At 33.2% G+C, this 72,089-nt stretch overlaps 2 protein-coding genes across 2 annotated transcripts; both read right to left on the reverse strand.

Annotated features, from left to right (window-relative positions):
• Window positions 1-16,475: 16,475 nt before the first annotated feature.
• On the reverse strand, window positions 16,476-17,957 carry LOC139860202 (uncharacterized). Its single transcript, XM_071848976.1, has 3 exons — window positions 17,650-17,957; window positions 17,016-17,174; window positions 16,476-16,938 (listed from the first exon to the last, which is right to left on the reverse strand). Exons 1-3 carry the CDS (start codon window positions 17,917-17,919, stop codon window positions 16,576-16,578), a joined length of 792 nt encoding a protein of 263 aa, XP_071705077.1. The 5' UTR covers window positions 17,920-17,957; the 3' UTR covers window positions 16,476-16,575.
• A 9,203-nt stretch (window positions 17,958-27,160) lies between these two features.
• LOC139860208 (transcription factor bHLH128-like) lies at window positions 27,161-53,370 on the reverse strand. The gene is made up of 7 exons (XM_071848982.1): window positions 53,001-53,370; window positions 52,508-52,606; window positions 29,555-29,730; window positions 28,887-29,015; window positions 28,617-28,682; window positions 28,102-28,170; window positions 27,161-27,458 (listed from the first exon to the last, which is right to left on the reverse strand). The coding sequence occupies exons 1-7, from the start codon at window positions 53,368-53,370 to the stop codon at window positions 27,408-27,410; spliced, it is 960 nt and encodes a 319-aa protein (XP_071705083.1). The 3' UTR covers window positions 27,161-27,407.
• Between the last annotated feature and the right edge of the window lie 18,719 nt (window positions 53,371-72,089).

The raw sequence follows: 72,089 nt of genomic DNA on the forward strand, positions 1-72,089 counted from the left end.
TGCCCCTTTTTATTAAGTCTGGTAATCTAAGAATTAGGGAACAGACACTCTAATTGACGCGAACTCTAAAGATAGATCTATCGGGCCCAACAAGCCCCATCCAAAGTACCGGATGCTTTAGTAATTCGAAATTTATATCATGTCCGAAGGAGGATCCCGGAATGATGGGGATATTCTTATATGCATATTGTGAATGTCGGTTACCAGGTGTTCAATCCATATGAATGATATTTTTGTCTCTATGCATGGGACGTATGTTTACGAGAAATGGAAATATGAAATCTTGTGGTCTATTAAAATTATGAAATGATTATTTATGTTAAACTAATGAACTCACCAACCTTTTGGTTGACACTTTAAAGCATGTTTATTCTCAGGTACGAAAGAAATCTTCCGCTGTGCATTTGCTCATTTTAAGGATATTACTTGGAGTCATTCATGACATATTTCAAAAGACGTTGCATTCGAGTCGTCGAGTTCATCAAGATTATTATTAAGTTAATTATAGTTAGATATATTATGAAATGGTATGCATGCCGTCAACTTTCAATGTAATGAAAGATTGTCTTTTCAAAAACGAATGCAATGTTTGTAAAATGTATCATATAGAGGTCAAGTACCTCGCGATTTAATCAACTGTTGTGAATCGTTTATAATTGATATGGACTTCGTCCGGATGGATTAGGATGGGGCATTTCAGTTGGTATCAGAGCGGTGGTCTTAGCGAACCAGGTCTTGCATTAGTGTGTCTAACTAATAGTTGTTAGGATGCATTAGCGAGTCTGGACTTCGACCGTGTCTGCATGTCAAAAGTTTTGTTATCATTTTTGTCGGAAATCATCTGCTTATCATCCTTAGGAAATTACCTGCTCATTATTCTTAGTCTAGACACGTTTTACTGCATTGACTGCATAAATAGTGTATAGATAAAATTTATATCTTAACGTATCTGACAAATCATATCTTAGCGTATCTGTTACTGTAGACCTTGCCTGATATCTCTCGTAAATTTCTCCGTAATTCAAGGGATCCTGGTACTAAATATATCTATGCATGTTATGCGTTGAGAATACATCCAACTATCAATTGCTGTCACTAACTCTTCATATCAAAAATCTTTTCTGTGACCGCGTAAGATGGCCTCTACAAATCGACCAAGTTCCTCTGACTCCGAAGACAGCGTGACGGGGACGCAACAACCAATCAACTACCGTGATTACTGGAGAAAATGGGGGTGGGTTCGCGACATACTCACCCTATGGAAAAGGGAAGAAGGTACTCCATATCATGAACCGAATCTACCACCTAACCTTGGAGTACTCGACCCGCTCACCGGCAAACCTGTTCGCAACACTGTTTATACCCTCTTTGCGAGATTTTTCGTCTTGAGACTACCATTAATGGAACTAGAGGAGATATCCAACCTCCACCTCACACTAATAACCAGCCAGGGTTAGTAGAAGAAGTCAACGAACTTCGTGCCCGAGTAGTAGCTTTGGAGAATATGATGCAAAACTTACCAGCTTCAGCAGCATCACCGGCACCAACAGTACCACTAGCATCAGCACCAATACCACCAACAACGCAAGCCTCAACACCACACATCTCAACATCTCATTCTGTACCTCGAGAATAATCGTCGTTCTACATATCGTTCTATCTACTTTATCTTCATCGATTATCTTCGTTCGACATGGCGATTATGTAATTTCTAAAGTTTTAGAGATTATGTAATCTAGTACTAACGGTAAGTCAAATGAGTTTAATATCTTATTGACTCATTAAATCCATGATTACATCTGAAGGAAATATATATGCAGATACATTTTCATAAAGATTGTAATTAAAAATTCTTTTGTACAAACTGTTAATGGTGAAAATATTTTAACGGGTAGGTAATACCCTAGGAATATTTAGATTTCACATTAAAAAGTTACACTGTACATTCTTCAAATATGATTCAACGATCATTTACTATTCTGTTTACATCCACAGATATACGAATCCGTTCACCACAGAATAACCATTTTTATTCAATTTTATATCTGGATTTTGATATCTCAGAATTCAACAAGTGGCATAATGAAGAAAACGTTTGACAAAATAAAAATCTGATAGAAACAAACAAATTAACTACGAAAAAAAAATTTATTAGGAATCCACGCTAACTGTTCCAGCTAACTGTTCCTAGCTAACTGATTACATTTTATTTATCGCAGTTTGTTTATCGCAATTTAATTATCGTAATTTATATTCTCGCAATTTTATTTATCGTCATTTATTTTCTGTTATTTATTTTACGCACTTTAAATATGGGGACACGTATACAAGGTTTTGACATATCATATCGACGCATCTATATATATTATTTGGAATCACCATAGACACTCTATATGCAGTAATGATCGAGTTCTCTATACAGGGTTGAGGTTGATTCTATAATAATATATATAGTTTGAGTTGTGATCGAGTCTGAGACATGTACACGGGTCACGATACGTATTAATTAATTTGAATATTATATATTAAACTATATATGAATGATTGGACTGTTAACTGTGAACTATCGACTGTGGACGAATAATATTGGATGATTAAAATGAATTAAAATACTGATTATAACATATGAAACTAAATAATTCTTCAAGTTTGCCACTTGATTTCATCTTAAACCTCATTTGAATCTTGACGATTCCAATCCATGTTCAAATCTTTCATGATTCTTGAAAACACCTCGATCGAGAGGATGAACCAGCCGCACTTCATCTACGGAAGAAAAGATTGATGCATATAGTTATGTACCTGAAAAACCCTCGAAAACTGGGTAAACGTTTAACACGTAGTTGTGCTAATTCCTTTCGTGTTATTATTACCCAAAATAATTTGGTAATCCCTTTCAAAGTAGCAAATTTTGTCACAGCTCCAGCAAGTCAACTCTGACTTTTCATCCGAAACAACCTTATTATAACCTTGATATATATATGCGTACTATTTATTGTTACTGGGAAACCTTTTATATTCTACCATATTACCATAAGCGTTCAATCATCTAAAAATACAATTATCCTGAAATCACCTCGGTTTGATAACTGATGACCCAGGTCCGTTAACTTTGAAAATGCTAACGAAGCAGCATGTTGTAGATGGTCTTAATGGCCAAAAGTTGATGATAAAGAAGGAAGTGTTAGGAACGCTCGATAGAAAATTTGGTACTGAAAATCGGATTGAGCTAACCGTGAAGGAAACAAAGAACAAATACAAGGACCAAACCCTATATTCAAAGAATCCAGATAATTCTGGATTCGATGAAAACTTTAGAGAATATCTTGCTCCGAAGTCATGTTAAAATCTTGCGGGAAAAAAAAATTTTTTTTCTTCATCAACCTTCGAACTTAGAAATTCCAAAATATCATCATAAATATCTTCGATATTTCTGAGGATATTTTCATAAATATTCTTGCCCAAAATTATCAACCTCTTCTTGTTTTCTGTATTCCATTATATTGAAAACTTCTGTAAAATCTAAGTATAAATCATGAATGAATTCTGGAGAAGTGTAGGGAATTGAAGCATGAGTTAGTATAATGTAATGGCGTTTGGCCAACGTAATTATATTACAGTAAGTCATGCTAAGTTTCTAATGGAAAGTGATGATTCACAGAATATAACGTCATCATGTGCCATGTTACATAACTCTTTCATTCTACTTAACCTCTAAACATATCAAGAGATTATATTCTTGATAGTTCTATCTTCAGTAACTTTGATAAATTTGAAAAATCAAATCGTGCTATCACGTTCCTTCCTGCTCAGAACATTATAATCATTCGAAATTCTATATCTACGAATTCTGGACCATTATTCGCTTGACTTGAAGTCGGGAAGAGAAAACAAAAGCATAGAGCTTCGAGATATAAGGGAGAATATAAAGCCCGATAACAACACATAAATTACAAACCGTGTATGTCAATGTTTATCACAACATAAAGACACGGGAGAATTAAAAAACACTATAACCCCAAGGGCGAAGTAGAAGAAAGTAGATTCCTCTGGTGGAAGTTGGAAAAGGAGAATGAATGTTGCGATAGTAAGGATGAGGACAAGGATCAGAACTGGATTAAGCATTTTCACAATAGTTTGAAAGTATGGATCGAGAAAGAAAGAATTGGAGTGGTGAAAATAATGTAACGAAAGAAGTTCATTTATAGAGAAGATACCAGACAAAGCAATTGAGACAGATAATCGCATTAAATTAAAGAGGATCCTAATTTTTCATAAATCCCGAAGAATCAAATCCTATAGATTTCCAAGATTTTCTTTTAAATCCCTTGAATTCTGAAATTCAACAGAGACTACGTCAAAAAGTTAAAACGAACCTCTATTTACTTCATTTCACTCTTCTGTGATAACTTCACTCATACGCTTCGAATAACTCAATTGCTTTATCAATATTACTCAATGTTGATAAAATTCTATTTTGTCAACTCGTATTCGTCATGAAAACATTTTTATTGTTAGCCATGATTACCTCACTCAAATTTCGGGACGAAATTTCTTTAACGGGTAGGTACTGTCACGACCCGGAAAATTCCGACTAATTTTGAACCAAACTCTCGATACAATTAAATATTTTTGACACAATAAGAAAAGTCTGTTAGGTTGAGTCTCAAAAAGTTTGAACTGTTTCATATGTTCAATTGACCTTCGACTGTTCTCGACGATTCACGAACAACTAATTGTAAATAGATACATGTATATTTAAATATATATATATGTATGTAAATATTTCTTGTAAATATATATAATTATATTAAAAATATATAATATATTTATTTTAGTAGTTAAAACTTGCTATTTAAAACTGTTTGCATATAGAAAGAGAATACATTAAAAATAACTGATTTCGAGCCTAATTAGTAAACGTCAGTGTCACTCGGTGGACGTTTTGTTAGTTTTAATATAGATGTAATACATCTTCAGGAATGATTAAGATAAAAGTTTGACTGTAAATTGACTACGAAAATTTTAGATTTGTTAAAAATATTTTTACATTTTTAAGTTTAAATATTAGTACTCCGTATAGATAAATTGAAACTGAAAATAAATAATTATCTAATCTTTTTGATCAGGTTTCAAACAGTTAATGAGTGAAATAATTAAATATATTTAATCTAAAAATTTGGGATTTTTAGAAGCACTTTTATACGTTAACTGATTAGCAATGGACACGATATATTATCCTTATAAACTGTCGGCAAAGATTTATGAATTGAATGATTGCCTTAGCACGTTTAAAATTTTCAATTTAATATTATAATTAGTAATTAACTGTAGATTATTTGACTTCTTTTTCTTTTTCTTCCACTTGCTCCTTATGCATAATTGAGAAAAAAAACAAACTAGTAGCTGTGTTATTTGATCATTGTGTTTACTCATATGGGTATTATGTCATGCACTAAACTAACACCTTCTTCAAACACATATTTTCTTTGCAATTATGAAAACACGTTTTTTTTTTTAATAAATAATTATTATTATATTTAATTTAATATTGTATTATATCTAATCTAATTATATATAAATATATGTTACATATACATAAACAGATGGATAGAAAACCATCATCACCAAACGCCAAACTCTCATCACTATAACCATAGTGAGCCGCCGTCAATCTCCACCACCACTAACCACCATCTTCAACCTCCTTGCAACACCATCCTCCACCACCTTACACCTTCACGATCACTACCTTATAACCACCGGAACATCACCACAATACCACTTTCGGTTTTATTATTTGTGGTTTCTAATGTGAATGACCCAAACAACTTTCCACCGGTCATCTTCTACATCACCACAGCCGGCACACCATCCATCGACACTCACTTCAAACCCTCACCTATAATTTTTTTTTTTCTTTCTTCTTTCTTTCTGTCGCTTAACCTTCACCATGGGAAACCGTTTGTCGATAATAACTGCTATACCTTTCTTCATATTCAACCCGTCACCTTCTAACATCATTTACCCGCTACAACTACACTTGAATGATTATTTTTTTTCGGTTACTGTGGCAATATGGGTGGTCGCTAAATAATAGAGAAGGTGTCCACAACATATAGTTTGTCAACTTGGGTAATTAAATATATTCATGCTTCAACTTTTTTTTCAAATACGTGGGACATGGATGGAGTTCTTGGCCGACCATTATGGGACACCCAAGTTGACGAGTAGTTAATTTTTTTTTTTTTTTTTTTTTATGATGAAGAAGTAAAACAACGAAGATGTGTTGTTTCTTAATCCTGTTTCGGTTTCAACACATACTTACGCGTGTTATTTATGTTCCTACGCCTTTTACTGATTAAAGTTAATAATAATTAATGAAGATGACGATGATGAAAAATTAAATGGGTCTAGTTGTGGAAGAAGAAGAAGCTATTTAATTCGAGTTATATATATATATATATATATATATATATATATATATATATATATATATATATATATATATATATATATATATATATATATATATATATTTAGGGAGATAATATTTCAGATAAACATAAATGGATTAATGGTTAAGGGTTGTTTGCGTTATACGGAAGGTCGCAGGTTCAAGCCTTGATTGTGGCATTTTTTTTTTTTTGAAAAAGAAAGAGAAGAATAAGGGAAAACAGGAAATTATGGGTTATATAGATTTAGGTGGCGATTAATTCAAATATCAACGAACAGAGTAGTGGTTTGGGTGAGGGTTGTGTGAACGAGAGGTCACGGGTTCGAGTCTTGGCAAGGACGGTTTTATTTTTGGAGCTTTTGCAAGGACAGTTTTATTTTTGGAGCTTATACCCTTAAGGTAGTAATTTATAATTATTAGTATTATTAGTATTATTATTAGTAAAAGTATTATTCTTATTATTATTATTATTATTATTATTATTATTATTATTATTATTATTATTATTAACTTCAATATTAGTATTAGAATTATCATTTTTATTAGAAATTATCATTTTTAATATTTTTATCAGTATTATTACAAATTTTATCATTTCTAATATTATATTATTGCCACTATTTTAGTATCATTGAAATTATTATTTTATCAAACAAATGATATTTATATAGATATATATGTTTACATATAACGTAATTGTATTGATATTTTTATAATAAATATTAAGCATTTATTTAAAATATATAAAGTAAATATAGCTAATTAGGTTATTAAGTAAACATATAGCTTATCAATATAATTGATATAACTAATAAAGTTATAAATATATAAACTTGTTCGATTACGATTATATGTGTTAATATATATAGTATTGATATAGGTTCGTGAATCCAAGGCCAACCCTGCATTGTTCAATACAGTCATATGTATTTTTACTACAAAATACAATATGTGAGTTCATTTGATTCCCTTTTACTCTTTACATTTTTGGGACTGAGAATACATGCGCTGTTTTTACAACGGCTTTATTAAATGCTTTTGAAATATATTTTGAACTGCGAATACATGCAATGTTTTAATAACTATTTTACAATATTTATATGCGTGAGTTTCATTAATCCCTTTTTTAAATGCTTTCGCAATATATATTTTGGGACTGAGAATACATGCGCTGCTTTTATAATTGTTTTACGAAATAGACACAAGTACTTAAAATTACATTCTATGGCTGGATTATTAAACCGAATATGCCCCTTTTTATTAAGTCTGGTAATCTAAGAATTAGGGAACAGACACTCTAATTGACGCGAACTCTAAAGATAGATCTATCGGGCCCAACAAGCCCCATCCAAAGTACCGGATGCTTTAGTAATTCGAAATTTATATCATGTCCGAAGGAGGATCCCGGAATGATGGGGATATTCTTATATGCATATTGTGAATGTCGGTTACCAGGTGTTCAATCCATATGAATGATATTTTTGTCTCTATGCATGGGATGTATGTTTACGAGAAATGGAAATATGAAATCTTGTGGTCTATTAAAATTATGAAATGATTATTTATGTTAAACTAATGAACTCACCAACCTTTTGGTTGACACTTTAAAGCATGTTTATTCTCAGGTACGAAAGAAATCTTCCGCTGTGCATTTGCTCATTTTAAGGATATTACTTGGAGTCATTCATGACATATTTCAAAAGACGTTGCATTCGAGTCGTCGAGTTCATCAAGATTATTATTAAGTTAATTATAGTTAGATATATTATGAAATGGTATGCATGCCGTCAACTTTCAACGTAATGAAAGATTGTCTTTTCAAAAACGAATGAAATGTTTGTAAAATGTATCATATAGAGGTCAAGTACCTCGCGATGTAATCAACTGTTGTGAATCGTTTATAATCGATATGGACTTCGTCCGGATGGATTAGGACGGGGCATTTCACTACACTTTATTTTTATTTTTCCTTTTTCCTGATCAATCAACAGCAAGAGCTAAAGGACTACATGTTGGGCTTCCTTTAAACGATAAATGGACTAATTCTTTCTTGGGCTTCTAATTGGGTCGAGAGGTTTGATAAAAGGAATTGAAATCATTATTATAACCGAAAAACTAAACAGAAGGATGGGTTAGAGTGTTGGTATTAAGCGAGAGGTCTTGGGTTCGAGTCCGGGCGGTGGCATTTTGTTTTTAAAAGCTTTTCTTCAAAGGTTGTACTTTGTTATTTTATTACCATTATTATTATTGTTATTATTATTAGTTATCATTTATTATTATTATTATTATTATTAAAATTAGTATTATTATTAAAATTATTATTTTTATTAAGTTTATCATTTTTATTAGAATTATTATTTTTATCATTTTTATTATTATCATTGTTTTAGTAATATTATAATAAACAAATGATATTTATATAAAAATATATTTTTACATATATCCTAACTATATTAATATTACATATGGATTTATATAAAATGTTATTATTATAAAATATTCATTAAGTTATATATAATAGATAAATACCTTTTAATATAATTATATATATATATATATATATATATATATATATATATATATATATATATATATATAATTATATATAATATATAAAATAAGTATAATTAAACTATTTATTAATATAACATACAAATTATAAGGTACATTAATATATATATATATATAACTTGTTTAATTGTTATTACATGTGTTAATATACATAATTGAATATAGGTTCGTGAATCCGAAGCCAACCCTGCATTGTTAAATGTTGTCATATGTATTTTTACTACAAAATACATTATGGTGAGTTCATTTGATTCCCTTTTACTCTGTATATTTTTGGGACTGAGAATACATGCGCTGTTTTTACAACTGCTTTATTAAATGCTTTTGAAATATATTTTGAACTGCGAATACATGAAATGCTTTTATAAATGTTTGACGAGATAGACACAAGCAAAACATTCCTCAAATGAATTATTATGCAGACAGAAGTTCTGCGGATTATTATTGAATTATGTGGACATGATAATTGCCACCATTGAATTATGTGGACATGATAATGACACCATTGAATTATGTGGACATGATAATTGCCACCAGTTGATGTGAATGCTATATATCGAGAGAATGATTTTATACACAGGTTATGTATATGTTATTTTTGTGCACACGATATGTGTACGGTTACTAAGATTTATGAAAAATGGTTTCGTACACAAGAAAGGTGTACTGTATTTAAAAGATATCGCATGTACATTACGGGTGGGTATAGGATTCGGGCCCATTTGTACCATGCAGCATTTAAATCTTGTGGTCTATCAAAATGATGAATTTTATTGTTTATGATAAACCTATGAACTCACCAACCTTTTGGTTGACACTTTAAAGCATGTTTATTCTCAGGTATGAAAGAAACCTTCCGCTGTGCATTTGCTCATATTACATGGAGTCAATCAGGGCATATAGGGGTCCGTTCATCGCAATGGTACCAGATGTTATTGTATTCGTTCATGAAGATTTTGGACGGGGTATGACAAATTCCAAGCTCGTCCACCTTGTAACCTGTTTTGACAATATCTAGCCATAAACTATTAGAGCTAGAAACATAATGAGACCCACCCGCATTAAGATGACCCGAATCCCCATAGATGCTTTTGATAACTTTAACCCACAAGGAGGTGGTTTCGGTGTTAAACTCCACCACCACTTGCGAATTAAAGCCCAATTTTTACATTTCAAAGAACCCAAATTGAGTCCTCCGTCCTCGAAAGGATGGATGACATCATCCCACTTAACCCAAGAAATTTTTGAAACATCCCCGGACCCGCCCCAAAAGAATTTACGTCTCACACTCTCTAATTTGTTTAGCACACAAGGCGGGGCACGAAAGAGCGAGAAGAAATACAAAGGCACACTATTTAAAACCGAACCGACAAGGGTCAAACGTCCACCAAATGACATGGTTCTTGCTTTCCAATCAGCGAGTCTCTTTTCGAATTTATCGATGACCGGTTTCCAACTATCCATTTTTCTCATATTTGCACCAATTGGTAGACCAAGGTAGTTAAAAGGAAATTTTCCTACCTTACACCCGAACAAATTTGCAATACCATTTGTTTCATTTACCCCAACGTTCACCCCAAAAAGATTGCTTTTGTTATAATTAACTCTCAATCCGGAAGTCAACTCAAAACATTTTAGAAGTTTCATAAGATTCTCAATGTTTTTTAAGCTCCAATCTCCAAAAAAAATCGTGTCATCCGCATATTGTAGGTGTGATAAAATTATCCTGTCATTTCCGATTTTCACACCTTTGAACCGATTATTTAGCACCGCGGATTTAGTAAGCCAATTAAGTCCTTCCGCCGCAATGATAAAAAGGAAAGGCGAGAGTGGATCGCCTTGCCTTACCCCCTTTGAAATTTTAAATTCCTTTGTAGGCGACCCGTTGACCAACACCGAGATAGAGGATGATTTGAGACAAGTAAGTATCCACTTTCTCCATTTGACCCCGAACCCCATGATTGTCATCATTTCCATTAAGAAATCCCAATTCAAGTAATCGAAGGCCTTTTCAAAGTCTACCTTAAAGATAAGACTTTTAACCTTTTTATGCTTTAGGAAATTAATGGATTCATTCGCGATAAGAACACCGTCAATGATGTTACGCCCTTTAAGGAAAGCACTTTGTTCAAAATCTACCAAATTTGGAACCACTTTTTTGAGACGGTTGGAGAGTAACTTCGCGATGATTTTGTAAAAACTTCCAATTAAGCTTATTGGCCGATAATCACTTAGGCTAGATGGATCAATCTTTTTTGGGATTAATGTTATAAAAGAGGCATTACATCCCGCAGAGATTTCACCATTTTGCCAAAATGAGTTAATAGCCCCCGAGAGATCTTCTTTTATGATGCACCAGAATTTTTTATAAAATCTTAAATTGAAACCGTCGGGGCCTGGGGCTTTATTACTAGCACAACTCTTAACCGCACACCAAATCTCGTCTTCGGTAAATTGTGTTTCCAATGAGGCAGCTTCCGGTTCAGTGAGGTTGAAACCGAAACCATCAATGACCTGTTGTGAATTAAAAGGGCCTGTTGGGCCTGTTGGGAGATTCTGGCCCATGTGCAAATTAACCGCAGCCCAGCTGGCCATTGAAGGCCTGATGTTGTTATTTTTTTCCTCGAAAATCTTAGAGTAATGCATCCATATCGCCTCTTTTATCTCAACCGGGTTTTCACTCCAAACCCCATTGACATGTAACCCACAGATGTTTGTCTTATTAAGTTTGCGCCAGATTGTTGAGTGAAAATATTTTGAGTTCTCATCTCCGTCTATTATCCATCTTATTTTCGCCTTTTGCTTCAACATGTTTGATTTGGTCTTTTCTTTCTCCACCCATTTTCGTCTACAATCTAACCACATATGTCGATCTTCGTTTGAAAGTTGGTTTGATTCAGCTTTTATTTCCCATTCACTCGCCTCCTTTTTTAGTTCATTAATTTTCGAATCGAGTTTGCCATATGACCTTTTACTCCAATTTTTTAGAGCAAGTTTGACATTTTTCAATTTATCCCGAAACACACAATCCCTTTTATTCCCTGTGATCGGTTGGTTTAACGCATCTAGGATGATATCACCAATCTCTTCGCAATTAAACCATTCGTCGAATACTTTGAAAGGTTTCGGTCCGAAATCAATGATTTTGTCCCGGAGAATCAAAGGACAGTGATCCGAAAGTCTACGATCGAGAGAAATTACCGAAAGGTCTTCCCAAAGTTTTAAAAAATTATCCGAAACCAAAAACCTATCAAGCTTACTAAGCTTTAGTCCATCATCGCTTATACGGATGAATCGTTTCCCGTTAATCGGGATTTCAATCAAGTTGTTGCTCAAGATAAAGTTATTAAAACAAGTCGCTCTATACTGAATAAATTGTGAATTTAATCTATCCGAAGCCACCCGTACTTCATTGAAATCCCCACACAATAGCCAAGTCGTATCAATATTGCTGATGAGACCCGACAATGAATCCCACAATAATATTTGCCCCACATCATTATGTGGGCCATAGACGTTTACAATGATTGATTCCACTCCCGAATGTAACCAATTCCCACGAAATCCTTTACGTCAAAACTACTTTTATCCCAAATCATCAACATCCCACCCGAATTCCCGATAACATCCTTTTGAATAAACCCAAACTCATTTTTTCCCCACAATGATTGTACCCACCAATCATAGATATTTCGACATTTAGTTTCCTGGAAAACTGCAATGTCAGGCCTTTCAGAAACACATAGGCTCCTGACCCACCCGAATTTTCCCTCAACCGCAAAACCACGTATGTTAAGTGATAAAATCTTCATATTTAAACAATAACATAAACGAAGATAATCAAAAGGATCTTACTGAAGGTTTGAGGTGGGCCACCTCAAACCAATGCCTTCACCAAATTCTCTTAAATCTCCAGAGTTAAAAGATGGTTGAGATCGATGTTTATTTCGATCAGCATCTTCCTTTCTGGTCTTTGACACCCCAGGTTTTAATTTTGATTTCTTCCCATAGCCTCTGCATTTGTACACGGCCAATTGCTCGGTTGTTCCTCCACATCTCGCCATGCTTTTGAATTTCATTATTCTTGATGAAGCCCGAAAATTCCCGATAGCTCTCCAGTAACATTCACTGCCATTTGAGATTTCAACAGAATGAGAAGAAGATTTATTCAATTTGGGGATGGTTTGATTCGATTCTGAGATCACGTTTCCGGTATCAGGTATATGGGAGTAGTTTTGGTCGGTTGGGAGTCCACTGGACTTATCACAAGGGGTTCACCAAACTCTTTTGAAGGATTATAAGGCCCACTAGTAAAAAACATTTGGGCTGCTACATTTGCTATCACACACGCAATTGGGCCTGTTTTCATTTGGCCCAACACTATTGGAGTCTGCATCCAAACCTCTTTCCATAACGTTATTTGTTTTGCCCGACTGTTTGTTTTCAGGGACATGTGGGGTCCCCTCAGATTCTTCTGTATGGGAATTAGGGTTTATGCCATCATTACGTACATTGGGAGAATGAGGAGAGCCGCAATCATCATTAAATGTCTCGGGAACTATCTCACCATCCTCAAAAAATTCATGTATCCCGAAAAATTTCGACCCTTCATCTTCGCCACCTGAATCCTTACCCGCCGATGAATTTTCCAGTATTTTTATCGGACATTCTTCTAGCTGGATTTCCTCATCGTACAGAGATTCTTTATCTCGTCATCTGGATTGGAAAACTCCCCATCATCAGAAACAAAACCATCGCTGGTGCTTCCATCCGAATCACTGGGTGCAATCGAAACATCTTTTTTCGCCATGTTATTAGGGTTGTGCAGTAATTCTTCTGTTATAGTGATGAAGTAATCCTTTGACCTGAATCTTAGTTTAAGGGACCCATTTACCACATCAGGTTCATTTAGTTTAACGAAAACCTTTCCATGTGACATATCTTGATTGCCGAATAGTTGGCAATTTTCGAACATGTATACCGTTCCCCACCACTCCGCTATTGACATGAAAGTTTTCTCCGTCCAACAAGGGAGTGGGACGCCGCAAATATGTAGCCATGCCATTCGACCATCTGAACAAAGTTCAAAATCCCAGAGATGTGCCTTATGGATCCACTTGTTTAGGGAATGATCCGGTTTTATCACATTCTTCGCCATCTCAAGTGATTCCATAACAATTACAATACTTAGACCACCGAGCTTTTTGAGTTGACAATTTGCAAAACCTTCTCCGTTAAGAATCACCTCCAAGTTATCCAAGATATCTTTGTTTTTGACCTCACAAATAATAGATCTTTGAAGAATATTTTCATTCTCCAGTGTGTCTTCATCATCTATCATAATCACCTTGTTATTTTTTCCTTCATCCTCACTAACTTTGGTTTTGAGATCCCCTATCTTCCTTTTGTCGTTTAGATGTTGCCTCAAGTCCCCAGCTTTTCCGGTTATTATTTCGTTAAAACGCCGACCATCTTGAAACCGATTGATGTTTAAGTTTGGCCACTGTTGCTGAGTGTAACCTTCTACATTCCTCGTACCTTCTACATTCCTTGTACCTTCTACATTCCTTGGGCTTCTTGTTGTGGCATTGAAAATTCTAATTTAATCCCATTGATTTTTATCCCTTCCAGCGATTTGAGAAGTATTTATTTGTTTTGCACATCTCCGAAACGAACAAAAGTGAAACGAGCTCCATTGCGAAGTCGTTTGTTTGCCACATACACATCCCTCACCGACCCGTATCCCTTGAAGAGTTTCCAAAAATCAACGATCTTCCATTCTTCGAGGAAATTGAAAAACATGAATGACGTCAAGTGATTTCAATTTGATTTCCTGTCGTGGATTCCATAGTTGCCGTTGTGATTTCTCCGAGTTCCAGCCGTGCCTGCCTTTGGTGTGCCTGAAGTTTCTCTCTCTAGCCTTACCCCCTCTCTCTCTCTCTCTCACACATTTTTGTCTTGTATCGTGTATTGCAAGGAACATGATTCTTCTAAATAATAAACAAGTGCATGTAGTTTTACATTTTTTTTTTGATTCGCAGACACATTGAGTTCCTACTAGCGAGTAAAACCCTTGGGTAACGAGCACGCGAACGACGAGAGCCGTAACCGGGGGAATTACACACATTATTCCGATTAATGAACAATTGCATATGGTTTAATAAGTTGAGTTGTGATTGCTAGTAAACCACTAACTTCGAGTGCTTGAGGGGGATGCGTACAGATACTTCAGTTACACTTACTTTGGTATCTCAGACACTACAGAACATTATGATGATTGATGAACCAAAACACGAGTCATTAAATGGATAGAAGGCTACCCAGAGAGAAAGTGAGTATTTTCTACTCATATGTACGTGACGTTATCTTGTGATGACCCTTTTCCCTTGCCACCTCAAAATATGTTTTCAATGAGGTTTGAACCTAAAACTTCTTGGGCAGAGCCCCAATCGCTAAATTATCTTAGGATGGTTCAAGACACGAGTCATTGTTGAACCAAATCTGTCTTGTTGGTTCCATTTGGCTTCATCCACAATTTTTAGTGGTTCACTAATATCATCTAATGTATACATGTTTTTCTGTAGTGACTTCAGTCTTTAAATCTCAATTTCAAGCAAAATCACAAATATTGGTACTTGAGTGATTAATATCAGAGAACAGATTCAAAAGCAAAGGAATTCCAAATAAAAAACTTAAGGGAAGACATAAGATGAAAGTTTGATGTAGTTGTGATGATGCTTCACTGTTTGGCAATAACTCCTTTTAACGTGCATTGGAAACGTAACAATGTTAAACTAGCTCATTAATGGTTACAGATGAAGTTTCAACTGTTTATTCTTAGCTAATGTGAAGGATCATGTTAGAATAGGTATTTCCGATAATATACAGCTAAACTGACATGATCGTTCAGTTTAAATTGAAATAGAGTTGAGAAGAACGGGATGAACTGGAATTACAACTCTCTATAGTTTGCTGGTTTCAATGCAGTTTTGGTCCTTTGCAAGTTTAAAGAAGTTTATCTTTTCAAAATCAATTTCTGATAAGATTGAATGCTTGATAAAACAGGATGATGTTTGTTAGCCTACGAATAAGGTTGGTTGGGGTTTATGTTCAAGCTTACATGGAATTCGGCAAATAAAAAGAAATCTTCATGTGTTAAGTGGATTAACAATTATGAGGTACATGTTCACACAATATGCCATAAATAACCATCTAATAGTCTAATACCCAATTCCAAATGAGGTGCAAAACCATTTGGGAATTGGGACCAGTGGTAATTATCTCAATTACCGAAACGAATAACTGGCAAAGCCCGTCAAGACACTTTAAGTCGTCTTAGCTAACACACCAGACCCTAATGATTCCTTTTTCATGCAACTGAAAAGTCTTTCCACAGGTCCTAAAAGACAAATAGAAAACAAATTGAATTCATCAACATGAACACACAATAACAGCACCAGATGCATACTTTTTATGGCGAAAAAAAAGTCCAACAGCTGTTTTAAACAAAAAAGCCCACATCTACATTTCCAATTACCATGAACAAATCACTGACTTGACACAGGAACACATTCCAGATCAGCAGGAGGTGCCGAATCCACTGCAGGGGCCTTCTTTACAAGTGATTTTGGAATATCAATATCATCTTGGACACAACGTTGTTGAGGGTGTGATAACAGCGTACACATGTGACGGTAAAGGACACGGGTCAGTCCCTGCCCACTCTCAAAGATGTAACCCTCATATTCGCTGACTTGCTCAAGGGCATCCACCAGAGAATCATACACCTGCTGGGGACAATTATTGGAACCTGGCTTATCATGGAGGTAAACCACGTCCAATGTGAAGAGCTTCTGGGTTGTGGTCCATTGGTGGTGTGGTACTACTGATGATCTGCAGTAGAGTAGGATCTGGGAACCACATATAGTATTAACAAGTTAACAGCTAAATCTTATTATGCGAAGGAGGCCAATAAAAATATACTCACCACCCTGAGTAAACGGTTCTGTGCACGAGATTTCTTAGCTTCATGATTTGCCACTTTGAAAAGATGAGTGAGATCTGCATGACCAGCAGAAGAATCAACATTGATGCCTCGAAATGCTGCAATTGCAGACTCAACTTCACTGCTAAATTCCTTCTTAAGCTTTTAGACATACAAAAAGCAAACATAAGAGATAACATATCAGTTAATTACTGAACAAAATTACCTGAACCATAATTCAATCAAACCTACATTTACATAACTTCATCGAAATACGATCAAACAACAAAAACATCAAGATAAGAAAGATTTGCATTATATAATCCACATACTTATAGCTGCTGCATTTCACAATTATAGTATTATACACTTCACCATTGTACACAATTAGCTGGGCAACACAATTAGGTCAAATGTGAACAACATAAATTACATTTTCCCCTAAAATTACCCTAAGTTAAAAATTAGGGTTCCATATAATGCTACAATTCACATCAACATATACAAGCACGATCGAATGAACATGTATGCTCTAATTGCATACACATATAAGTAATACGAGTACACAATTAGGGTTCCATATACTTCAATCAAAATACACGACCATGCAAACATAATAAATTAATTAATTGATTACCCAAAAGGGGGATTTGCCAAGAGCACAGTAGGCGAAACGATGATCGGGATTAATGGAGAGTTTAGAGTGAATGAAAAGAAGGATGGCTTGTTTAATTGATTCTAATCGAGTAAAAGGTCTGCCAGTAGCGCTTGAGTTCTTCATTTCAGTGAGGGATTCAGGATCAAGGTCGATACAGAATAAGATATCTTCATTTGCTAACTTACACGGTGCAAGTGTGTATCTATTTCCTACTGCCGTTGAGCTATTATGCGCATATCTTCCTTCCATACTTGATTTGCTTCAGTTCAAACAAACACGATGAAGGAAGAAAAGGGGATTTTGGTGGAAGTAAATAAATACTGTAGAATTTGGTTTTGACAGAATTACGCGGATAGGCCCTATAGTCCTTGTGGTTTACCTTAATTGTTACGTATAGTCCCTTAACTTTTAAATTTACATTGATAATCCTTTGAAGTGTAATTTATTTCAATTGTAGTCCCTCAGTCACTTGATCGTCTATTTTTTCTTTTAACTCCCTCACATGCTACACATGAAGATATTTTTGTCAATTTATTTATTTCTTCATCATCTTCATCTCTTTTTAAACTTTTTCTTAGCCAATTAATCAATCTCAAGTTAAACTTAAATGTTAAATTAAAAAACATAATCATCAAACTAAACATAAAAAAAAAAAGATATCCTCAAAGTAATCAAAATTTTAGTAACTTATCTTAATAAAAATTAAGAAAAAAAAATCTAACAACATACTTTGGGGTCAAGCTATGAATGACGCTAACTCTTTTTTCACTTTAAATCTCAAAACCTCACATCTTCTTCGACACTGTTGAATCCCAATTTCATCTTAAATACGAAAACCTCACAAACACCCATTCCCATTTCAAGAATAAACCAAATATGAGAAACCTCGATAAACCCTGAATTTTTGGTTTTCTGTCACCTTGCTAGAATTCTCCAATTCCGGTATGAAACGAACAAGATTTGCAATTTGTAACGGAGAAGCTTGAAACCCGCCATAGCGGAAGAAACTTCGCTATAGTTGAATCCATTTGGTTTGCGCCGCTATCCATCGTAGGTCCGGTGGTTACATTTGACCATCCTTTTACATATGAAGGTAACGATGGCGATGACATTTAGCGACATCAACTTTTTAATTCAGCTCATGCATTCTTTGAAGGTGTGGATTGGATATGCAAATCGAAGTTGTGGTAATCTTGAGTTTATGGTTGCAAATATGTGCTTTCTGTGTTTATGTTAATGATTTTGTGATTTATGTTTAATAGGTGACCATCTTTCTATGTTTGTGTTAATGGTTTTGAGAGTGGTAATCGTATGAATCTATCTTTATGTTAATGTTTGATGTGTTTCTTATTGTATCACAGATGTTCAACATCTGAAAATGAAGTAGTGGAGGATTTGAGAAGAAGCTGAAGATTTTAGGTTATTAAAAGAGAAAAATTAAAATGACCAAATTAAGCTTACATGTTTTGCACATCCATGAATTAACGGAACAAAATGATGGCAAATTGACAAAGAGACTACAATTGAAATAATCACAATTCAAAGGACTACGCAAAATTAAATGTTCAAGGACTATTCGTGTAATTTTGTCTTCTATTTTTTAATACTTTGAAAGCATTTGATTTTGATTTATTTACTTAATTTATCTTTAATTTTGTATTCTTTACCTTAACGATTTGGCTTTTAAATTTTTTATGTGTGTATAAGACCATTTGTAATAGGCATGCTCAAGCTCAATGTGTCACCACCACCCCAGTAGCGCGGCATGCGAGTAACATTTTTCGTGGCGTGCTCCATTCAAGCGCGAGGTAAATTTGATCGTGTTGAGTTTTTTTATGTGTCTTTTTCTTCTTTTTTCAACACTTTTCACACAAATTTTTTCAATTATATTTAGACACATTACTCAACATGATCTCCACTACTTTCATTTTTACCACCACATTTACACCTCACCTTCATCCCAAAGAACACCATCATATTGCGTAGTTGTCACGCCAACCACCACTACAAATGGTCTAAGGTAACAACACTTCAAACACGTAGTAAGTTCGAGTGCTTCTCCCAAGGTAACAACTGAAACTCAAAACGAAACATATAAACGTAAAATAAAAACTTGAACGAGAAACTAAATTTCTTAAATAAGAAACGAGACACTGAAAAATGAAACGCGAATCTAAAACTAAAACGTGAAACCTAAAACGAAAACGCAACTAATTATCCGTTTGAACTCAAACTAATTTGTAGACTGTTTCGACTCATTACCTGTGTGAACTCAAACTAATTTGTGCTCTCAACTCTACGCTAGATATATCGATCGCTCTTATCTACCTTATCTTAAGTAAAGAACTATATTAAAACTATAACTTTTTCAGAATTAAAACAATAAAACCGGAGGCCCAACAAGGAGATTTAAACTCAATCTATCTATTACATCTTATAAATCATGAAGAAAAAAAAAAATCCTACGTAGCACTCCATTAGTTAATTCTAATCTAGATTGCTAACATGTTAATCACTAAATTAATTATCATTAACAACTAATCATGCCATGTTGTACAAAAAAAAAAAAATAAAAAAAAATAAACGATCGTCAATCACAATTCATCTTCGTCTGTTCAACCCAAACCAAACCAAACTCAAACCCTAAATTCCCTCCTTCGTCGTCTCTTTCACCCATTCGATACAAACCCTAAATGGCAATTGTAATTTGTCAAACAATTTTCTTTTATCAATCGGTTATAATTGTTAGATTTAAATTCGCAGAATCGAATTTTGCCGTAATTATCAAGCCAATCCGTTTAATGCTCAAATCCAATTTCGTAACCCCAATCTTGCTTTCTGTACACAAAGCCTTGAAAGATCCATCTAAATTTTATCATCCAAGTCATTCAGACATAAGAAAAATTAGGGTTCTTGAATCAAAGGTAATAACCCCTTTCTACTTTATAATTTCATTTTTATATTCAATATACTATGCAAATAATAGATTGATTATTTCCAGTCATGTCACTCTGTTTTGTTATGCATATTAGATTGAATAATTGGTATATTTTTTTATTAGTGGTTGAATATATGTTTAGTGTGAACTCTCCATTACTGAAATTCTGCTCTTAAAAGGATGACAAGTGGACTTTGGATCAAATTATATTGAATTTGTTTCTAAATAATGTAGTTAAAGATAAAGAATGGGTGAAGTTAACTAGAAAATAAAGTAGCTGGCGTGTGTGGATTTGAGTGAAAAAATTGCTGTTGAATCTATCAAATGTTGTGGAATTAATCTGTGCTGAAGAAATATTTTGTAGTGACCCGAACTTTTCCATGATTATATATTAAATGAAATTGATATTTACATGATTAAATGTTTCCAACATGTTAAGCAATCAAACTTGTTAAGACTTGATTATTTGAAATGAGTTTCATGTAGACAATTGACCACCCAGTTTGCCTGATGATTCACGAACGTCATAACTTGTGATAATTATATAATCATTTTATTTTTTTATGATGTAATTTTTTATTTTATATATATATATATATATATATATATATATATATATATATATATATATATATATATATATAAGAAATACAATTAAATCAAAGATGTACAAGTAAAACACTATTTGCTACAGTAAATTTTCGCTTTGCTACAGTAAAATACTATTTGCTACAGTAAAAACTATTTGCTACAGTAAAATACTGTTTGCTGTAGTAAACACAATTTACTCGTATTCAATCCGTATTCATACTCGTACAATACCCAGCCTCTAGACGTATATACTATTGGTATATACACTTCAATGATCAGCTCTTAGCAGCCTTAATGAGTCACCTAAACATGTGAGAACCATCATTTGGCAACTAGCATGAAATATCTAACAAAAATACAAACTAATGGAACCTTATATTCAGGGTAGGATCACATTTTTCTTCACCAACCATAACACTTTCATTTTTCAACTTTCATGCATCAAACTTATCTCTCTCTTGTTCTCTCTTGATGTTCTAAGTGTTCTTCATCACCTTCAACAAAATCTAGCTCAATGTAGCTCATAAATCCTAACCTAGATCAACTTACAAAACAACTACTCAAGAACACACCAAAAACACTTTCAAGTTTACTAGCTTACTTCCAATCTTGCAAATCCATTTCAAGTGATCATCTAATCTCAAGAAATCTTTCTTATTTATAGTAAGATATCTTTCTAATTCAAGGTAATACTCATATTCAAACTTTGATTCAATTTCTATAACTATAACAATCTCATTTAGAGTGGAAATCTTACTTGAACTTGTTTTCGTGTCATGATTCTGCTTCAAGAACTTTCAAGCCATCCAAGGATCCTTTGAAGCTAGATCTATATTTCTCATTTCCAGTAGGTTTACATACTAAAATCAAGGTAGTAATGATGTTCATAACATCATTCGATTCATACATATAAAACCATCTTATTCGAAGATTTAAACTTGTAATCACTAGAACATAGTTTAGTTAATTCTAAACTTGTTCACAAATAAAGTTAATCCCTCTAACTTGACTTTTAAAATTAACTAAACACGTGTTCTATATCTATATGATATGCTTACTTAATGATTTAAAACCTGGAAACACGATGAACACCGTAAAACCGGACATACGCCGTCGTAGTGAAACCGGGGGCTGTTTTGGGTTAGAAAAATAAAAACTATCTTAATCTTTGAATTGGAAGTTTGTTTTCTGGAAAAATGATATTTTATATGAACATGATACTATATCCAAAAATCATGGTTAAACTCAAAGTGGAAGTATGTTTTTCAAAATGGTCATCAAGATATCGTTCTTTCGACGGAAATGACTACCTCTTTAGTAAATGACTTGTAACCTGTATTTCTGACTATAAACTTATAATTTTTCTGTTTAGTTTCATAAATTACAGTTCATTATGAAACCATAGCAACTTGAATCACTGAAAATGAATTTAAAATAAAGAAATTATGGGTAAAACAAAGTTGAAAAATTTTACTTGTTGTAGCTACGAAAATTTTACAACAAATCTACACTAATCATATCCTAGCTAAGTTATATATTGTATTATACATGTATTCTAACATATATTATGTAATCTTGGGATACCATAGACACGTATACAATGTTTTGACATATCATATCGACCCATCTATATATATTATTTGGAACAACCATAGACACTCTATATGCTGTAATATTTGAGTTCGCTATACAGGATTGAGGTTGATTCCAAAAATATATATACTTTGAGTTGTGATCTAGCCTGAGACGTGTATACACTGGGTCATGGATTGATTCAAGATAATATATATATTGATTTATTTCTGTACATCTAACTGTGGACAACTAGATGTAGGTTACTAACGAGGACTGCTAACATAACAAACTTAAATCATAAAAACGTAATAAAAAATGTTGTGAATATATTTCAATCATACTTTGATATATATGTACACATTTGTTATAGGTTCGTGAATCGACCAGTGGCCAAGTCTTATTTTCAACGAAGGAAAAATCTGTGAAAGTGAGTTATAGTCCCATTTTTAAAATCTAATATTTCTGGGATGAGAATACATGCATTTTTATAAATGTTTTTATGAAATAGACACAAGTAGTCGAAACTACATTCTATGGTTGGATTATCTAAATCGAATATGTCCCTTTTAGCTTGGTAGCCTAAGAATTAGGGAACAGTACCCCTAATTGAAGCGAATCCTAAAGATAGATCTATGGGCCTAACAAACCCCATACGAGGTACGGATGCTTTAGTACTTCGATTTTTATACAGACGAGAGGATTCTGTTTTGGAGATATTCTATATGCATTTTGTTAATGTCGGTTACCAGGTGTTCATCATATAAATGATTTTACCTTAATGCAGACGAGAGGGTTCTGCTTGAGGATTATGTTTATAAAATGAAATCTATTGGTCTATTATTATTACAATTTGATATATATAGATTAAACCTATAACTCACCAATATTTTGTTGACGTTTTAAGCATGTTTATTCTCATGTGATTATTAAGAGCTTCCGCTGTTGCATGCTAAATTAAGGACAAGAATTGGAGTCAGCATGCTTGTATAATATTGTTTAAAAACTGCATTCGAAGACTTAAGTTATTGTGTAATATTATTGTAAACCATTATGTAATGGTCGAGTGAAAACGCTATATTTTAGATTATCATTATTTGATAATCTTCGTAATGTTTTAAACCTTTATCGATAAAATAAAGGTTATGGTTTGTTTTAAAAACTAATGCAGTCTTTGAAAAACGTCTCATATAGAGGTCAAAACCTCGCAACGAAACCGATTAATATGAAACGTTTATAATTGATATGAACGGGACATTTCATATTTCAGAAAAAAAATTGATTAAATTTTCAGAAAGTTACAACAATTTGGTCTGAGATCTTTGTTTTCCAACAAGTTGGTTGTAGATGGGGTAAATGTCTCTTACTTATTTCTGATTATTGTATAGGTTGCTAGAGCAATACTAGAAAAGACAATTGAGACATCACCATGTTCATCTCATATATTAATGGGTCATGTTGTATTGAAAATTATTACCATGGTTTATTTTTTTTTAGATTTGGGATGTCACTCATACTTGAAGCAACCTATGTCATGGATTGCAATGGTGAGCAATAGGTTCTAATTAAATACCTCATTTTTTGTTTATCATAAAATTTTCTATTATTTTTGGTAGGTTCCCACAATAGTTTTGCATGCTCCACATGAGACTCAAATTAGTTCGGTCAAACAAGTATGGTTTTTGTAGTTTATTAAGCAGGTTTTACTAATTTCTCTGATCATTTATGCTTGAAGCATAAGTGTAAATTATCAAGAACGCTGATTTTTTATAAAAGTTCTATACTATAAGTGGCAATTTTGACCCATTTACTATTCACAAGTCAAATGGGCACATTACAAACATATATTGACGAGTTGTGCAAGCCTATCCGTTTGAAGAACAAGAATATAACAAGATTTTCAGGAAGGTGATTCAGGTTGGGTCTTTTACTTTCTTTGATTTGAGTAAAATGTTTTTTTACACATGTAAGAGAACGATTGTTAGATATACTTACAATCAGAAGAGCTTTATTTATTAATTAAAATCTTGAAAATTACAAATATGATGTCTTTATGCAAACCTATCGTCAAGCCTTTTTTAGTTGTTCTAATTTGCATACCAATTTGTTATCTTATAGTTATTGGTATGCGTAAAAACCGTAGCAATTATGTTTTGTTGTTCATCGTTAATATTTTTGTTGTTCATGTTAAGTTTTTACTGTTTCAATCGTTACATGTGACTATCTGTATGTGTATAATTTGAATTCGTCGTGTTTGTAGCTTAATTATTATAATTTTAATAGGAAAAGAGTATTTTCGGGAAGTAGTAATGAACCTAATGCGGTCATGATTGGTCCACTATCAGCTGATTATCAGATTTCGGAATTGAAAGCCAAGGGTAAACAACGCATGTTCGAAATCAATGCCTAAGTATCACATTTCTAATATGATGTTTTTGTAAATTTTACAACTTGATAAGTGCAAAAAAAGATAGAAAAAACCTGTCCTCTAAACTCATTTAGTGTTGAAATGGGTCATGGGTCAAAACGATCTTGTGTTAAAATGGGTCATTGTTTAAATGGGACAGATTCTTAGACGGGTCCAAATGGGCCAGGTTATGTCGGGTTCGCTAACGAGTCGAAACGGGTCATGGGTCAAAATGGTCATTATTTATATAGTATATTATTTTAGTTATTATTTATATTTATTATTATTATTATATATACCACATGGTATGAATTACTTGATATTTGTTTGTTAGGGTAAATTGTTAGGTATGTATAACTTCTTTATTTGTTTGACGACAACTGAATATCTGAATGTTAGGGTACATTTGTATGGGACGTTGTTGGACAATGCAAAAACAACGAAATCTAAAACGGGCTTCTTTTGTACTTCTGACGGTCTTCAAATTTTCACACAGGTAATGAATACGATCTCTGTGAATCGAGAACTAACACACTGTCATTTATATTCTTTAGTTGGCCAACGTTTCAATAAACAAATTAGTTAAAAAGGATACGGTTCAATTTGGTCAAGAGATTAAAAAGATGGTCTTTTTTAAAGATAAAAAAAAAATCTTTTTGTGTTTGGCTCACTTCTATTTATAAGTTTTGAGAGTGTTGTGGCTTGTGGGTCAAGCTAATCTTTCGACCTTTATAATATGTCACCTGATGGTTGACCATTTTCATACACCTGTCTATTTTGTATTGCTCTGCGTGTGTTATTAAGCATTCCTAAAAAGGATTAAATAGAAGTGTACATAACCATAAACACACATACACAAACATACACACGTATGTTTGAGATGAAAAAGGGTTAGATCAGCGGGGAACCTTTAACCCCGTGCACCCTTTGGATGCCAACTGCCTACCGGGTCGTGTGCAGTCCCAGGCAAGTGTGGTCGGAACCAACCCCTGTTCCAGCGCCAAGCACAAATGGTGGCCGATTCAATACATACACACGTATGTGTGTGTGTGTGTGTGTGTGTGTGTGACATGTCTATTTACTAAATGATATAGGCCCATGATTCTGGAATAAGACACTTTTTTCGTTATATACGTGTTGATATTCTTGCACATAGTGTCCTCTTTAGAAGAATCTGGATTGCAACTTTGCACAGGACTTGAGCATTTGCATCCCCTTCGAGCCTCCATATGCACATAATGATGTCAAACCAGGAAAAATGATGTCAAACTAGGAAATGTCCTTCTTACGCATCGTAAAGGTCAACCACATTTGGCGATATTAATGGATTTTGGAAGTGCTCGACCTGCTCGGAGGCAAATTCGCTCTCGGTTAGAGGCAATGAAACTGCAGGTTGTCATTTTAACTATATAGTTAATAGTTTTCGGGTGCTCACTTCATACTACATTACATGTAATCATCTGTGTGTTTGAGTATTGTTTAAGAATGGGCATCGGCGTACGTTTCAACATCCTTTCGAGCTTCTGAATTGTGGGATTGCCCCAACCATACTTACATTGATGAACGAAATGAAATATGGTCACTAGGTTGCACTTTGTTTGCCATTATGTAAGATCTTTTGTAGTGAATCGGATTTTAGTGTATATTTAAATATGATGTTTCATATTCAGCTGTAACTGCAAGATTAACATAATTAGCAAATGATACTAACAGTCCAACAAACCAACCATTAGTTAATATGCTTCAAATTACTTTTTACATTTGAGACTGTTAGGCTTATTATTATGCGTCACTATCTTTGGAGGCAAAACGTGAAAAGGAGCTTGAGGATATTGCTCTTGCCACTTCTACCTAACTTAAGTGGTAATTACTTACCCCCACACTAATATTATCACACTAATATTAGATAGTAATTGTTTTGATCTTATGTTTCGATTTAGTTTGATTATAATTTTCCGTGCAACGCACGGGCTCATAAATCTAGTAATCATATAAACATTAAACAAAATCCTTTACAAAAATATCCTGAACAAAGGCCCGATGTAAATTAAAGGTCCAAAATATTAAAGGGAAAAATAAGTATACATTAATTTTATTTAATCTGAAAATAAATTAAAATCGCTTTCTTTTGATGTGCTCTCATGTCCATTCAACGAGGCTCTTATCATTTGCTGGTTTTGATGTTAACATCACATTGTACCTTAACATAAATCCCCTTCAAAGATTCTTTCAGTTTGGTTTGCATCCACATGTGCAGTTTTCCAGTTCCTTATTTAGGCTCTGCAAAGAAACCATAGAATATATCACACATTATACATTATTGTCATTATTGCAGTTTTTTCGAGTTTCTTATTTAGACTCTGCGAAGGGTAAGCCCTAACCACTCGACTACCACCTCGTGTTTGAACACATCATATTGTAGAAGCTCATATATAGTTTGTGCCAGCTAGTGTACATAATTACTTCATGCCCTTAATTATAAAAAAAAAAAAAAAAAAAACAGCCAAGAAGGTGCTGGGATTGTGACTTCATTTTTTTTTTGAAAGACAAGCAATTTTATAGATAAAAATAAAATACAACTAGCAAGAAGCTAGAAAAGGCACCCACGATAAGAACACACCTACAAAATACAAACTATCTAACCAACAAACACCACAAAAAACTAAACACGAAAAACCACGACAAATCAACTCAAATGACCCCAATAAAACAATCACATAACCCAAAACAAAATGAAACGTGAACACGAATGAGAGTTAGACTCATAGAGCCAATCACACAACACGTAGACCTTAAACCATAGCTTCTACGCTTCCGAGTCCGAGGATGAAACCGAATCGCAATCGTAATCGCAATCGTCATCGTCCTCATCGGAGTTCTTCATCAAATCATCGATAATAATCCTTTCATACCAATTACCAACCTGAACATGAGTTTGAAGGCCTTTAATATGTTGTACCGCCAGATCCAACATGTCTGAATAGCTCGTTTGCTGAGAAAACATGTACTCGTCAAATTAGTGTCATGACAATGTAAAAAATAGGTAAATAATGATATATGAACGAAATGCATTACGAAAAATAGGTAAATAGTGTCATGACAAAACAACAATCATCAAGTCTAAAATAAAATAAAAAACAACTGTGACGCTCTTTAGCGATGATGTGCGTCACAAAAGATTAAGTTTGACCAAAGTTAAGTTGAACGTTCTAAAAAAAAGTTGAGCGTTGATTGTCTTTTAGTGGGCTTTTTGCAGCGCAATGAGTGCACACCCAATCCGAGAAGGGTGAGTACTTTTACGCTGATATAGGCGGCCTAACATAGAGTTATCTCTTGATCATTTTCGATCAGTTCTATGTTAGATTTTTTGAATTGCTATAAATTTGCGGTTCATATGTATATTAATCCAAGTCATTTCATATCAAAAACATATTTTACCTTATCCATATTTGGGACAAGATCTTGCAATTTCTTCAACTTCCCACTTATTCTTGTTCTCCGCTCCTGATATCAGTATAAACAATAGCAAAATCACAAATACATCGTAATGTATACAATTGAAGATATGAGATAACAACTGAATAAATATGTGCAAGTAAATCATGATCATGACTAATATGGAGTAATTTGCAAACTATTAAGTACAACATATCTAAATAAATATACGAGTTATGAAAGGATATATATAACATGTATGTAGTTGTTTACCCTTTCAGCAATACTACGAGGGTGAGTAGCACAACCACGTTTAGCTCGAATCTTACAAGGAACGGAGTCAAGAGGGAGGTCCATCACCGTGGCAGCCTCCAGAGCAGATTCAGATAGCCCGAAATTTAGCTGGAAATTAATATACATTTGTTACTAGTATTCTTACTCCTTTAGTACGTAGTTCCATGAGGGAGTTTGTCACTTATATTTAAAAACGATTTTGTAAGTCTTGTATGCAAGTTTGAGTGTTCTTTATATATCAAATCTAACTAAAACTAATCCGAAAATATAAATGAACACAAATGCCCGTGTATTTGTTAATTTATATTATTTTACCTTGTTTTGACTATAGGTGCATTTGAGCCAATTTACTGTATTTACATTTTTCGGATGAGTTTCTAGTTGTATATGGTATATGAGGAACACTATGCGGATTTGACTGGCTTACAAAGTCGTTTTTAATATATGAGTAACCCTATAAACTTAAATTTTCTATTAAAGCTAGGCAACAAGGCCTCAAAGTTGTAAACTATATATGAGGATTGAACTTGATCTCTACACTAGAGATATTCAAGCCTCAACCACCGAACAAACCCTTGCAGTTCGGAGTAACAAGAATCTTATAATACGACTCTGTTGATAGATTATGTCATATGTGTAATTAGTACCTCGGACTCCAACATATTTAGACCGTTGATGTCCATCTTAGGTCTTTTGTTATGTGATGACGATGAGGAGGTAAATGCGAGAGAATTGGTAATATCACTTTCTTCCGATATTTGCGAGAAAGAGTTCGTTCCTGTGAAACTAAGTTGAGATGGTAGTCTCGAATTGCCCCTTGCATCTACAGCATGCATGCATTTCTGTTAGTTTGTATTCATTTACTATATGTTAAAATTGTTTATAGCCACATACAGTTAAAGATTAAAACTAGAATTACAAATATAGACTACAAAAACTTTAAAATACATGAGAAAATGTACTAACAATACAAGAATCTAGCCATCACCTACGGATTAAATTCGTGAGTAGTCTATGACTATACACCCACGAATTGCGTTTGTGGGTAAAATGTGCGTGTATTCGACATCTTTCTTATAGTGAATTGAAACTCTTATAAAAATGTTAGTAGTGCATATCTAGGAATGGAATTATATGGGAATTCCATAGATCCATAGATGGAATTAAAAAAAAAAAAAAAATGTTAAATTACCATATTAACTATTAGACAAAAGTTATGAATAGTACCAGGGGTATTTTCGTTTTTTCACCATCTTTCCCCCATTTTCCCTTCTTTCTTTCAAGTAACACCACAAAAGCCCCCCCACACTTTGTTCAAAAATTAAAATCGACCCCCAACACAGGGGGTTAAAGCGTCAAAAATCAAAATTTTCATAAAATATCTTAAATAAACTCCACTCAAATATTCAACAGTTCATATCTTCTCGCTCGCAACGAGTTAAATTTTTCCGACACCATCCTTAAACTCGAAATAATTTTATGAACACAATGTCACTAACTATACGCAAAACGGACACTTTTAAAAAAACTGATAGAATTGTTATGTTTTTAGATTAATTAGTAGTGTTGATTAGTTGATGTTTAGATGTAGTAAATTAGTGATGAGTAGTAATTATGAGGGGATATTTTATAGAAACTTATTATTTGTGAATGATGGTGAATAATAGAAGATTTCTTGTTTTAGAAAGAAAAGATTTAATTGAATTCTTGTGTCTTGAGTACATTCACATTTGCAACCTAAATGGCCTATTTATAGGCCTTGAAATGTGGGTTAGAGGATTCTAGTAATCCTTGATATTTTTTCTTGCTACACATCTAGTAACTTTTAGTTAATATAACTCAAATATCTAGTACTAAATATCTAAGACAAGTTTCTAATTCTAGACTAATCTAGAAAAACATTATGATATTTTAACACTCCTCCTTAATGTTTTTCGAGGTTACTCCGAGTATGTTGCGTAAGAACTCGAACTTTGGTCTTGGTAGTGCTTTAGTGAAAATATCTGCAATCTGCTCTTCGGTCTTGCAGTATTTTAATTCAATCTCTTTCTTAGCGGTGACTTCTCGTAAGAAGTGATATTTGATATCAATGTGTTTTGTTCTACCATGAAACACAGGATTCTTTGCCATTGCAATTGCAGACTTGTTGTCGCATAATATTTGAGTAGCTTCATCTTGTTTTTCGCCCATGTCTTCAAGTATTCTTCTTAGCCTGAGTTAGCGGCTGCGACGTACTCGGCTACGGCTGGCGATTGTGCCACCGTTTCTTGTTTCTTTGATGTCCATGAGAATACACCAGATCCAAGTGTGAATGCGTATCCGGAAGTACTTCTCATGTCATCCACCGATCCGGCCCAATCACTATCTGTGTATCCATGAAGCTTCGAGTCTATTGTGGGCTTGTACCATATACCATAGTCCATGGTACCTTGCAAGTATCGTAGTATTCTTTTAGAAGCTCCGTAATGTATTTGAGTAGGGTTTTGCATGTACCTGGATAGTAGACTTGTTGCGTACATGATGTCTGGTCTTGTTGCTGTTAGATATAGTAGACTTCCGATGAGACTTCTGAATCTTGAAGCGTCTGCTTTCTCCGATCCATCTTCTTGTCTCATCTTCTCATTTGCAACTAGTGGCGTGGCTACGGTTTTACAACCATATAGTTTAAATTTTTTCAGGAGATTTTTCGTGTATTTATTTTGACAAATGAAGATGCCTTCATTTTCTTGACTGATTTCGATGGGAAGAAAATAGTGCATCAAACCAAGGTCGCTCATCTCGAACGTTTTCATCATGTCTTCTTTAAATTCTTGTATCATTCTCTTATTGTTTCCCGTATATATAAGATCATCTACATACAAGGAAATAATGAGAGTGTCAGAGTTACCTTGGGTTTTGATGTAAAGTGTGGGCTCACTTTGACTCCTCCTGAATCCTGAACTTGTGAAATAGCTGTCAATTCGACTGTACCATGCGCGTGGTGCTTGTTTAAGTCCATATAAGGCTTTCTTCAACTTTAGAACTTGATCTTCCTTTCCTTTCTGGATGAACCCTTGTGGTTGCTTTACGTATATTTCTTCTTCGAGAAATCCATTTAGAAAGGCAGATTTCACATCTAGTTGGTGAATCTTCCATCTTCGTTGAGCTGCTAGCGCCACAAGTGCTCGTATAGTATCCAGTCGTGCTACAGGTGCGTAGGTTTCGGTGTAGTCGACTCCTGGTTGTTGCGAATAGCCTTTAGCTACTAGCCTTGCTTTGTGTTTTTGTATAGAACCATCAGGGTTGAGCTTTGTTTTGTAAACCCACTTAACTCCAATGATTTATTTATTTTCTGGAGGATCAACTAACTCCCATGTGTTGTTTTTCTCGATCATTCTGATTTCTTCGTTCATAGCAGCCACCCACTTTTCATCTTTTGCTGCAACTTCATAGCTTTCAGGTTCTATAGTTGTGAAGTTGCAAGTCTCGTATACCTCCGTTAACTTCTTGACTCTTCCAGGTGTTGACTCTGGACTTGAATCTTCTTGCGCTGAAGGTAATGTTGCTGAAGGGGAACTTGGCGTAGTAGGGCTCATTTCTCCGGTACTTTCATCTTGTCCATAATGCTCCATTTGTAGTGGTTGTTGAGCTGGAGTTTCTATAGATATCCGCGGCAGATATGTTTGTTTTTCAACTTTGTCTTTCTCCCAGTTCCAAGAAGCGTCTTCTTCAAACTCCACATCTCGGCTGATCATGATGTTATTGGTCTTCAGGTATAGACTCGGTAGCCTTTTGACTGTGTGCTATAGCCCAAGAATATTCCTTTTTCTGATTTTTCTTGGAGCTTGTGACGTTTCTCCTTAGGAACGTGGATGTAGCATATAGATCCAAATACTCGTAGATGTTTCACCGACGGTTTCTTCCCACTCCATGACTCTATTGGAGTCTTGTTTTCTACGGCTTTCGTGGGGCATCGATTTAGTATATATACAGCTGTGTATACAGCTTCAGCCCAGAAACTGTTTGGAAGGCCTTTTTCATGTATCATTGTTTTGGCCATTTCCATTACAGTTCTATTTTTGCGTTCAGAGACACCATTTTGCTCAGTGGCATAACCAACAGTGAGTTGGCGTTTAACTCCTTCATCTTCGCAAAATTTATTGAATTGTGTAGAGGTATATTCCTTTCCTCTATCACTCCTTAGTGTTTTTATATGATGGCCACTACTCTTTTCTACAAAATTCTTGAACTTCTTGAATATAGTAAATACTTCAGATTTTTCACGCATGAAGTACACCCACGTCATTCTAGAATAGTCATCGATGAAGAGAATAAAGTACCTGTTTTGGTTAAGTGACGGGGTCCTCATTGGTCCACAAACGTCAGTGTGCACCAGCTCTAGTATACCTTTCGCTCTCCAAGCTTTGTCACGAGGGAAAGGTTTTCGATGTTGCTTGCCCATCATACAGCTTTCACACGTGTCGGTGATATCTTCTATGGTCGGCAAGTCTCTCATCATATTCTTCTGTTGGAGGATTTTTAATGCGTGAAAGTTAAAGTGGCCAAATCTTCGATGCCATAGCCATGATTCGTCAACTTGAACTTTCATCGCTGTGTCTCTGATATACTGCCAGCGAAGTGGAAAATTGCGATTCTCCATTGGAACTTCGGCTATTAATTTATAGTTGTTTTTCTTGTCACGTATAACACATGTTTTATCTTCGAAGAGTAAAGAGTATCCGTGCTCTATCATTTGACCAACACTTAGCAAGTTACTTGCAAGGCTTGGTACTAGAAGAACGTCATTAACAGATCGAGTGACGTTATTAGTTTGAACAGTTATCGTACATTTGCCTTTAGTGTCAACAAGCGCTCTATTCCCTAGTTTGATGCGGGACTTTACGGACGTGTTGATACTATCAAATAACTTTTCATCTCCTGTCATGTGGTTGCTGCACCCACTTTCGATCAACCAAGTATTGTCCATCTGTTTATTTGCGACATGGCAGGCATAGAATAGCTGATTTTTGTTCTCCGGTATATCTTCACTTTCTTCTGTGAAGTTAGCTCGATGATTTTGTTTTAAACGGCAATCTTTTTCTATATGCCCAAATCTTTCGCAATTATTGCATTGTGGCTTCCCTTTGTGGAAACAATCTTTCTCCAAGTGGTTTGTCTTTTTGCAGATACCACATGGAAGATAGTTTTTTCTTCTCTGATCAAACCCGGTTCTGGGTTTTTCTCCTCCTCTCGACTTTTCTTCGAGATTTCTTTTCCCCTCATTATTAGATTTCTGAGACCTTATTTTGAGTTTAGACTGAAAGGCACTTTTTAGTGAGTTTTCACTACGCCGACTCAGTCTAGCCTCATATGCTTCAAGAGAGCCAATTAATTCAGATACCGATAGAGTCTCGATATCTTTCGACTCTTCGATAGCAGTAATGACATGATCGTATTTTTCGATCATACTGATAAGTATCTTTTCTACGATCCTTTTGTCAGTTATATTATCTCCATAGGCTCTCATTTGATTTACTATTTCTTTGATTCTAGAATAGTAATCTTTTACGGTCTCAGTCTTTTTCATATTTAAATTTTCAAAATCTCGTCGTAGAGTTAGTAGTTTGACTGATCTCACCTTGGCATTTCCTTGAAATTCTTCTTGAAGGATTTTCCACGCCTCTTTGGCTGTCGTAGCTCCCATGATTCGTGGAAAGATAGACGGTGTCAAGGCTTGTTGAATATAGCCTAGAGCAGCAGCATTTCTTACAACATTTTTGTTGTATTTTTCTTGTTCTTCCGCGGACAGAGTTTCGACGTCTTTTGGAGTTGTAAATCCGACTTCGACAATATCCCACAAACTTTGTGCTTGGAAATATGTCTTCATTCGGATACTCCAAAAATCATAGTTATCGCCATCAAAGATGGGAACGGGAATATTGTACGCACCAACGGTAGTCATGGTGTATTCGAACGAACGCCCAATACGGCTCTTGATACCACTTGATAGAATTGTTATGTTTTTAGATTAATTAGTAGTGTTGATTAGTTGATGTTTAGATGTAGTAAATTAGTGATGAGTAGTAATTATGAGGGGATATTTTATAGAAACTTATTATTTGTGAATGATGGTGAATATAAGGAAGATTTCTTGTTTTAGAAAGAAAGGATTTTATTGAATTCTTGTGTCTTGAGTACATTCACATTTGCAACCTAAATGGCCTATTTATAGGCCTTGAAATGTGGGTTAGAGGATTCTAGTAATCCTTGATATTTTTTCTTGCTACACATCTAGTAACTTCTAGTTAATATAACTCAAATATCTAGTACTAAATATCTAAGACAAGTTTCTAATTCTAGACTAATCTAGAAAAACATTATGATATTTTAACAAAAACGCTAAATATTTAGGGTACTATTCATATATGTTGATTTTTCACTCGCAGGCTCCGTAACTAAACACAATAAAATACATTAAAAATCGAACTCCCGGCGCGAAGCGAGGGTTCGAAAACTAGTATAAATCAATTAATGAAAACTAGAACTTAGCTTAGGCCTGGTTAATGGGCCGGACCTATATATGGATCTAGACTCTGGACCTTTCTCAATATGACCGCTGTCCGCTTGCAGAACGGAATGATTCAACTTAAGGGCCTGTTTACTTTTGGATTAATGGGCTTAATGGTCCACAAAACTTATTCGGTCACCATGGTTCCTTGTTTACTTGAGACTTATTGTTTTGCTTAATTGAGGGAACAGCTGTCTGGGTCACCCTCAAAACCACTGTCCTCCCCATATAGCTCTTTTTTTCTCCATATTACCCTCAAACCTTAGATAGATCGTAAATCACCAATCAAACTACCATTTACTGCATATTCGAATTGGTCATGAGTTGAAGATATTTGCAATAAAATAAAATTATAAATAAGATTAGAAAACCCAAATTGAGTTTGTATAAATCTCTAATTTAATTCTGTGAAAACTTTTGACTATGAAAAAAGAAAGAAAAAAACACGATGATACATACCCCTAAGACTACTTGTAGCGGTAATAACCCAAGCCAGTGAGATCCGATTTGGCAAAAATCCCACGCCCCTTGTTGCCGTAGCGGGGCGGCGGTTGGCAGAAAAAAGGGGGCGGCGGTGGGAATCTCTCAGATGAGGAGTTGGGGCTTGAGTGCTAGGTGTCAAAATTTGAGTGGGTTGGAATATATTTAATGGTTTTATATTATTTTAAAAATATAATTTTTATCCCTTTTTAACTACTTTACCAATTATATTTTAACACATCATCACAACACTACTAATCCACACCAAAACCCACACCACCAATACTCCACACAAAAAACCCACTAATCCTACTCATAAAAAAAGTGCAAAAAGCAACTCACTCCACCAACCCACGCCCTCATCGCTACGAGTGGTCTAAGATAAGATTTTCACAAACACGTGAGATCTTGGAGAAAAATTGTAAATGGTTTATGGAGTTTCAACCGATTTGTGGATATATGAAATTGGGGCTATGTGTACGAATATTGTAGAGTATATTTGTTTATCCAAAGGGTATACAATTTGGGGTTATGTGTATAAAGTTTAACGACGTGGACGGTGGACCAATTTATGTGATATGAAATTTGGTGTTTTGATTATTGTGTATGCAGATGGAGATATTACTCTTTTTTTATAATCAATTGTAATCGTAAATGGTTTTCATTTTGTATTGTATCCTTAAAGGTTAAAAGGGTCATTTATTCTCATTCAGGTTATCTATACATCATAAAAGTAAACAACAATTTTTATTCTCTACTAAATGTATATAGTCTTTATTATCCATTCTCTCATCTATATCCATAACTGAATTAATAGAATAAAAAGAAAACAACCCCGGGTGGAACAAAAAAATTCTCATGAAAAACTTTGATAACACCTTTTCAAAATAATCACATTGAGTCGTGTAGATATTACTTTTAGAAAATTAATGTTTTTAAATGTAGTGGACATAAAAGAAATATAGAAACTCTTATTATGGAATATTTATTTATTTGTTTATTATTATTTTTTTTAAAGCAAGAATTTGTATATATATGAATAAACTCGAAATGAACAAAAAGAGTGTGACCTTACATGTTAATGGCCACACTCAATGGAACAAATGCACGAAGACTTAGTTTGCAAAGATTGCAAACCAAGGATTACACAAACATATTACATATTAAGATACACACTAGGACTATATAACCAACGTATGAACCTATTACATGTTATTACTGATTACTATTATTATTATTGTTATTATTTATATTTATTATTCACTACAGTATTATTATTATTATTATTATTATTATTATTATTATTATTATTATTATTATTATTATTATTATTATTAACTACATTATTATTATATAATTAATTATAAGAGGTTATTGTTGTCGTTATGGTGCAAACATCGACATTTCTGAAGGCAAACATTAATACATTTTAATGATTTAGTTAATTCAAAAGTTCAAACGTGTGTAATTCAAAAGGCTTCAAATCATATTACTTACCCAAAACTTAATAGGGGTAGTTACCCCTCCATGCCCTCAATAAGTTTCGCCCCTATCTAAGGGTTATCGTTAGAAACTCCATATTATTACCATTGCTATTATTATTACTAATTACATTATTATTGATATTACATTATTATTGATATTACTAGTACGATTATCATTATTGTCCTCAGCCGTGTATTCTAGATGGTTAAGGGCATTGGGGTATGTGCACGAAACTAATGACCTCAGTTCGAATCTTGTTCCCAAACAGTACGTGTCGCCTTGCGGCCACTAAATTAGCTTAATTTATCTCTTACGTGTTGAGTGTGAGACTGTCTGGTGTGGGTTAGCTAAGGTTTTGATACAAAACCTTTTGCATGATACTATTACTATCATTATTGTTATCGTTATTCTTATGAAATTAGACAAAAATCATCAAATTTGTTAAAATTGAAGTAACACGGAAATTGTGGTGTGGTAGATGCGTGACGAGCGTAAACATGAGTGGTGGTAGAACAGAAAAGAAGACGCATGTGATTGGTGGGATACGAATGGCTACGATGATGATGATTATTGCGATGCAGTGAATCAATCCACCACCAACTTCATTTCGATCATTTTAATATTACAACTTGCATGCAACTTGCACCATGCAACTTGTTTTATTTTAATTAAGTTATTTATTTTTGTCTAATCCTACTTATGAATAATTAAATAGGACTACTTTATAATGTTTGTTGTCGGAATCTAACACATTATCATTCTTCAGACATACTTCATTGTAAATTGTACTTCATAACCAAGTTCTTTATGAAGTTTCATTAGGTCTTTATCTAAACCATTTATATTTTCTTCAATATATCGATCAAGTATAAGAGACATTCATTTAGGTTAGAAAACTCTATGCATGCAAGCAGGGTCAGATTTGAGGGTGTTCAACACGTGCGTTGTCACATGGCCCATAATCAAAGGGGCCCATTATTCAACAATGTGTAGTATTTATGAAAAATATCGTCATGACTAATGCTCGTATTTAACCTAATTTTTTAATATTTACTGAACTTATTCTTAGATATATTTAAAACTTTTGTATACAAAAGGCTTATTTTTTATTAATTGAACAGGACTCATATGAAAAATTGAAATCGACAGGACGCATCTGCATGCAAGCAACTAGGCAACTTTTGAGTAGGCACTCAAATTTCATGTTGAACATGAAATTAGTGTTCATCTTACATTTTATAGTTCATAGAAGATTTCTCTTAATGAGACAAATTAGATGTAGTAAATGAAACGAATTTTGTAACAAAATGTTTTAAATTAAATTGATCGAATTGGTAAGTTTTAAATACACGTTCTCATATACGAGAAAAATATTCCGTATTGGCTTACGTACATGCCATTTTGTGCCAAGTTTTTGGTATTAAAGAAACACTTCAACTTAAAAAGTAAGAAGAAAAAAAACTAAAAGCACGACTACATCTAATAATTAAGTTTAAGTTTATATATTAATTTAAGTGAATATAAAAGTGTATTGTACTCCGTATTTTCCAGATTGACCAAACCATGGGCGTTGTTCGGAACCAATGGATGATATTTATATTCATATTCATATGATATTTAAAGTCCCACTTGCTCGCAAATACATTGTAACTTAACATTATATTATTGATTCCTTTATATTTATTAAACTACGTACCTGTTCTTTGTTTCGTGTGAATCTTCCAATCGAGCCTCGAAAAAAAATCGATTTATGTTTTTTCCTTTCTTCATTAGGTATTCACCGATCATGTATCCAAATTTAAAAGAGATATTAAAGTTCTCAAAACGTATGGACCGGCAAAGACATGCGAACTCTGTGTTGTCTATGACAACACACTAAACTCACCCCGTAAAAGTTAGATGGTTATAAAATACCTCCATCGGATACTCCATGAGTGGCATGTTCGAGCCTATCCATATCACTACAAAAAATGCTTTCATTTTTTTGCACTTAAACTATATTTGACGCCTTAAAATGTGAATAATTTGAAATGTTTTTGACATCTATAAATGTCAAAAAAAAATTGACACTTAAAAGCGTCAAAAATAAAAACTTAATGACACTTAAAAGTATCAAATAGTTAATGGCACTTCAAAAATTTAAAGTCCCACTTGCTCGCAAAAACATTGTAACTTAACATTCTATTATTGATCCTTTATATTTATTAAACTACGTACTTGTTCTTTGTTTCGTGTGAATCTTCCAATCGAGCCTCGGAAAAAAAGCGATTTATGTTTTTTCCTTTTTTCATTAGGTATTCACCGATCATATATCTAAATTTAAAAGAGAAATTAAAGTTCTCAAAATGTATAGACCGGCAATGACACGTGAACTCTATGTTATTTATCGCAACACACTAAACTCACCCCGTAAAAGTCATATGCTTATAAAATACCTCGATACTCCATGAGTGTCATGTTCGAGCCTATCCATATCGCTACAAAAAAATGCTTTCATTTTCTTTTACACTTAAACTATATATATGTGATGTCTTATAATGTGAATAATTTGAAATGTTTTTGACATCTATAAGTGTCATAAAGTTTTGACACTTAAAAGCGTCAAAAATAAAAACCTAATGAAACTAAAAAGTATCAAATAGATAATGGCACTTCAAATTTTAAAAAACACCATATTTTTTATGCTAAAATTTCTGACACCATGTTTTTTCATGTTTTCAACTTTGTGATACGTATAAGTGTCAAAAACATGTCAAGTTATTAAAGTGCTAAAAATGTCAATAATAATAAAAGCGTCAAAAAATGAAATTTTTTTTGTAGTGATATAGGCTTACTCCGGGAGGCAAGTATAAATACCAGACCGGCAAACTTCTCAAAGGTTTACGATCTTTTACATATATATTAATATTTTCGTCGAAAAAAAAACTAATATAGCTTGTTGCTGAGAGAAATTAAAGTTTATGTCAATATATTAATATCATTATATCTAAAAATTATATAAAATAGATACTCTGTATATTTATTTATTTATTATAATTACTAAATATAACTACACTAAACAGGTTGTCGATGACGACCATGAAGAGCACTTTTATTTATATAGCCTAATTGTTTACTCATATAGTTGTTACCGACCCTTTGATCGATCAATCACGTCTGTAAAATCTGTTACCATTACTCCTAGAAACTATGTATGATAATCCGGATAATTTTGAAACATATGAATAATTTTTCTATAAAGTATTTCGACCTATTGATGCTAGCCTAGCTAGGATCACGAAACCTTACAGAAATAAGACGAGAACATCAATTAATGTTATGGGCAACGAAATCACAAAAACCTATATTAGAGAGTTGATATTTTCAGTGTATCACTGTCATGCATATCTGAAAGCAAAAGCGAAATAAAAAAACAAATTAAATTCATAAATCAATTATTTTTTGTGGTTAAACTAAAGGGTACACCTATTCATTTTTGGTGGGAGATACCTAATCAATATTTTGGTGGGAAAAGTCGTTTGAAAACAACTTTTAGTTATCCACGTATGATATAATATTATTTGGGGCCAGCAAAGGGCGTTGTCCCCTAGATACCCGCAAGAGGGCACCGCCCCTAGGTCGCCGATCCGTAAAGGGTTCTACCCCTTAACCCTTTTGTATTCACGTAAGTATCGAGTTAGCTTTCACAGGATTGGTTCTACGAAATTTAGTTTTTTCTTGTGGTCCAGTGGTTCACCCCAATGCTTATGTGTTGGGAGGGGGGAAAGGTCTCGAGTTCGGGTCCTCTTTCCTTAAAAATACTCGTGGAATTTATTCCGATAAGCCGAGTTGCCCCATTGAAGGTTTTACTGACCATATTCAGGATACAGGTCCAACTCGTCTGCCCCTCAGGATGGTTTAAGGTTCGGATCCCTTTAATATGGTTCGGGTTTTCGCCAGAAAGTGCTTGTGTGTGTGAAAAATGAGAGTATTAGATGTCAACTATTGCCTTTAAAAAAAAGGATAATAGGAAAGTGTTTTCTTAAATTACGTTACTTTTGTATTGTTTAGCTTTTTGTTAGGTGTTTAATGAATTATCTTTGTCGTTTAAAACAAAATATTGAGACGTTCATTTTATGGTTTACTAGTTTGTAAAGTCATGTGTTACTCGATTTATAATTTTATACAAACCCTAATTATATATAATCTTTGCATTGTTCACTTATCAGTTAAAAAACTTGATCTATATAAATAAAAATGTGAATACATATATAAGATGTTCATGAATCTTGAACATGTACACAAACGAATAAGTTTTATATATATATATATATATATATATATATATATATATATATATATATATATATATATATATATATATATATATATATATATATATATATATATGCTACTTGAAAAATATAAGTATTTTTATTTAAATGTATGTCGCTTAACCGAATTATCTTATAAATAGAGATGTCAAATGTCAATAAATATTCAATTTATCAGATATTCAGACAATCCGATTCATTAAAATAATTATGAATTATTTAAATGAATGAATAGCGGGGTTGGATATGGGTAAAAATGATATAGATTATTTGTGGATCGAATATGATAACTATTTATTATTCATGAATTTACTATCATCGCCCGAATTAACAAATAATAATTTAAGAGATTGCATATTATGTTAGTCAACATATATTCAAATCCATGTGATTGGGTATAATTATTGTTATTAATTAATCACAAAAAATAACATACGTTTTTGTGTATGTATTTTATTTGTTATCTAAACTAACGATTTCATTTCATAATATGAATATTATAAATTGAATATTCAATATCCATTAACCTAATTAATAGCGAAAATATAGATGGGTGGATGAATTAAAACAATATGAAGATTAATATGGATAAAATTTTGAATTGATATGAATGTGGATATATGATGATCATTCAATCTATTATCATCCCTATTCGTGAGTGTTTAATGAGCAAATATGCATGGAAAGGAATAGCTTTTCAAGGGCATGAAGGGTTCATGGCTCCCCGTAATAAAAATAAAAGTTAAAGTCTTTTGATTTTCGAACGTTTGAGCAAGCATTAATATAAAATTCATCGAATAACATAAACAAAAATATTTAAAGTTAACTTAGAAGAAGAAAAAATCTCCAAAGTTAAAACGGAACAATAGATTTAGGACGAAATTAAAGGAGTACTATTGAAGAAGATAAAGATGAATTCACAGGATCACACTAGAAGAAAAAGTAGGACGCACAACGAAATCTTTTGTGGCAATGAAATATCACCGCAAAAGACCTACTACACGACAAAATCTTTGCCTTTCTGACTAGTCTCTCGGTCTACCAAACAATTGCGGCGATATTTTTTGATGATGTTGCCACAAATAAAATAAAGTATTTTTTTTTCATTTTCTTTTCATTTAAGCTTTGGTCAAACGTTGAAAATGTTGGTTATTAATGCCCAAGACACAACTTATGTTTACAATACTAATAATATGTGAACCTATAGAGTCACACACAAAGAGCAATTAAATACCTAATTAAGTATTTAAATGTGATTTAAATATGATCAGCTATAATATGAATATGATATTATTATTTAGATGAAATAATAATTTGCAATGAAGTAACACTATATATATATATATATATATATATATATATATATATATATATATATATATATATATATATATATATATATACACACTTATTATTGTTGCAAGTAACATTATTGTGTTATATATTTGTTTGACAAATATGAAAGAACAAATGTAAGTAAAATGTTAAACAAGTGGGTCATGTATTGGACATATTTACACCCCATTTTTGCACATGGACATGGTGGAAGTATAATCATGATCTTATACTATCATTTCATCTAGCATTTATGATTAGCTTTTACTTTATGTATTTTTTTTTAAGTGTAAGAACACTTATTAAAAGCTAACATACATTTGTTATATACATGTACGTACACTTGAAAGGAAAGGATAGAAGTATTTCTTTCATTTTTCTCTCATGCAAACAACTCTCAAAAATTAACTTCTAAGTATTTCTTTTAATAGCAAAAGAGTTAGTAGTTAGTGTAAGATAGTTGTATAAGACAAGAAGGAACAAGATTGTTCTTCATCTTGTTATTTCAATTATTATTGGTTGATAAGGACTATCATCCATTTGGTATTGAAACTTTGCTCAAGTGTGAATTACCGATAGAGGAAGGCTACGTTGGCTTCTTAGTATTCTTAGCATTCATAACTTCTCAAGTTCAAAGTCTTCAAAGGTTGTAGTTTTTAAACTCACTATTTATTATTTAGTTTTCTTAACAACATGCAATTGGATCCTTGGTGGGGAGTTTTTGAAAGGTTTAAAAATATGTTGTACATGCTTCCGCTGCTAAATAGTTTTATGAAATTTCATACAAAACCCCTACAGTGGTATCAAGAGCCGCTTTTGCATGTGTTAAGAAACTTATGTTATATACAATAAGAACTTGTTCTTATTATTAGAAATGAACAACTTTTTTTTTTCTAAAAAGGAAAAGTTGTAGATTTCTAAAATGCAACCTAGTTATTTTATTTGCTACAACCATTCCTTTTACATGCATGTATGGTTGTAGAAGTTGTTATATATATACTAGTTGATATATTAAGTTGCATGGTGCATAGAAAGCCTTTAAACCATTTTGTGATGTTTGGTTGTGTTGAAATTCGATTGGGTTGTAAATTATTCTTTCATTTATAATGGTTTGTAAAATTTTATTTTTCATGTTTTGTTTAATTTTGAGATGTAAAAGTATTAGTGTAGACTTGTATATTTTATCTATAAAAATGTAACAAGACATGAAGAAAATTCAAGATTGAGTTCTAAGCAATTTTGGAGCCATTTGCAACACCAAATGTTAGCTAGGCAAGTGGGAGCTTCAAGACATCACAATGAAGCATGGATATTTGTTATGTCCTTAGATTGACCCGGTTCCTTCGTTTGGCTCACGAAAACCGATTAGACAAAGGCTTGGCTATGCACCTATTAATTGTTGTGTTAATGTTTGTATGTTGCATGATTGAATATAGGATATTTGCATGCTAGAAAAATATATTTTTTTTAACAAATCAAACACAAATAAGAGTTTGGTAAATTTATATATAATTTTGAAAATGGTTTTTCATAAAAGTATAAAATGAGTTTTAATAGAAAGGAGTTTTTACATAAAGCTCAAAATTGACATTAAAATTATGAATTTTTAATAAATTATGAATTTAATAAATTTAAACCAAACTCTTGTATAAAATTTTAAATAAAATGAGTTTTATTAGAAACTAAAATTGGTCTTAAGTTAGCGCGCTCAATATATGCATATTAATATAGGATATTAGTTTAAAATTGGACACGCCGTGAGTGACTAAAATAGAGATTCTATAAACTCAAGACCAACATATAAAATATGATTTTATCTAAAGTATACGTATAATATATTGTTGAATGCATGCAACAATTATTATACGAAATGTTTTGTCAAATTGAAATAATACAAAACATAAAATCCCTTTAAAATGTAAGTTTATGCCATCCTTTTTTAAGACACTCGCTTGTCACTTGTACGTCGTTGTGGAGAGAGCATCAGCCAACCACCACGGTCGTCTTGTGATTACCGAGATGGTGTTTCGCGATTCCCATGACAGTCTTGGGCCGAGCATCATAGTTTTTAAATAGGACAACTTAATTGGTGCTTCTTGTGGAGAGAGCATCAGCCAAACACAAGAGGCCCAAGGCATAGATGGGATTAAACATACCAGTTGACAATTGTTGTTAAGGATCCCATTAAGATATAGAAATTGTATTAGACTTGCAATTGGTAATCGCTACCTACCTTGATTGATTTAAACTTAGTGGAGAGAGCATCAGCCAACCACTCAAGGTTAAATGTAACTTGGATTCTAGCCTTTAATAAATTAATTTTTCATAAGAAAGTTAGGGTAATTAATTATTAAAGGATTAAATATTAAAATACTAAAAGAACTTGGTTAATTTTGTAGATGTCACCCAATGCAACTGCACCCGTTCACCACCTTTCTCTAAGATCTGTCTTAGAGAAGGAAAAACTCAATAATACAAACTTCTTAGACTGGTATCGTAATTTGAGAATTGTTCTCAAAGTCGAAAAGAAGTCGTATATACTTGATGGACCCGTTCCAGAGGAACCCCCTGCTAATGCTACTAAGAGCATCCGAGATGCTTGGACTAAGCACACGGATGACTCCACAGAGGTAGCATGCCTCATGTTAGCCACCATGATTCCAGACTTGCAAAAGGACCTGGAACATCATGATGCCTTTGAGATGCTTAAGCAGCTAAAGGAAATGTTCCAGCAACAAGCTAGGCAACAACGCTTTGAAACTATCAGAGCATTACACGCATGCAAGATGACAGAGGGGACATCTGTAAGCTCTTATGTTCTAAAAATGAAGAGCTACATAGATCAACTTGAGAGGCTTGGATCTTCCATTGGTCCTGAGTTGGCAATAGACTTGATCCTCAACTCACTACCAAAGTCATATGACCAGTTGCCAATGAAGCCTTGCTTCATTGGTATCCATGTTTCATGGATTCGAGAGTGACCCAGGTTCGAGTCTAACAACTAACAACTAACCTTGCCTTTCAAAAAAAAAAAAAAAAAAAAAAGTCATATGACCAGTTCGTCTTGAACTACAATATGAACAATTTGGAGAAATCTATCTCGGAGTTGCATTTAATGCTTAAGACTGCCGAGAAGAATATTCCATCCAAAACCTATGAAGTCCTCATGATTCGGGAAGGAAAAATCAAGAAGCCACAAGCCAAAGACAAAGGTAAAGGAAAACCTAAGAGTCAGGGCAACTACAAAGGCAAAAAGTTTGTCCCAAAGGATTCTGTCAAGAAGAAAGAAAAACCTGCCAAAGATGCCACTTGTTTCCATTGTGGAGAAATTGGTCATTGGAAGCGAAACTGCTCGACTTACCTTGCAGAGCTGAAGAAGACAAAGGCTAGCAATGCTAGCACCTCAGGTATCTATATGATAGAACTATTTGCTTTCTCTAGTAATTCATGGGTATTTGATACTAGTTATGGAACTCACATTTGTAATAATGTGCAGGGACTAAGAAAGATTAAGAAGCTGAAACCAGGCAATTTGGTATTGCATGTTGGCAACGGAGCACATGTTGCGGTCCTAGCAATAGGCACTTATGAACTTTTATTATCAAATGGCCTGTATTTAATATTAAATAATTGTTATTATGTCCCTAGTCTAACTAGGAACATTATTTCAGCTGCACGTTTGTATGAATCTGGTTACTCGTATGCTTTTTCTAATGGTAATATTTCAGTTTTCAATAAAGATGTTTTTTATTTTGAGGCACGACCTCAGAATGGCATATATGAAGTTGACATACAAGATTCATCCAATAATAGTTCTATGTATAACATAAACACCAAAAGATTCAAGCATGGCTTGAATCAAACTTATCTATGGCATTGTCGTCTTGGTCACATAAACAAGAAATGCATAACCAAACTCCAATCTGATGGAATTTTAAAATCAACTAACTCTGAGTCATTTGATGTATGTGAATCTTGTTTAAGCGGGAAGATGACAAAGGCACCTTTCTCCGGTTCTGGAGAAAGAGCAAAGGATCTTTTGGGACTTATACATACCGATGTATGCGGTCCTTTTAGAACTATGTCAAGAAATGGTGAAAGATACTTCATTACATTTACTGATGATTTCAGTAGATTTGGTTATGTTTACTTATTGAAACATAAACTTGAGGCATTTGAAACGTTCAAAGTGTTTCAAAATGAGGTTCAAAATCAGCTAGGCAAAACGATAAAGGTTCTTCGATCGGATCGAGGAGGTGAGTACTTGTGTCAAGAGTTTGACGATCATCTAAAGAATTGTAGAATTATTTCACAACGCACTCCACCCGAAACACCACAACATAATGGTGTTTCTGAGAGGAGGAATCGAACCCTACTTGATATGGTTCGATCTATGATGAATCATACTTCACTTCCTCCATCCTTCTGGACCTATGCCTTATTATCTGCTGCTCGCATATTAAATATGGTACCAACCAAAAAGGTTAATAAGACACCATACGAGTTATGGCATGGAAAAGTTCCAAATTTATCTTATTTGAAAGTTTGGGGTTGCGAAGCTCATGTTCGACAAGAAACTTCCAACAAACTTGATCCCAGATCTATCAAATGCATTTTTGTGGGATATCCAAAGGATTCTATGGGATATTATTTCTACAATCCTACCGAGAACAAAGTGTTTGTTTCTAGACACGCTACTTTTCTAGAAAAAGAGTTTCTATTAAATAAAGCAAGTGGGAGTAATGTAGAACTTGAAGAAATTCAAGAACCACAAAATATCACACCTAAGGTTAGCACTAGCTATCAACAAACTGTTGAAGAACCTGAACAATTGGTTGCTCAGGAACCTGAAGTAACACAAGACATTCGTAGATCTAGTAGACCTCGTCATAGCCCCGAAAGATATGATGAAATTTTCTTGGTGGATGAAAGTAAGCCCACCAACTACAAAGATGCTACATTAGATCCTGAATCTAAGAAATGGCATGAAGCCATAAATGACGAGATGCAGTCCATGTATGACAACGAAGTATGGGACTTAGTTGATCTACCTCCTGATAGCAAGGCTGTTGGGAGCAAATGGATTTTCAAGAAGAAAACCGATATGGACGGAAATGTACATACATTTAAGGCAAGACTAGTGGTGAAAGGTTTCACTCAAACTCATGGTGTTGACTATGACGAAACATTCTCTCCAGTAGCCATGCTAAAATCAATTAGAATACTCATCGCCATAGCCGCATATTATGACTATGAGATACGTCAAATGGATGTCAAAACCGCATTCCTTAATGGACATTTAAGTGAAGATGTCTATATGGAACAACCAGAAGGTTTTGTAAATCCTAAATATCCTAATAAAGTGTGTAAGCTTAAAAGAGCCATTTACGGATTAAAGCAAGCATCTAGAAGCTGGAATCTTCGTTTTGACGAGAAAATAAAAGAGTTTGATATTATCCAAAATGAAGATGATCCATGTGTTTACAAAAGGGCTAGTGGGAGCATAGTAGTATTTTTAATCTTATATGTAGATGATATACTACTTATTGGAAATGACATCCCAACTTTACAAAAGGTAAAGTCTTGGCTTGGGAAGTGTTTTCAAATGAAAGACCTTGGCGATGCTGCTTATATTCTAGGAATAAAAATTCATAGAGATAGATGAAAGCGGCTAATCGGCTTGAGCCAAAGTGCATATATTAAAAAGATTCTAAAAAGATTCAAGATGCAAGATTCCAAACGCGGATTTTTGCCAATGTCACATGGTACAATATTGAGCAAGTCTCAAAGTCCTAGCACAAATGATGAGCTTAGACGAATGAATGGAACTCCATATGCTTTTGCAATTGGATCCATTATGTATGCCATGTTATGTACAAGACCAGACGTATCGTATGCTTTGAGCTTGACGAGTAGATACCAACAAAATCCGGATGAAAGCCACTGGATGGCTGTCAAGAATATCCTAAAGTACTTGAGAAGGACTAAAGATATGTTCTGGATTTATGGTGGTGTGGAAGAAGATCTTACTGTAAAGTGCTACACAGATGCTAGCTTCCATACTGATAGAGATGATTCACGATCACAATCTGGATATGTCTTTATCTTAAATGGAGGAGCTATAACTTGGAAAAGTTCTAAGCAGAAAGTAGTTGCACAATCTACTACAGAAGTTGAATACATTGCTGCATCGGAGGCAGCACAAGAGGCTGCGTGGATGAAAAAGTTCATTGCTGATTTAGGAGTGATGCCAAGCATAGAAGACCCCATAGAAATATTTTGCGACAACAATGGTGATATTGCTCAAGCAAAAGAACCTAGATCGCATCACAGCACCAAACATATCCTTAGGAGATTCCACTATATACGACACATAGTGGGAGACGGAGATGTTTGTATTCGCAAGGTTCACACAGATCAAAACCTTGCTGATCCTTTTACAAAGGCTTTGGCACAATCAAAACACGAGGGTCATGCTCGGTGCATAGGGCTTCGTAATGTTAATGATTTGAATGATTTGTAATTTAGTATTATGATATTTTGGAACATTTATGCAACATTTATATTAAATGATATGATGTATTTGGAGATAATCATACTCATTAATAATTGTTGTCTTCTTTATTAGTATGTTTAAATCCTTGAATAACCCCGTTATTCAAAAACGTCCATAGTCGATCACAACTATGAGAATAGTTGTGAGTTAAGACTAATATGAATAAGTTTGTTGACTTTCATGAAGATGAAAGTAGAGCAAGGGAGTTGCAACCAAATTCACCTATGTTTATTGAAGAATAAACATTGGACATGACCCGCTTTCAAGATCACTTCATGGATCGATGTCATAAGTGATTCTTGAAAATGGTAATATCTTTATATCCTTAGACCGTAGATACATATTGGGTCTTAAGTGTGAGGATTGTTATAATTTGACATAGTTAAACATTGTTCTTTAGCCAGGCAATCATAAAAGCTATTGTTAAGTATAATATGAGACACATGAGAGACGTGTGTAGTCTAGACGGGATTTGTTCCTCTCATCTGGATGAGAGATTGACATATATGGGCCCCTCGATGATTTAAATTGATTAACATGCGTGGCCACGCTCAAACTATATTGATATATTCAATGGTGTTTGTTTTATCATTTTCAATCTTGATCGAGTAACATAATGTATGAGCTAAATATGAGATTGATTGCTATCCATGTCTCATGCTCAACGTGATGTCAGTAACAAAGGGATAACTGATATCTTACCTATATATTGACTTGAAGTTTAAACTTAAGAATCAATAGATGCTCGGAATGACATTTTTCATGTGTTGTTAGGGGCAGTGACATGTTGCTAGACGTTTACCACTGTCTGTGTTGACATATGTTGAATTTTGTGCAAGTGGGAGATTGTTGGTTATTAATGCCCAAGACACAACTTATGTTTACACTACTAATAATATGTGAACCTATAGGGTCACACACAAAGAGCAATTAAATACCTAATTAAGTATTTAAATGTGATTTAAATATGATCAACTATAATATGAATATGATATTATTATTTAGATGAAATAATAATTTGCAATGAAGTAACACTGTATATATATATATATATATATATATATATATATATATATATATATATATATATATATATATATATATATATGTATATAAATATACACTTATTAATGTTGCAAGTAACATTATTGTGTTATATATTTGTTTGACAAATATGAAAGAACAAATGTAAGTAAAATGTTAAACAAGTGGGTCATGTATTGGACATCTTTACACCCCATTTTAGATGGTGGAAGTATAATCATGATCTTATACTATCATTTCATCTAGCATTTATGATTAGCTTTTACTTTATGTATTTTTTTTAAGTGTAAGAACACTTATTAAAAGCTAACATACATTTGTTATATACGTACACTTAAAAGGAAAGGATAGAAGTATTTCTTTCATTTTTCTCTCATGCAAGCAACTCTCAAAAATTAACTTCTAAGTATTTCTTTTAATAGCAAAAAAGTTAGTAGTTAGTGTAAGATAGTTGTATAAGACAAGAAGGAACAAGATTGTTCTTCATCTTGTTATTTCAATTATTATTGGTTGATAAGGACTAGCATCTATTTGTAATTGGAACTTTGCTCAAGTGTGGATTACCGATAGAGGAAGGCTACGTTGGCTTCTTAGTATTCTCAGCATTCATAACTTCTCAAGTTCAAAGTCTTCAAAGGTTGTAGTCTTTAAACTCACTATTTATTATTTAGTTTTCTTAACAACATGTAATTGGATCCTTAGTGGGGAGTTTTTGAAAGGTTTAAAAATTGTTGTACATGCTTCCGCTGCTAAATAGTTTTATGAAATTTCATACAAAACCCCTACAGAAAATACAATTGCGGTGACGCTAATCACCGCAAATATCCGTCGCATTATTTTTTCGCGCTAAATTTTTCCCTCCAAAATAGTTCTCGATCGCTAATTTTTTCCCTCTTAAAATAACATTACCCCATTATGGTCATATCATTAATTCTGATTATTATTAAATTTTTGTTAGATCTGGACAGTCTCGTTTTTCTTTTAGTGTTTATTAGATTTTCTTTTAGTGTTAGTGACATTACTGTGTTGTAATTAAGTATATAATTACATCGTCATAAGATTATTCATTGATTTATGAATAAAGTCAGGATGATTACACATGAAATTATGCTCACGGGTTAATTCAGCTTGCAAATTAACTCACTTGAAATACTCGTTTTACACTTTTACTCATCTTATATTACGGAGTATGTTATATATAGTTATATATGTGTATATATTAAGAAAAAAAATCGCCCAAACGTATGTACGTCGGACTTGCTTTTTACGATTTTTTGGTACAATTTGCAAGACACGTGTAGATATATAGCAAACAATCAAACTTTACATGCATGTATCACTTCGATTGTGATGAATAAGTAACTAAAAAGTATATGCAAGTTGCTAGCAAAATTTGAATATAATATTAATACTAGGGTTTCTCCTAAAAATTTCATCTAGACTAGCTTTGTGTACCTTTCTATATCTTATCTTATTTTCTATATAAAAACTAAAATAAAAATAAAAATAGTATACATGATTTTTCAACTCAGCGAGCCGACTAATTATAATATGACTATACGTTTTAAGTTCTAATATGTATGACGAACGTGCCACATAATACTAGCATTATATCATTAGATTTTCGTTAGTATACAGTACCTAGCTAAAAAAAATTGACTTATATCTAAGCTAGTGTACGCATATATTATATATTATCATTATTAATTAATAATGTTAATGTCTTAAAGATTGTGTTTGAAAAAAATCATTTATGCATAATAATAATAGTGCAAACATATTAGTAAGGTGGTTATCAAAAAGTTAATAGGGTGAGACATTAAAATGAATCATGGCGTACCTGTAGTTTGGGTTGAAGACACAAGAGTGTTGAGAAAACCGGCCGGCGAGCTGCCATGCCTAAATAACGGAGATGGAGCTATTTGATTTGTTGTACCACCTGTAAATTATATCTCAATATATCATCGTTGATTCGTTAATTATAATTATAATATAATATGTATGAGTAGATATTTTAATTAGTTGTTTTAATCGGAATCAAATGGGTGTGTGTAGTCTAAGCCATTTAGCATTAGTAAAAATATTAATAGCCCTTAGCAACTTGGTAGTGTTCGTGAAAAGTGATATAATGAATAGAAAAAAATTTATCCAATAACTCTTGGAACAAATAACTACGAATGTTTAACTTATCACACATCTTTAATACGGAGTACTTACGAAATTAATTTAAATTTACATGTTAAATCTAAATTAATAATAAATAATTATAAATATAAATATAAATAATGAAATAATAACAAAAATAAAAACTAAAGAAATAGTAGTGGTAGTACCTTTTAAACCATTAAAAGCAGTCGCGAACTCATTTAATCGAAATGACGTCGTTTGCAACCGATCACCGGATGAGGAAAGCTGTGACGGCACCGAGTCAGGTGGTGTGAAGAAGCGAGTAGGCGTTTGGGTCCCACCGACGACCATGTTTGTATGCTGCTGTTGTTGTCCTTGTCCTTGTCCCTGTCCTTGTTGTTGTTGTTGTCCATTAATGACGGAGTCTACGGTGCTGTTTAAAAAGGAAACCGGAGCTGAACGATATCGTGCGAGCCCTATTCCTCCGCCGCTATTGTTGTTTCCATTGATTGAGTTAGGATGATCTCTTGAAGGTTGAGATGCAGAAGATGAAGAATTTGAGTTTGGATTATACATATTAATTATTGATTATCGAAAAATTAAAAACATAAAATCTATCTGTCTTTTTTTTTTTTTTTCTTTTTCTTTTTTTTTGTCACGAAAATGCAGAAATTAAGGGAGATGAAGAATTGTAGTATTAATATGGATAAATTTATATTTATATTTGTAGTATTAATTTTATATTTTTAAATAGATAAAATAATATTGAAAAAGACCCACTTGTTCAAAGTCTGCGATCTTTTCATTGGAATAAAACTTTTTGTTTTTTCAAAAATTCATATTTTAATGACAACTTGTTGATTTTTAAATCATTAAACAAGTTTTGTGCTTAGCCGCGATTCACTGCGGCCGAAGCGCGGTTAACCAATTAATAGCTGTTTTTTAGTTTTTCTAGTGACGTGTTATATGATATATACATTAAATATACACACAACTTGTTTCATGCATACATAGTTCTATGTTCTATGTTTGTCGTTTGTTGTTTTTATTACGTTATCGATAGTGTAAAATAAGGCTACATAGTTCTACCAAATATGTTATACATTAATATATATTTATTAGTTCGTTAATAATATTTATATTCTCATATCAAAATTCAAAGTAGCACAATCCAATCTAAAATATCTTGTTGGAAAATATTTATAAAGGGAATTTTTTTTTTTTTTATAAAAATGGTTATCTTATAAAGAAAGGGTGAGTTAAAAATTTTATAAAAAAAATGTAAAAGCATTGAGAAAATATGAGATAAATTTTAAAAAGTTTTAAAAGAAGAATAAAGGAAAAGTAGTAAAAGAAATATTGTAAAAGAAGTTAAGAAAAGAAATAAAAAATAAAGAAGTAATAGGGTTTAAATTAACAAAATTAAATGAGGTAGGAGAGTGTGAGAATTTACTTGGAAATAAAAATAATGGAGGGTGACATTTTAAAATATCAAAGAAAATGAAGGGGGTAATGGTAGAAAAGTAAAAAGTAAAAAAAATAGTGGTAGAGGAGTCCAATGCTAGTATCGAACTTGCACCCCTCGAGACAGGGCCGGTCCTGAGAATTTGAGTGCCCCGAACGAGGCGAATAAAAAGGCCCTAACGAATAATATAAGGTATTTAAAAAAACGTTGTATAATAATAATAATAATAATAATAATAATAATAATAATAATAATAATAATAATAATATAAATAACGTTGTATTATAAGGAGTAGTAAACGAATAGGTTCCAAAATGTGTTGTTTATCAAAATAATATTAAAGGCACAACATGTTATTTATCACGTAGAACCGTCACTATCATTTGTATAATTAATTTCTTCCCACATCGCTGTAAGAGGAGGTTTTCAATAGATATTTATTAATGAATTAGAGACATTATTAACTTCTTCATGTATCAGAGAATTGTTTGTAAGTGTACAATTGGGCTTTGCTAGTTTTTGTGTTGTGTAGTTATGTAAAAATGGGCCCCGAAAATTATTGGGCCCTGTACAAGTGTACAACTTGTACCCCTTACGGGCCGGCCCTGCCTCGAGATATAATAAACGCCACTATGCCACCCAACCACCTATGTATTTGTGTCATTATAGTACATCTAATTTTATTTATCTACTAAAAAAAGTCGCTATCAAAGAGGAAGTCAAAAATGGCACAACTACTTTTTTTCCTATTGAATATATATGTAAAGATGGAGGGTTGTAGTTGAAGAAATTACATTTAAGTTTCAAATGAATAGTTGTTTTTTTTTTTTGTCTTGTTGTGTTTTCCAAATGAATATATATATATATATATATATATATATATATAATTAACGTGAACAGTTACTTTAAATTTTGTTACATCACATGCTACCCCTAATATAGAGTATTTGATATGGAGTATAATTCTAAGGTCACTTGAGACGACCCGTCCTAATCCATAGGAACGAATACAATAATATATGATTACATCGCGAGGTATTTGACCTCTATATGATACATTTTACAAACATTGCATTCGTTTTAAAAGACAATTTTTCATTACATCGAAAGTTGACAGGCATGCATACCATTTCGTAATATCCATCTATAAATGATCTAATCTGTCATTTACTTAATCATAATCTTTACTGAACTCAACGACTTGAATGCAACGTCTTTTGAAATATGCCATGAATGATTTCAAGTAATATCTTTAAAATGAGCTAATGCACAGCGGAAGATTTCTTTAATACCTGAGAATAAACATGCTTTAAAGTGTCAACCAAAAGGTTGGTGAGTTTATTAGGTTATCATAATCATTCATTTCCATCATTTTAATAGACCACAAGAATTTCATTTTCATTTCTCATAAATATACGTCCCATGCATAGAGACAAAAATAATCATTCATATGGTGAACACCTGGTAACCGACATTAACAAGATGCATATAAGAATATCCCCTATCATTCAGGAAAATCCTTCGGACATAATAAAAATAACATCGAAGTACTAAAGCATCCGGTACTTTGGATGGGGTTCGTTAGGCCCAATAGATCTATCTTTAGGATTCGCGTCAATTAGTAGATCGGTTTACTAATTCTTAGGTTACCAAGCAAAATGGGCATATTCGGCTTCGATCATTCAACCATATAATGTAGTTTCGATTACTTGTGTCTATTTCGTAAAACAGTTATAAAAATTGCGCATGTATTCTCAGCCCAAAAATATAAAGGGTAAAAAGGCAAATGAAACTCACTATACTGTATTTCGTAGTAAAAATACATATAACGTAATTGAACAAGTGCAAGGTTGGCCTCGAATTCACGAACCTAAATTAATTATATATATTTATGTGTTGGTCAATATTTATCTAACAAATTAGGTCAAGTCATAGAGTATCACAATCCTAATGCTCGAGAATAATATGTAAATGTCAACGAAAGTCAATTTGACTCAAAATAATTTCCAAAATCTATACATGACTAATATATAGTTTAAATATCGTCGTTTTATATTTTTAAAAGATTTATTAGAGTAAATAATATAATTCATTTATTAATAAATAAAATTTTATATTAAAATTTATATAATAAAATATACTTTTATATATATTAAGTAATAAAATTTATAGAGTTCATTTAATATCATAAAGATAATATGATAGGTATTATTAAAGTAATTTTATTACACGTAGTAAAATATGTTTGTATCACATATTTATTTGATAAAATAATACCTATAATAATAGTAAGTAAAAGTTATATTATTTTGTAATAATAATAATTATTATTCTATTAATATCAATATTTATAATTACTAAAAATGACATTATGATAAAATGATAATTCTAATTATGATAACTTTAATATTTACGATACTTTTTTAATATTAACTATAAAATAATAATTCTATTTAAAATGATAATAATAATGATATTTTATAATAACAATGACATTTCTATTAAAATGATAATTTTTGTTAAAATGATAGTTTTTAATACTAACGATACTTTTAATAATAATAGTAATGATAAAAATAATAAGAACGATAATTTTATCTAAATCAATATCTTATAATATTTTAATTTCATCATGATACTCATACTCATTATTTCCTAATCATTTCGTTTAATAGCTTTTAATCGTCTTTTATACCGTGTTCATAATAATGATAATAATAGTAATCAAAATAATTAGGTGTTACTAATATTAGTTTTAATTACAATAATACTAATAATGATAATTACTATGATATTATTAACGATAATACTAATAACTATTTTAATGATAATAATAATAATAATAATAATAATAATAATAACAATAACAATAATCATTTTTAAATAATGATATATATATATTAATAATGATGATAATAATAATAATAATAATAATAATAATAATAATAATAATAATAATTAGATAATAATAATAATAATAATAATAATACTAATTATAACTTTAACGATAATAACGATAGTAATAATAATAAAAATAATAATTTTTAATGATAATAATAATAATAATAATAATATAAAACTAGAACAACGATAATAACGACGATAATAATAATCATTTTTAATAATAATACAAAAATTCAATTGACTATAACTTCAAATCCGTTCATCGAAACCATTCGATATCTAAATGAAAAGTTCTTAATTTTTCGCTATCTTTCCAACGACATGCATATCTTATACCTTATCTCAACCGCATACGTAACTAATTCAGGATTCAACATATCCTATCTAATGGCAATATCAAAAGTACAAGCATGCATAATCCTATATTCTCGAGCACTAGTCAGGGATACACTATTAATATATAAAAATTAAATTATGAGTACTCACGTATAAATATTGAGATTCAATATTGCAGGAAAAGTACGTAGATGCAACGGAGATGATAAACACTAGTTTGGCTTACGAGCAATACTTCCGAACCATACCCATAACCTTCATAGCTATAACCCATAATTTCCTTAGCTCTATCCCGCTCCAAAAAAAATTTCGAAATCACTCGGACAGCACTCCGTCGTAATATTTTATGTATACTAATAATATCTTGAAATAATACGGAGTAAATATATATATGTAAATCGATTGAGAGAGTTTAGAGAAAATATTTTCAAGTTTCTATGAAATAATGAAACCTATTGAATTCTATTTATAATAGATTTTTGAATTATTAAAGTGAATTATTAAAGTATGAATTATTAAAGTGAATTATTAAAGTATGAATTATTAAAGTGAATTATTAAAGTATGAATTATTAAAGTGAATTATTAAAGTATGAATTATTAAAGTGAATTATTAAAGTATGAATTATTAAAGTTAATTATTAAAGTTAAAGTAAAGTAAAATAAAGTAAAGGTAAAGTTTAAGTATAGTAAAAGTATAAAACTATGTACGTATAATACGCGTATAAATATATATAATATTAATTTAAATCGTTATATATATTTAATAAAATAAAATATAAATATCGTTATCTTTATCATACTGGTTAAGTAATGAGTTGTCAAAAGTGGTTCTAGATATTTATAAAAGTTATATACGTTTTAATAATAAAGTTCTTTTTAAATTGAAAACGTTTTTGTACGTTTGAAACTAAATCAAATAAATATGATAATTTTGTTTTCCAAAACTAAATATATTTAAGAATTATTTTGTTTAAAGGTTAAAATAATGGAAATCGTTATATCATAAAATGTTTTAGAAAAGTAGAATCATATATATTCATAATAGGTTTCAAGTCTTTAAATTACAGTCTGTTGGTGAAGCATGGGATAAAGTCCAAAGGTTAAATAAACGTATGAAATCATCTTAATGAAAAATGTCGAGTTACTTAACTTTTTGATATCTATTTCCTAAGTTATCTATATTCCCAAATTTCACTTTCACCCTAAATAATATGAAAGTTAACTAGTTAACACCTATATAGAAAATTGAACAGGAAACTCCACTAACCCTTGTCTAGTTCCCGTTAATTGACACATTTGTTCTTACTTATAAATCACTTTACCATTTTTCGAATGTTGTCAAAAAGAATAGATTTATTAAATCACAGTGGACCTCATAACATAGACCCGTAATCATATTACAATGTATCTGATAATTCAATCATTTGATATTATCTTCTAATTCCATCGATAAACATATTGAAACAAATACGTTCGTTTAAAGTATTATAAGTTTAATATTTTATTAATATTCTCAAATTATAATATATATATATATATATATATATATATATATATATATATATATATATACATATATATACATATCTATTTATATATAACGGTTCGTGAATCGTCAGAATTTGGTCGAGGTTATAATGAATGTATGAACACAGTTTAAAATTCTTGAGATTTAACTTAACAAACTTTGCTTATCGTGTCAGAATAATATAAAGATAAAGTTTAAATTTGGTTGGAAATTTCCGGGTTGTCACACCACTTGCTATGGAGGGTGAAAGACCACCGTTAACTGCCGCCACCAACTCACGCGCATCACCAGTAAATCGCCAAAGCTTTCGCCAGTGGAGCCTGCAACGGTGGTAACGGGTCGGTTGGTGGGGCCCAGTGCCTGATTTTTTATTTTTTTCCTTTTTTCAGTTGTAGATTGATTGAAACATCGATTGGTGGCGGTGGTTGTAGATCTCCGGCGGTTCGAGGTCCAGAGCCAGATTGAAACATCGATTGGTGGCGATGGTTGTAGATCTCCGGCGGCAGGAGGTGGTGGTGGCGGTGGGATTGTTTTTGAAGATCCATTTGAAACATCGATTGTTTTGGAAGACCCATTTTGAAGACCCAATACATACAGAACTCGAACTATAAATCCTAACATGAAAAAGATTTATTAATTTAATGTGGGGAAAATGATTGTTGAAGACTTCCAACTAGGGATGGCAACGGCCACCCGATCCACCCGCTTCGTGATGGATATGGATGAACCTAAATGGATATGGATACGGATATGGATGAACCTAAATGGATATGGATATGGACATGGATGAAAAGTTTCATCCATGGATATATCCATTACCACCCGAAATACATATATGAATACATAAATATAAATACATAATTACATATTTACTATTACAAGCTCATTTACCGTTAAATTTACATTTTGCTTGCAACCCCATAATCAAATAACTATAATATATTACAATAAAACATGCATATCTAACAAAATAAACTTACAAATTTCATATTTAATTTTTCATAGTAAATTTAACAAATTTTGTAATATCTTCGACAAAAATTACACAATTTTATGAATAGAATTCAAGTATGTCATGTTATATTTGTTTTTTCCCTATACTAACTTTTTGTTTTAATCACATATTAGACAATATTATAACATTTTTTTTAATATCCATTGGATATCCATTAACCCGCTTAATCCACTGGATATGGATATGGACGGATGACCTGAAACTAAATGGATACGGATATGGATATGGATGAACAAAAACTAAATGGATATGGATATGAATATGGCATCACCCGATCCATATCCGATCCATTGACATCCCTACTTCCAACTGATAAAAATGGAAAATCGATTGTTGATTTCTTATTTAATGTATTTAAATAAGATTTATTATTTATTATTTAATGTATTTAAATAATAATTTTAAATTGGTTAAAGTTTGAAATGGGGTGTATGATAGTGAGTGTGTTTAGTGAAAGGAATGTGAAAGGAATGTTAAAGGGTTTGTGCTGATGTGACGCTGATGTGGCAGTGAAAATGTTAGTGAAAGTGCTAAACGATTGCAAGTGGCCTAAGTGAATTGTTAGATCACTTTCAACCATCTCATAACTTCTTTCTAAAAATGATTGTCATATTAACGTCATATCAGCAATTCCTCCTCATCACTAACCCAAGACTAAATGTTAACAACCATGACATACCCAACACACACTTCCTCACACCCACTAAATTAATTAATTATTTACAAGTAGAAGTTTAAAAACATTATGTACAAACAAAACATAGCATGTTTCCGTCTTCAATTATGCATAGCAACGACCAAATGGAGTACGGGTCTTCAATGACAGACCAAGGACTAGTTGCTAATATTGGCGCCTTTAATGACGGATGGCAATGGCGGTTCCAAATACGGACCGTTAATAATGGCCTTAAGCTATTTTTTCTATGATATCACAGGTGATCAAAAAGTATAATTTGCCGATGTTATGAAAATCAATTTTGATTTTAGATTTTGTGTAAGATTTTCGTGGAGTCTACAAGTTTTTTTTTTTTTTACATTTTATTATATAAAAAGTAACACATTATTTTATAAAATTAATTATTTAATATTCATTAAATAAAAAAATACAACGATTAAATTAAAAAAGTACTTGAAAATAACAATAAGTAAGAACCTAAATTCGAAAAAACTTAAAATAGAAAGTACAATAATTAAATCAATAAACTGGTCTCCGTCAATTTCTTGTCGTGGTGGTGGTGGATTATCCACCAAATGCTTAAAATTATCAAGGTACATCGACCGAGTGATTCTCCCTTCGTCGCAAGTGAAGACTGAAAGGTTCAAATTCATCCACATGAAGGTCAACGTATTCTTATGGCATTTGAGGTTAGATTATATCTCCATTCGTTGGAACCTCTCCGCGAAAGGTATAGAGATAAACTCTGTTGTCTGTCCGGTGTGTAATAATGGGGTTGAGTCTCGAGATCATTTGTTCTTCGGGTGCGCATTCACATTGGATTTATGACATAAGGTTCGGGTTTAGTTTGATTGTGATATACCATCCTTTTCATCATGAGATACGTTCATTACTTGGCTTGAGGGTATTAGATTAGCTACTTCGAGCAAGAACCGGATCGTGGCGATTCTGGTTACTCTTTTATGGGCTATTTGGCGGTTTCAAAATGGAGTTGTTTTCAATGATTCTTTATGTAGAATTAGTAGTCTTTTTGATGTCATTAGATTACTTACTTTTTGTTGGATACGAAGTAGAGGTCATCTAGTTTCAAATTGGAACTTATGGATGTCTATGCCTTTGTAATTCTCTTTTAGCGCCTTGCTATAGAAAGTTTTATATATATAATCTTTTTTTGGCTGTTAAAAATTAATAAATGTGTAAGTCTAAATGAAGTATGGGTAATCAAAAGGGTTAAAGCCAAAAATAGGCTACAAACTTACACAAATGTACCGATGTCGCCCACAAACTCATTTCCATCCTACTGTCGCCTACAAACTTTCAAAAAATGTTTTAATATCAACATTTTATAGTTTTGACCTGTTACATACTAATTTTGACCTAATTTTTTTTTTAAGAGTTAAGATCCAATCCACGAACGACACGTGTTGATTTTAACCAGTTTAGCCGGTAGCAAATCATGTTTCTTTACATTGGTACACTTTTTAAAAGTTTTTGTTTACATTGGTACACTTTTTGAAAGTTTGTAGGCGAAAGTATGACGGAAATGGGTTTGTGGGTGACATCGGTACATTTGTGTAAGTTTGTAGCCTATTTTTGGCTTTAACCCTAATCAAAATGTGTCTTTTTAGTCAATGAACAAATCGTCACCCTTGAGAAACGTGAAAAATATACTAATATTAAATTTGATTATAGAATATCAGTTTTAAATCTGAAGACATGTTGTGAACTATTCGGTTAGATGGCAACAAGTCTTGTAGCATGTTTCAAATAACAATTTTCTTTAGGATATCCATCACTCGTCTATTGTTAAATTTGATCAGTTTAAAAAAATTCGTATCCAATTATTCAACCAAATAAACGTGAGATATCCCAATAGGCACAACCTATAGTTTTTTAGAGGCAGTTGGTTAGGAGGTGCTTTCAAATGGTGACTACACGGAGAATATGTCATATGACAGTTGTATGGTGGAACATCCTTGACACATAGAATGGATATGATCGGGTGGTGGGAAGTTCATTGGTGATCCCGACTCCAATCTCGTGACGGTGACTCCAATCCAACAGTTAAAAATATGATTTTGCTAACTGTTGGGAATAAAGCACTTGAGCCCTAAAAAGACTAGATAACCCTAGGTTATGAAACTCACTGACAATAAACGAAAATAATTGATGTTTATGAAGAATCTAGCAAAAACGAAAAAGACAATAGAATTTAACGAGGTTACATGTAATCACGAATGATTACTTTAATCCTCGGCCACCAAAGAGAGTTCTTTTATTGATAAATTTCGTGGATACATGTATGGGTTACAATAAGATGCTTAAATAGGCAAAACTCAACAAAGAAATAGCTTTGGGAACAAGAAAACGTGTTTTTGGAAACTTGCCCGTCAGTCATAGCCGCGCCGCTCCCAAAGAGGGCCGCGCCGCACCACCGAGGCAAATTCCGAAACAAAAGTTCTCTTCAGTTCGACCCCTGTTCACACTTTAGGCCGCGTCGCGCGCCTTGTCTGGCGAACCAAAATCTTCTTTTCCGAATCCTTGTTTAACTCGCTTCGCACTCCAACAATCTCCCACTCGAAGAGACGTTACACAACATGTGACGCCCCGTACAAAATAACATGTACAGACCATCAACAACAGGATCATTACAAGGTCAAACACTATATGCGTTTTCAAAACAAGTTTGCATTCATGATAAAAGGTGACGTCGTAACCAACGTCAAATGTTTTACAACCAAAAGTATGCTTCTATGAACGGAAGCAAGTAATAATAGTACGTGACCCTTAGGTCATTAAAAATCATTGTTCAAAAGTAATAGAGTTTGAATGCAAGATAAAATGTTTCATGCGGTAAAATCTCTATTAAAGCGCAGCGGAGTCTACAAGGCATGACTAGTACAACAGCGCAAGCAAACAACCTTAAGCACCTAAGAAAAGCATGCTTAAAAATGTCAACACGAATGTTGGTGAGCTATAGTTTAAGTATAACAGTAATGTAAGGTAGGCTACGGGATTTCAGTGCTTCAAAGAGCGTTTCAAAACAGTATGTAAAGTATATGTTTAACCGTGGGCACTTGGTAACTAACTTAACGTTTATCACCCCCTAAAATTACACTTGGCGAGTGCATATGTTTACAAAGTATTAAACACCCGTTAAATGCTAGCGCTACTAGCCCGAGTGGGGATGTCAAACCCTATGGATCCATATCTAAGATTCGCGTTCACCGGTTCAAAGACCAATGCTAAACGTTACCGAGCTAAGGGGAAAGTTTATGCCGTTGTATAACCCACACATATCTAAAGTTTAAGTAATCGTGCCTAGTATGTAAAACATAAAATGCACATGTATTCTCAGTTCCCAAAATAGTTAAAGTAAAAGGGGATGCTATAACTCACAGTGGTTAAGTAGTAGTAAAGTTGACACGGGAAAGGTAAGCAAGTATGTTTGTCCGAAAAGGTACTCAACCTAAGTCAAAAGTTACTAGGTCAGTAAATCGTCCCAATAGGTTTATAAGTATGTATATTAGGTCTTAAGTATCATCATCATTCATCATTTAACAAAAAGTGTAAAGTAAGTTTCAAGTAAAGACTAGGGTTTGAAACAAAGGCTGACTTCGTTCAGTCGCCACGACCTCTATACAAATTGAAATGAGGTGAGACCAGTGGCCATGGATCCGTATATGAGTCCCCTAGGTACTGACCAATTTACAGAACCAAAATCATCTTCTTTTGACCGTGGTGACGGGTTAAGTGCGAGTAGGTCAGAAATTTCAGCACAACGTTAATAGGGTATAGTGACTTTCGGGAGGCCATAGATCCTAAACCGTAAGTCGGATTAAGACGAGGTCTAAACGGAAAATCATATACTCGAACCAAAATAACTGAAAATAAACTTTACAGTAGCCCAGGTAGTCTGATCAGTTCCAGAATCAGTAGCTAAAGGTGTTCCGGTGGGTTCTTGGTGCTTGATGCTCATCACGGTTCTCATCCTTGATGCGTATAGCTTCAAGTGTACAACTCATTGATGGGTTTGCATCATCTTAATCAAGGTTTGACCATCATAACACTTGTGTAGGTCTAAGATAAGTTGCACAACTCACTTAAGAGTTGTATGTAGTTTGATGAACCAAAGTTACATCAAGATCTTAGATCCGACACATACATGAGTTACAAAAGTAATATTAAGCTACAAACTTGAAAGTAAACTAAATAATCAAGATAATAAGTTGTAGAACTTAGATCTTAGCTAGATCTTAAATATCCTAGACTAGAAAGTCTAGATCTAGTGTTCATAAGTTAGATCATAAGTTACAAAACTTGGATCTACACTTTAATGAAACCATAAGTTATGAAACTTAGATTTTCAACTTGTAAAGTGTATGTAAGCTTGTAAGCTCTTATTTACAACAAAATTAGAAGACCATAAGTTATATAAACTTAGATCTAACATAAGTATATGAAGTTATAACTAGAAAGTTATACTTCCATGTTCTTGAACTTACAAAGTTAACTTTGGTTTCAAGAAATATGAGATCAAGATTAACTAGTAATACTTGACCATGCTTACAACAATCACAACTTTAAAGTACATGAAATGAAGAAATAAATTAAAGTTACAAGTATTATGTTCATATTTGCTTCATAATTGAGAAGATTCAAACCAAAGTTTAGATCTTAAGAATTCAAGTCTACAAAACATGAACATAAAGAAGATCATCAAGTTTATGAACTCTAGATCTTGAAAACACTTAAGTATAAAACCACAAACTAACAAGTTTTAGGTTCTTGTTCTTGGTTCTTCATCAACCAAGAGATAGAAGTAACCAAGATCCATGAAGATTCAAACTAGGAAGTTTGATCTTTACAACAACAAGTAACAAGTAAGTAAGCAACAAACAAAGAACAAGCAATTTTGATGATGATACATGATGATTATATTTCGGTTTTTGTAATAAGAAAAGAAGAAGAAAAAGCTTATTACTTACTAAGTTTTGAGAGAAAATGTGAGAGAAAAGAAATGCAAGTAAGGAAGTGTGTGTAAAAAATGAAAGAATACAAGTAAATATGTATCAAAAAAATTTAAAAATGGAACTCCTACACTAGCACAAAGTGGACGGTTTCTTGTAGCCAAAGAGGAAGGTCAAAGCTTGCTTTCAAGTGTTGGGATAAGGTGTGAGCTAGATTGAGTAATAAGTTAAAAGAACCCTTGCATGCTTGAAACAACTTGGTCTCCTAATTAGCTTAATAAACCATGCTTAACTTTAATGTAATACTAGTATAATACATGGGCTTACAAGTCCATTAAATGTGTAGGGTGGGCTTACTAGTCCATGAAATAAAAGTCCAAGCCCAAGTACAAGTAAGTATGCAATTTAAATAAATAAAGCCCAAGTAATTAACTACTAACCTTAGTTAATTAAAAATGATTAATAATAAATAATCATGAATGTAAATAATATTCAAAAATATTATTCGTGAAAAGTACGCACGTCATAAAGACAAGTCGGGCCATGGTAATTCAAATACGATAACAAGTAAATGTATATATGTGATGACCCGAAATTTTTGACTTATTTAAACCAATTCTCTATACGATTTATTATTTTAACACGTTAAACAAAGTCTGTTAGATTGAGTCTCAAAATTTTAGAACTGTTACATATATACAATTACCTTTGACTACTCTCGACGATTCATGAACAATTATATGTATGTATATATATGTACAAGTAAAAAACGACTTTTCTACAGTAAAAATTACTTTGCTACAGTAAAACACTATTTGCTACAGTGAAACCGTATTTTGCTACAGTGCTACAGTGAAAACGAGTTTGCTACAGTGATTTGCTACAGTAAAACACTATTTGCTACAGTAAAACACTATTTGCTACAATAAAACACTATTTGCTACAGTAACACTATTTGCTACAGTACACTATTTGATGTCGGCGAACTAGCAAACAAAAACAGAAAAGGCGGCCATGCGATCGCATGGCAAAAACACTGAAAACTCATGCGATCGCATGAGCTACAGTAAATGGAAAAGTATTATAAATACACCAGTTTGCTCGACGATTTTTTTTCAACTCTTTCTTATTCTTCTTCAATTTAAATTTAAATTTATAATTATAATTATAATTTTAATTTTAAGTTTAATAATAATAAAGTATATTCGAGTGTGTTTTAATTCGGGTTTCAAACCGCTTTAAGCTAAGGAAATATTGGGTATTGTCCGGGGTATTGTTCTTGAATCCAAGGCCAACCATACATTCGTCTACCATCATTACGTCTACGCAATTTGCCTACAATATTGAATCGCAATATTGAACTGTGAGTTTATAGTCTCCCTTTTTAAATACTTTAAATATTTTTGGGCTGAGAATATATGCAATTTATTTTAAACGCGATAAGACACAAGTACATACTAAATTCTACACTGAGTTAAACCGAAAATCCCTTAGCTTTGGTAACTAGTAGCTGCCAGTACATAGGATATGGACTGGTGGGCGCGAATAATTGTATATGGATCCATAGGGCTTGACATCCCCGTCCGAGCTAGAGCGCTAGCCTTTTAACGGACGTATGTTATTTGAGTTTAAGACACATTGGTTTGCGTGTATTAAAACGAATGGGGTAATTATCACTATAGCGTTAAGTTTAGTTACCAGGGTGCTCTGTTACGTAGAATCTATTGATAAACTTTTGATGAAATCTTGTGGTCTATCTTTATATATGTTTATGACTCGAGCAATTAAACCTATAACTCACCAACATTCGTGTTGACTTTTTAGCATGTTTTATTCTCAGGTCCTTAGAATGCTTCCGCTGTGATGTGCTTGTTGCCTGCATGGAGTCTCTCATGCTTTGTACAAAGTTTATTGCATTCAAAATAAAACTGCGTTGTGTAATAAATAACTGGACTGTGATGTCAACCTGTAAATTAAAGACTTATGTATTTCGGGGTTTTGCTTATACCTAAGCACTCGCCCACATGTTTATAACTTTCTATGTTTAGAAAGTCACTTATTTTAATGAATGCAATATTTTATCAAAACGTATCATATAGAGGTCAAAACCTCACTGTGGAATCAATGATTAACGTGCCGCGTCAATAGCGATTTTGACGGGTCGTTACAGTTGGTATCCGAGCTTGAGGTCATAGGGAACCAGAAATTACATTAGTGTGTTTAACTGGTAATTGTTAGGATGCATTAGTGAGTCTGGACTATGACCATATCTGTTTTTACTGATTTTTGCTTATTATTTGGTCAAAAACATTATATGTGATATATTTATATGCTAACGTAATTGTTGTTTCAATTATGTGATAGATGACTTCCTCTAATCCTATCATTTTGTACGACTCGGAATCGGACACTGAATCTATTATATCCACAACTGAAAAGGGCGTTCCAATACCTATTAAAGAAGAAATTGTGTTAGCCGGGGAATCTCAACTCCCGGTAAACCCGGAGGAGATTCCAGCTCCACCCAGCTTTAGTTTTCCGGAGCCACAGTATCGTTGGCATGGACCCATGATCCCTGGAGTAAACGAGGATCGTCCATTTCTAAACAAATATGGACATTGGTCCAGATATACCGCCGACGGGCGGGTTGTGCCGATTACGCCTGGCAGATTTCGGTTCATGACCACCGGTACATATTCTTGCAGTTCGTCATCATATTCTCCTACACATGACTCAGACAGTTCGTCATCAGACGAGATCAGTAAGGAGGAGGATTTCGCTAATGAAATAAAAGAGATCACTAAGGAGAAATTCCAACTTGCTATAGATAATAAAAACAACCACAATAATAAAATGTCCTTAGTTATTAAAAAAGAACAGGACCATTCGATCCGTAACCACCCTTATTGTATAAAACCCACTGAGGTAACGGGTACCTCAAAACCCCAACTAAAAATAAAATACACTGCCAGAATGTCTGTCGGACCATGTGCACACAAACAATTGGCAGAGAGAACCAAATGGGAAGAAGTTTCTGATAGTTCTGAATGAACGACCTCGCAACCATAAATCTTCCATGCACTATTTTATTACTTATGTGTGCTACTCTATCTTGTTATGTAAAATAAGCATATGTAAAATATCAGTATTGTATGGTATTGTATTATTTTGGTTTATTAATAATAAATGCATGGAATGATTATTTGTATTATTACTACTTATTATTATTATTATTACATAATAATGTAGTAACTCGCTATAATTTTTCATAGTGGAATATTATTAGGATTTTAGTAGTTAATTCCTTGTACTAGCTATTATGTATGAACTTAACGGGTAGGTAATACCCTAGAAATAATTATAAAATGCTAATAAGAAGAAAAGGCTTTTATAATAATCGGTTCATATTATTAATATGCTACGATTAACTATTGACAACTCATTTTACCTATAATATTCTATATGATTAAATTATATCTGTTGTGTTTATTGAAGAAACATGTCTCAAATGTCGGATGCTGAGTTTGAGCAACTAGTCGAGAAACGTGTGAATGAAAGAATTGCTGCAACCGAAGCAGCAAAAGCAACATCCGAAGCAGCAGCCAAAGCAGCAGCCGTAAACACAAATTCACGAAACGGATGCTCATACAAAACTTTTCAAGGATGCAAACCACAGACGTTTAGTGGAACTGAGGGACCAGTCGGTCTAACCCGATGGTTTGAAAAGATGGAGTCCGTTTTCAAAATCAGTAATTGTGCGAACGAAGACAAGTCAAAGTATGCTTCGTGCACGTTGCAAGATGGTGCACTTACTTGGTGGAACAATTATGCTAAAGCAGAAGGAATAGATACGGCATATGATATCTCTTGGGAAGAACTGAAAAAGATGCTAATCGAGGAGTACTGTCCTCGAAACGAGATCAGAAAAATGGAATCTGAGTTACGTAATCTGAAGGTTATCGGCGCGAATCTCAATAACTATGAAAAGCGTTTCATGGAACTAGCCTTGTTGTGTCCCGAATTGGTGCCAAATGAGAAACGAAAGATAGAAATGTATATTGACGGTTTATCGATCAATATCAAAGGAAATGTTACATCGTCCAAACCGAATACGATGCAGGAAGCCATGACAATGGCACACCAACTCATGGACCAGATTACAGAGAGTTCGATTAAGGCACCAATTACCGAAGTCAAGACAACTGAAGGAAAGAGGAAATGGGAAGACTATAAGGGCAAAAGTACTCACCTGAAGAAACAAGAAACTTTTAAAGGTAAACAAGATGGGGCAACTGCAAGTCCAAACTATAAGGGACCCCATCCGTTCTGCAAAAGATGTTACACACATCATGCAGGTTATTGTCAAGTGGTCTGTGATAAGTGCAACAAGAAAGGACATGTGGCGAAAGATTGTTATGCCACCGTTTCTGAAGTAAAGACAAAACTGACTGATGTTAAGAAATGTTTTGGATGCGGGAAGTCTGGTCACTTTATAAATCAATGCCCCGATAAGGAGAAGAACAAAGAACCCGCACGTGGGAGGGCATTTAATGTTAGTGCCAGTAAAGCACGTGAGGATCCTAATCTTGTCACGGGTACGTTTACCGTTAATAATCAACTAGCTTCTATTATGTTTGATACGGGTGCTGATAGAAGTTATATGTGTAAAGACTTTAGTTTTAAACTAAAATGTGCATCATTACCTCTAGACGATAAATATACTATTGAATTAGCTAATGGTAAACTGATAAAAGCCGATAAAATTTGCCATGGTTGCGAAATGAATCTCGCTGGTGAAACCTTCAAAATCGATTTGATACCCGTAGAATTAGGAAGTTTTGACGTAATCGTTGGCATGGACTGGATGTCCAAAACAAGAGCGGAAGTTGTTTGCGCTGAGAAAGCAATCCGCATCCCTCGTAAGGATGAAACGTCATTAATGATTTATGGGGAGAAGAGCAACTCAAAGCTGAACTTTATCAGCTGTATGAGGGCCCAGAAACTTATAAGAAAAGGTTGTTATGCTATTCTGGCACACATAAAGAAGATCGATACTGAAGAAAGAAGCATTAATGACATGCCGGTTGTAAGAGAATATCCCGGAGTATTTCCAGAAGAATTACCGGGGCTACCTCCACATAGATGTGTAGAATTCCAGATTGATCTCATACCAGGAGCTGCACCTGTAGCCCGATCTCCATATAGACTTGCACCTTCAGAAATGCAAGAATTACAAGACCAGTTGCAAGAATTATCGGACCGTGGATTTATTCGTCCTAGTTTTTCACCTTGGGGTGCTCCTATTCTGTTCGTCAAGAAGAAGGATGGATCTATGAGAATGTGCATAGATTACAGAGAATTAAACAAATTAACGATCAAGAATCGGTACCCATTACCGAGGATTGATGATTTGTTTGATCAATTGCAAGGATCAAGTGTTTATTCTAAGATTGATCTACGCTCCGGATATCATCAACTGAGAGTGAAGGAAGAAGATGTTCCTAAAACCGCGTTCAGAACCCGTTACGGTCACTATGAGTTTCTAGTCATGCCTTTTGGATTAACTAATGCTCCAGCAGTATTCATGGATCTAATGAATCGCATCTGTAGACCGTATTTAGACAAATTTGTCATTGTTTTTATCGACGACATATTGATTTACTCGAAGAACAAGGAAGAACATGAGCAACACTTAAGACTGGTACTGGAGATACTCAAGAAAGAAGAATTGTACGCAAAATTTTCGAAGTGTGATTTCTGGTTACAAGAAGTACAATTTTTGGGCCATGTGGTCAGTAAACATGGAATTAAAGTTGACCCCGCCAAGATCGAAGCCATTAGTAAATGGGAAACCCCGAAGACTCCAACACAAATTCGCCAATTCTTAGGTCTTGCTGGTTACTACCGAAGATTCATTCAAGATTTCTCTAGAATCGCCAAACCCTTAACTGCATTGACTCAAAAGGGAAAGAAGTATGATTGGTCCACGGAACAGGAATCCTCATTCCAGTTATTAAAGAAGAAGTTAACGTCTGCACCCATTTTGTCATTACCGGAAGGAAATGATGATTTCGTGATCTATTGTGACGCTTCGCGCCAAGGTTTAGGATGTGTATTAATGCAACGCACAAAAGTTATCGCATATGCCTCACGACAACTAAAAATTCATGAAAAGAACTATACGACGCACGATTTGGAACTTGGAGCAGTAGTTTTTGCACTCAAAATATGGAGACACTATCTATATGACACCAAGTGTACAGTGTACACCGACCATAAGAGTCTTCAGCATATTTTTGATCAAAAACAACTCAATATGAGGCAACGTCGCTGGGTAGAGTTGTTAAACGATTACGATTGTGAAATTCGTTACCACCCCGGAAAAGCTAATGTTGTAGC

The sequence above is a fragment of the Rutidosis leptorrhynchoides genome, chromosome 1, assembly GCF_046630445.1.
Source record: "Rutidosis leptorrhynchoides isolate AG116_Rl617_1_P2 chromosome 1, CSIRO_AGI_Rlap_v1, whole genome shotgun sequence".
Taxonomy (NCBI): Eukaryota; Viridiplantae; Streptophyta; class Magnoliopsida; order Asterales; family Asteraceae; genus Rutidosis; species Rutidosis leptorrhynchoides.

Excerpts from the sequence above, each read along its gene's own strand:
- LOC139860202 (XM_071848976.1), bottom strand. The coding sequence starts at position 17,919 with ATGGAAGGAAGATATGCGCATAATAGCTCAACGGCAGTAGGAAATAGA. Across the intron at positions 17,175-17,649 it reads TTGGCAAATCCCCCTTTTGG|CTTAAGAAGGAATTTAGCAG; the intron begins GTAATCAATTAA and ends TATGTCTAAAAG. Across the intron at positions 16,939-17,015 it reads AGAACCGTTTACTCAGGGTG|ATCCTACTCTACTGCAGATC; the intron begins GTGAGTATATTT and ends TGTGGTTCCCAG.
- LOC139860208 (XM_071848982.1), bottom strand. The coding sequence starts at position 53,370 with ATGTATAATCCAAACTCAAATTCTTCATCTTCTGCATCTCAACCTTCA. Across the intron at positions 29,016-29,554 it reads TAAATATGTTGGAGTCCGAG|CTAAATTTCGGGCTATCTGA; the intron begins GTACTAATTACA and ends ATTAATTTCCAG. Across the intron at positions 27,459-28,101 it reads GCCTTCAAACTCATGTTCAG|AGCCTAAATAAGGAACTGGA; the intron begins GTTGGTAATTGG and ends GTTTCTTTGCAG.